The following is a 72,089-nucleotide window of genomic DNA, read 5'->3' as shown; positions in this document are numbered from 1 at the left end:
GGACCGGTTGCTGCCAAGCTAAGTTTGAGCCTTAAACGAAATGCATGGTTCGGCCGGGAGACGCTTCCCACATCATGCCCGAACTTAGGAGAAATTTCAAACTCACGTGTGTGAGTTTGCGGGCAGAGCAAGTCTGCTCAAGACATTCAGTTGGGATCTTGTTGCAAGGCTAAGGAGTACACCGCCTTAGGCTTGCATCGCCTAGGTGGGATTCGAACTTGGCGGTTCTAAGGAAACCCCATGTCACCGAGTGGCGGGAATGTGGAACTATGCAAACCGATGGGTTAAGGTCGGTCTGGACCGAGCCCTTGGTCCAGACCTATCATGCCTTAGTTAGAGAATCCCAACACAGCCAAGGACTGGCCCAAGAGAGCTCCAGTTGTAGCTGGACCAATGCAGTCTTTCAGCAAGGGCGCCCGAACTGCGGAGCGTGACTGGGTCGGGGCTACCAAGGTTGTAAACAAGGCTAGCTGGCCCAGACGCCTAGGCTGTTGCAGCCGCTGAGCAGAACACACGCCTGGTCGGTACCAGGGCCTGATGGTCTAGGCTCGACCGAGCTGTAGCACAACAAGAAAAGGGATAACCGCCTTGATCTGGTACGACCTACAGGTCCAGACTTAGTCTGGTTCTGTAGCAGCATGCAGTCACAATAATTCGGCTGCAGCATGCTGCGGTTTGACTGCGAATGACGCCTGTAAGGCGTGGCAAGGGTTGCTTGAGTCATCTTGCTCGCATGCCAAGGCCTGCCCAATGCCAAGGAGGTAAACTAAAAAAAAAGAAACTTAAAATAAAATAATAAAAAAAGGTAAGATGGGTGACCAACTACAACAGACTGACCCACCAACGGTGAGGTTTTCTACTATAGCCTGGCATGCCGTTGAGGTAACGGGGGAGTCTGAAACTTGGTGGTTCAGACCTCCACACGCAGAGGAAACAACAAGTCTCACAAGATAAAGTGTTGTGCGTGGGTGAGCATGTGAGGTGGACTATTCTATACCCCATTTAGGGTTTCTAATCAGCCCAATCCCCATGCATTACAGAAAATGCATGTGGGTGAGTGGCGTCATGATAGAAAAATTGCATCTTCTTTAAAAACTTAGATTAGGAAAAAAAATCTCACTGTAGCAATTGCAGTTTTCCGGAGTGGATGCTATAAAATGTTGTTCTCCTCTTGCTTAGACGTGTAGAGGGGAGTCTCAAGTGGTACCCAACCCTACATGTTAGCAAAATGGAGAGGTTGAGTGCAAAGGAGAAGGGCACGATCATTGGGAGAGAGAGAGAGAATCGGCTAGGATTTTTTTCTCTCTCTTCCTCTTCTCGAAATCTTTAAATAGGCTAGGGTTTTCAAGATTCAACGGTGGAGATTACTCTGACAAGATGGATGGCCAGGGTCCATCCACTCAAGTGTCATGCCCTTCTAGGCAGTGGCATGTTTGAAAATAATTCTTTCTACAGCCCACACGCCCTTCTAGGGCACTATTCACGCACGCCCCTTCTTTCTTTCTTTTTTCTTTTTCTTTTGGAGTCTTGTCAACCAAAGTGGCGTGGGTTGCACTCTAGAGTGTGCTCTTACCCAAACAGGAGATGTTGGACTCTATTCCAACATTTTAATTAAAATTCTAAAACCCTTTTTTGTTTATTTTTTATTTTGCCAAAAATTTTCACTTAAGTCCTATTTCCCTTAAAACCCCCTTTTTTTTTAAATTACACATAGGTCTTATTTTCTTTGAAAGAAACTTTCTAAATCCATGCAAAGACTCAAGCATTTTCTTAAAACCTCATTTCTTGTTAAAATGTCTAAAATGCAATGGGTTTAAGCGTTTAAATAAAAATCCAGAGACTCAACTAATGTGGCTATATATATTTATTCTAAGAAGTAGTATATACTTATGTATGCTAAAAATTCAATCGTGTATTACATTTTTTCTGAAAATTTATGGGTCTTATATCCTACCCTCCTTAAAAAAGATTTTGTCCACGAAATCACATACATCAAGCAACAAAAAGGTCAGGGTATTTCTCCCACATACTCGCTTCAGGCTCCCATGTGCATTCTTCGATGCCATGGTGTTGCCAATGCACCTTGACCAGAGGAATGGTCTTGATACATAGAACTTGGTCTCGACGATCAACAATCTCAACAGGTTTCTCAGTTATTGTCAAGTCTTCTTGTACTTCCACGTCCTCGTATCTAATGATGTGTGATGGATCTGGAATATACTTCCTTAGCATCGACACATGGAAAACATTATGAATCTGGGCATATTGCGAAGGTAGCTCAACCTGATACGTTGCTTCGCCAATCCGTTCAAGAATCTTGAATGGTCCAACGAATCTGGGACTCAACTTTCCTTTCTTTCTGAAATGAAAAACACTCTTGGTCGGTGACACCTTCACGAAAACCATATCATCAGTAGTAAAAGAAAGCTCCTGTCGTCTCTGGTCGGCGTAGCTCTTTTGCCTATCTTGGGTTGCCTTCAATCGCTCTCAAATCTTCTGCACTTGCTGAGTGTAATGTTGAAGGACTATCAGTGATTCAATCGAACTCTCACTGATAGCGTCCCAATACGACAGTGATTGGCAAGTTCTTTTGTACAAAGCTTTGTACGGAGCCATCCCGATTTGGCGTGATAACTATTTTTGTAGGCGAACTCAACTAAACATAGGTACACATCCCATTCACCCTGCCAATCAAGCATACAGGTTCGTAACATGTCTTCTAACGTCTGAATCATTCTTTTTAATTGTCCGTCAGTCTGAGGGTGAAAAGCAGTGTTGAACTTCAGCTTCATCCCTAAGGCTGACTGCAACTGTTCTCACAGTCGTGACGTGAATCTCGGATCACAATCTGAAATGATCGACAATGGTACACCATGTAGCCTTACAATCTCTCGAATATACAACTCAGCCAAACTCTCGAGTGGCTAACTGATCCTGATGGGTAAGAAATGAGCTGAATTGGTGAATCTGTTCATAATCACCCAAATTGCATCGTGCTTCCATCTGGTTCACGGTAAACCTACCACGAAATTCATGGTGACATCTTCTCATTTCCATTGAGGAATCTCGATCCTCTACATGGAACCTCCGAGACGCTGGTGCTCAATCTTGATTTGTTGATAAGTCAAGCACCTGGAGACGTAAGCGGCAACTTTCCACTTTATATCGTTCCACCAATATTTTCGTTGAAGATCCTTGAACATTTTAGTACCACCAGGATGAACGATATACTTAGACAGATGAGCCTCATCAAGAATTTATTTATTCAACTCAGGGTTATCTGGCACCCAAAGTCGACGCTCCAAATGGATACTACCATCACTGTCTATGCAAAATGTTGAACCTTTTCTCACGCTTGAGCTGCGAACTTCTTATACCGTGTATCTTACTTTTATGCCTCGATGATCTTTGGCAAGATCTCTGATTGAATGGTCAGACCAGACAATTGGATGATTCTTCCACCAAGCAAAAATGGCTTCCAGGCTACGAAATCCTCGATCAATCTGCAACTCCTCACAAGATTAGCCAATATACTGCTTGATTTGTGACTAAGTGCATCAGCCACAAGGTTCGCCTTACCAAGGTGGTAAGACAAAGTGAACTCATAGTCTTTGATAAACTTGAGCCAACAACATTGTCTCATATTTAATTCCTTTTGAGAAAATAAATACTTGAGACTCTTGTGGTCAGAAAAGACCTCAAATATATCTTTGTACAAGTAGTGTCGCCAAAAATTTAATGCGAACACCACTGCCGCTAACTCCAGATCATGAGTTGGATAGTTTCTCTCATGAACTTTCAACTGCCTTGATATGTATGCAATAACTCTGTCATGCTGCATTAGCACGTATCTCAAACTTGTTCCTGAGGTGTCTGTGTACACCACAAAACCACCTCTGCTGGAAGGTAAAGCCAAGCTATAGGATGTCGTTAGCTTCATCTTTAGGATCTGGAAACTCTTTTCGCATGAGTCAGTCCACTCAAACTTGACTCCCTTACCCAAGAGCTGCGTCATAGGTAGCGTAATTTTGGAGAAATCCTGAATGAAGCATCGGTAATACCTAACTAATCCAAGGAAACTCTGGATATCTAAGGCTGCTTCCAATCTAACACGACTTCAACCTTTGCTGGATCCACTGACACTCCATCACTGGATATCATGTGACCCAAAAACATGACTCGCTTGAAATAGAATTCGCATTTGGAGAACTTGGCAAACAACTTGTGCTCCCGAAGTACTCCCAAGATAATTCAAAAATGTCCTTGATGCTGCTCAAGACTCTCTGAGTAGACCAAGATATCATTGATGAACACAATCATGAAAGTATCTACAAACAGATGGAAGATTTGGTTCATCAGATCCATAAATATTGCAGGTGCATTAGTGAGCCCAAAGGGCATCACTATGAACTCGTGCAATCCATACCTAGTTCAAAAGGTTGTCTTCAAGACATCTTTCTCCTTAATTTTGAGTTGATGATAACACGATTTGAGGTCGATCTTTGAGAAAATCTTTGCCTTCTGCAACTGGTCAAAGAGGTTTTCTATTCTCAGTAATGGATACTTATTCTTAATCATCGTCTGGTTAAGCATCATGTAGTTGATGTACAACCTCATGGATCTGTCATTCTTCTTCACAAACAATACTGGTGCACCTCACGGAGATGTACTTGGTCTGATGAAGCCTTGATCCATCAACTCTTATAATTGTTCCTTTAGTTCTTCGAGTTTTGTTGGAGCCATACGATACAGCGCCTTGAAAATCAAAGTGGTTATAGGCAATAAGTCGATACAAAATTTAATCTCTCGCTGAGGAGGTAGTCCGAGCAGTTCCTTAGGGAACATGTATGGAAACTCCCGAACCACATTTAGGTCCTTGATTGAGACGACTTCAGGTTCAACTAGGGCGATACTGACTAAGAACGCAGTACCCCCATTCTGCAGATATTTTTGAGCCTTGAAAGAAGAAATCAAACGACTATCTTGCATTGGTTGAGAGAGTCTGATCTCCATAATCGAACAATTGGACTGAGATAGAACAACTTTGCCTTCTCTGCACAAAACTTGAGCGTGATACTTGAATAACCAATCCATGTCTAAAATGACATCAAACTCAGTCATATCGAGCAGGATTACATCAGCTGGCAAGTTCTGACCCACCACTGACACTTTGATGCTTGGGATATAGGCAATGCACAAAGAATGATCACCCATCGAAGTATGGACCTCCAACAGGTAATTCAAGGATTCTACAGGGATAGACAAAGTTCTAGCAAATTTGTCCGAGATGAAAGAATGTGAAGCACCACAATCAAACAAAATAAAAGTTGCTTGTTCAGCGACAAATACAGTACCTTGAACCAATTCGCCTTTGGTCAGTTGCTCCATGGTAGCTGCGTAAGCACATTCTACCACAATCTTCTGACCGCTCATCTTTTGTTGCTGAGGCTGTTGTTGCTGTTGTGGCGGTCGTTGGAAAGGTGCCTGAGACTATTCAGGGTTGTTCTTCCTCAACTCGTCTGACTGCTTCTTTCGGCAATCCTTGATGTAGTGGCTCATCTTGCCACAATATAAACAACCGCCAGTGTCACGAGGACACGGCCAACCAGGATGATCGTTTGAGCATTTCGGACAACTCTGTGTTGACGATGGTGATTTCAGTTGTTGGAACCTGGTGTTTCCTTGTTGTCTAAACCTTTTTGCTCGAGGAGTGAACTTCCCTCCAGTATTCTTCTGGAACGTTCTTTTCTTAGGCCAACTCTTTTGACCTGATTGTTGATTACCATGGAATGGTTGTGACTTTTGCGATTCAAACCAATCTTGGTCTAAGAGAGTAGCCACTTTCAAGGCCTCATCTAAGGACTTAGGACCACGAATGTAAACTTTAGTTCACAGTATCGGCTTCAAACCATGAGCAAACTTCATCGCACGCTCTTCCTCTATGATGTATTCGGCCAAGGTTTCTCCACCTTGCTGAAGGTCCAAAAATTTTTGCATCTTTCTACTCCTCTCGTGTTTTAAAAAATATACAGCGAAGAAGACTTCCATGAACTGCATCCAGGTGACTGATTCATTTGCAAACTTGACCTTTAGAGTGGTAGCCCACCATCTCTCTGCATCCTTACGAAGTCTATATGTTTCAAAATTGACTTTTCGCTCCTCACTGACTTGCAGTATATGGAAAATTTGCTCTATCTTTCGATTTCACATCTCGACTGCTTCAAGAGTGGATTTCTTGTCGAACGACGGTGGGTTCATGCTCATGAACCGCTTATATGAGACTTTAATGTTCGGCACTGAGATAGGAGTCTCACACCCTTGAGCCACCTGTTGAAGGTTGTCTCCTATCACGTGCATTGCTTTGGCTTGTCGACGACAACCTCTGCAAGGTTGTTAAGGGTATCCATGATGTTGTTGCAGCGTCCTTGCCAAGCCATCTTAAACATAAAGAAAGTTTGTATAAGATAGTGTACATACCATAGAACAAAATTATTATCGAGAAAAAGATAAGCCATGTGATTCTGCAAAATATCACATCAAAATACCCCACAACAATGATAGGGTTACAAAAATATCCAACTGAGTTGGAAGACAAAAAATGAAGCACTATCATAGAGTCTCATCAGATGACTCTTAACCAAGCAACATCATTTTAGTTACGACCGGTGTAATAATCATGATAGTCATTTTGGTTCATCAATCATTTTCGCTTAGGTACTAGGGAATGAGGAGGCAAAGCTGGTGTATACTGAGGAGAATTCGGTGAAGTACGCAAATCCATCTTAGGGACTAGGTCAGGGACTTCAACTCTCGCAGGAGTTGAAATGGGATAGGCTTGGGAAACTTCATCCTCTAGTGTAGCAGCATTTCTCTTCCAAATCTCTTCACCAAGCTTCAGCTGACACTCAACTTCGATGTGTCCTCTAAGGCCACAGTAGGTGCATTCATGTAATTCATGGGGATAGATTTATCCTGCGTGTTCCATCTTGCATCTCGTGCAAGGAGGTGTCTGATTTATGAGTACTCGTACGCTTCTCGTTATTGTTTGAACCAGCTGGTTCATGCTCTCTATGCCTTGAGCCAAATCGTGTAAGGCTTCAAGCATCTTGTCATGCTTCGCATCTGACAACATCTGATAAATCATACGTATATCTAATTATGCATGAGGAAGTAAATAAAAGAGCAAGCAATATAATTTATTGTGTCAGGTATACTTACAGTGCGATGGTCGATGTATGTTGAGTCTTGGACTATACTCCTAAAACACGACTCTGATACCAAAAGTTGTAACGCCCCAAAAATACCAACTTAAAAATCATGGGTTTTTAGCCAAAACTTTTTTTGTAAGGTTGCGCAAAGAGAAAAGATTGGAAAGGGTAATAGTTGGAAATCTTTGAGCGGGTTACAGAAAGAAGTTTAGCATTTGCAAGAGTACATGAAGAGCTTTCTATTACAAAATGAGATATAGATTTGGATTACAATCTTTAACAAAAATCTCAAATCTTGGAACACTCCCCAAAATGACCATCCAGAACTGCGTGAGCCATTTAAAAGCATGGGTCTGATCCTTGCAACACGTCAGTCCCCATCACACCACCTGTCAAGCATCACCTCCACCCTATAAAACAGGGTCAAAACTCTTGCGAGCTAGTGAGATATACTATAACTTATCACAATTGAAGAATTTGAGCAAAGCTAGCATGCTTATGTAATGTCATTCATTCGCAATAATTCTTCTTTAAGCAAGTATAACTATGAGCAAAAAAATGTATAACTTTAGTAGCAAAATAAAGACTAAGCAGTGAATCTCATCAACAAGTAAAGAGCATGCATCTAAATCATAACCAAGTGTAATTAAGAAAATAAGCATAAATTAATCAAAGTTCATCCAACTATGCTACTAATGAGTCAGTAGTTAGTAAAATTAGTTTAATTATTCTACCTTGATTACTCCTTTGGGTACTCGAAGGAAACATATTGTATCTGTGAAAAATACCATTGGCATTTATTATTCTATTGAGTGTGATAATCGGGGTACCTACAGATCGAGTAAATAAACCTCATGCGAGCGGCCCATGGTCGAGAGAATCATCGCATAGGCAACAGATTGCAATCCATACTACTGCAGCAGCTGAGGAATACCACTATTGGTAACCCCAACCTCCCTAACTCTGAGTGACTGAAGGTCACAAGGATGTCATAGCTCCTCCAAAACATGTCGTAAAAATAATCTGTCACTCAGGGTTGTACCATCTACCCTCTCTAAGGTGAATCGTTTGTGAATGAGGCTCTTGAGTAGTTTATCTTTTTAGGCTTAGTTAGTAATTATTTCCTCCTTTCGAGGTATTTAGGCATAATTGCCTTGTGTTCCCCACAGAGCAACACGAACATCATGATGAGGCCAACCCACCCATTCACGTGCTCTAGCATATTCTAGCCAAGAGGAGCACTTCGCCTGTGAAGGCAACAACCACATATGTTATTTTAGGGGTGTATGACTTTCATGAGCAAGTGAGTTCAACTCACGAAATGGGTCCAACATCCAACCTAACTCGTCATGGAGTTTCAGCATGTAACATGATATCAAGTACAACATTTTATATCCCTACTGTGGTGCTCCAAGTCCCCTTTTTCATTTTGGGATAAATCAAGTGTCAAATAAGTAACATGCATCATGAGTCATGGAAAATGCACATGATTCCATTCGAAGCGATATATTGCATGTTATGTAACCATAAGTCTACGACACTTGATTAACAAAGCATGCTTCACTCAGACAATTTAGTTCAGTGACATGTTGTGCGAGAGGTGCGTGTAAATTTTCAAAATCTGTGAGGCATGATCCATAATTCTAGAAATTCTAGGGTTTGAACATACATTGTTCCATTCATGCTGCCATAAGTATTAAACATGAGAAGAAAAAAAATGTCGCAACAAGTGGGGTGCTGTAATGTGTGTCCAATCATGCAGGAAATCAAAGTCTGCAAAGTGCTGCCATGTACCAATTCTGTAGGGAGCTTGCAGCAAGAAAGGCGCTGCCATATAGCGCCATCTATGCAAGAATTTGCAGCAAGCAATACGCTGCCATAGAGCACCATGTCTGCAAAAATTTGCAGCAGCGAAGCGCTGCCCAAACGGCGTCGTTTCTGCAGAAACTTGTAGCAACGGGGTGCTGCCAGCAAGCGCTAGAGTTTGCGTAATAAGGCTTGAAAGGGGTTCTCAAAGGTTGCTTCTGCTGGGTACCGGACTATGCCACGATAGGCTGCAGCCAGACGGGTTATTCGAACATAGGACTGACTGCAGCCACACTCAGTTTGAGCCTTGAACGGACTGCATGGTTCGGTCGGGAGACGCTTCCCACATCATGCTCGGACTTAGGAGAAATTTTAGACTCACGTGTGTGAGTTTGCGGGCAAAGCAAGTCTGCTCAAGACACCCGGTTGGGGTCTGATTGCGAGGTTAATGAGCACACCACCTTAGGCCTATATCACCTAGGTGGGATTCAGACCTGGCAGTTCTAAGGAAACCCCATGTTGTCGAGTGGCGAGAATGTGGAACTATGCAAACCGATGGGTTGTGACCGGTCCGGACCGAGCCCTTGGTCCAGACCTATCATGCCCTAGCTTGAGAATCCCAACGCAGCCAAGGACTGGCTCGAGAGAGCTCCGGCTGCAGTTGGAACAATGCAGTCTTTAAGCAAGGGCGCCTGAACTGTAGGGCGTGACTGGGTCGGGGCTACCGAGGTTGTAAACGGGGCTAGCTGGCCTAGGCTACTGCAGCTACTGGGTAAAACACATGCCTGGTCTGTACCAGGGCCTGCTGGTCCTAGCTCAACTGAGCTACAACATAACAAGAAAAGGGATAATCGCCTTGGTCTGGTACAATCTGCAGGTCCAGACTTGGTCTAGTTCGGCAGTAGCATGTAGCCATAACAATCCGACTGCAGCATGCTACGGTTTGACTGTGAATGACACCTACAAGGTGTGGCAAGGGTTGCTTGAGCCGTCTTGCCCGCACGCCGAGGCCTGCCCAATGCCAAGGAGGTAAACTAAAAAAAAGAAACTTAAAAAAAATAAAAAAAAGATAAGATGGGCGGCCAACTGCAACAGACCGACCCACCAACGGTGAGGTTTTCTGCTCCAGCTGCGGTAACGGGGGAGTCCCAATCTTGGTGGTTCAGACCTGCACACACAGAGGAAACAACAAGTCTCACAAGATAAAATGTTGTGCGTGGGTGAGCATGCGAAGTGGACTATTCTATACCCCATTTAGGGTTTCTAATCAGCCCAATCTCCATGCATTGTAGAAAATGCATGTGGGAGAGTGGCGTCATGAGAGAAAAATTGCACCTTCTTCAAAAGCTTAGATTAGGAAAAAAAAATCTCACCATAGCAAATGTGATTTTTCGGAGTGGATGCTACAAAACATCGTTCTCCTCTTGCTTAGACGTTAGAGGGGAGTCCCAAGTGGTACCCAACCTTACACGTTAGCAAAATGGAGATGTTGGGTGCAAAGGAGAATGGTAGGGTCGTTGGGACAGAAAGAGAGGGAGAGAGAGAGAGAGAGAATTGACTAGGGTTTTTCTCTCTCTCTTCCCCTTCTCAAAATTTTTAAATAGGCTAGGGTTTTCAAAATTCAATGGTGGAGATTACTCTGACAAGATGAACAACCAGGGTCCATCCACTCAAGTGCCACACCCTTCTAGGCGGTGGCATGTTTGAAAATAATTCTTTCTACAGCCCACATGCCCTTTTAGGGCACTATTCACGCATGCCCCTTCTTTCTTTCTTTTTTTTTGGAGTCTTGTCAACCAAAGTGGCATGGGCTTCACTCTAGAGTGCGCCCTTACCCAAATAGGAGATGTTGGACTCTATTCTATCATTTTAATTAAAATTCTAAAACCCTTTTTTGTTTAGTTTTTATTTTGCCAAAATTTTCCACTTAAGTCCTGTTTCCCTTAAAACCCAAGTATTTTTTTTTTTAAATTACACATAGGTCATGTTTTCTTTGAAAGAAACTTTCTAAATTCACGCAAAGACTCAAGCATTTTCTTAAAACCTCATTTCTTGTTAAAATGCCTAAAATGCAATGTGTTTAAGTGTTTAAATAAAAATTCAGAGACTCGACTAATATGGCTATATATATTTATTCTAAGAAGTAGTGTATACTTATGTATGCTAAAAATTCCATCATGTATTGAATTTTATCCTAAAATTTATGGGCCTTACATGCAGCGTAGGGGGGAAGAAACTCATGAGTAAAATTTTGATGCATCGGGATGATGGTGTTGGAAGTCTCTCTTACTTTTGTCGTCTTTCACTCGGGACTGGTGAAAGGTGCTCGGACAAGCTAAAGCCACCCCTCTATGAAAACACTGCTTGCGCCATGGCCCTGAGCCAGGTGTCTGCCTGTGTTTGTACCCACGGAGCTAAGAAGTGAAACTTAAATGTATGCACATTAGCTAAGCATAGCATACATTATATAATAAAGAAAATGTAATTAAAGATAAGAATCAATTTATACATATGAATGGCTTCTGCATGGGTAAGTACATACATTTTTAATTGTTTATGCATTTTACTTGCTTAAGTTGAAATGAATGATGCATATTTGATATTTTTGCAAACAGTATGCTTACTTGAATTATTGAAATGCATGTTAAATTATTTTAGATTTAATTTAATTTAGTGTATAAAAAGTTAGATGCAATTTCTGCTTTCATATTTTTGCTTTACTTGTTTAGTATAGCTCTACCCTACTGAGACATTGTATGTCTGACCCTTTGATTTTAATGTTTTTCAGGAAGTGAATAGACTTACATGTGATGGTAGGAGGTTACGACGGGGACCGAGCCATACCTTTCCCAAACCTCTGACGTTTTAGCTTGAGTGCAATTTTAATTGCTCAAACTCTGATATTTTAATTAATTTGTTAATTGGATATTGTATTTAATTTTGGACAATTATGAACATTTTATTTAAGTTATGAATGTTTGAATTTTCAATTCCATGGTTGTATGGTTATGAATGTATATAAGAAGTAGCACGCAAAGTTTTAGACTCGATAGATTTTTCTGCTGCTATTTTGTTAAAGTATTTAAAAGTATTTTAAAAAAATATTTCTACCATTTTGGGGATTTAAAAATTGGGGTGTTACAAGAATAATGCTTCTCACTGCCTCTTTGATGAGAGAAAACAAAGTACGTGCAGATGTATCTCTATATCTTGGGCCTCAAGAATATTATATATCACTACATCTTTGATGAAGAGAAAACACTACACTCTGTGTTGCTCTCCTAATTTTTTTATCTCACCTATACCATATGATTGAACGTTGATTGTACATCAACTTTGTATTGATGGAGAGAAAACACACCTATCCAGCTATCATACTTCATTAGAGTGGAGGCCCACCATCAATTATACATCATCATCATTCATGATGAAAATGAGTTTTGAGATGATAACAAACTTTTGGTTTCATATCCCACACATACCATAAGATGTGCTTATCAAAAAAACTCACAGTTCATTAAAGCAAAAGCCTCAAGAATATTGCATATCCCACCCATATCACATGATCAAATGCTAATTGTGAGATACGTCAACTTTGTATTGATGGAGAGATACATCATCATCGTTCGTGTTCTTTATGATGAGAACAGATTACAAATTTTATTTTCAATGCCACCCATACCATAAGATGCCCTTATCGAAAAAACTCGTCATCAATGATTTTTTATCAATGAAGCAATGCCAATTTTCTCACAGCTGATACTAATCATCAATGATTTTTCATCAATGAAGTGATAACGAACTTCTCACCGCTGATGCTTGGATCTAGAAAAATAGCTATAAGTTCCCATTGGTTGGAGACCATAAAAACTCAAGATTTTATAAAACCCTAGCTTTGCTTTTATACTATGCTAGTATGAAATTTCTCAAGAAAAAATAATTCACAATACTTTATGTGATACTCGTTTGTAATTTCGCAATTATTGAGCTTCTACAAATTTTATGATTTTTGCAGGTGATCGCATGAAACTCGTCACGAGTTTCACAAATTGTTTGGAATTTCACAATCTTTTTTGAAAAATTGCAACCTTAGATGTGATTTTGTTGATGAGTTTCATGGGTGTATTATTTTAGCATCATGACGTGTGAAAATTGAAAATTTGCACCTGCGAGGTTAAAAGCATCAAGAAAAAATAAAAACTTGCGATATTGTCTATTTAAAGGATTTTATAAATTGCGAAGAATTTTTGGAAACATGTTTTTTCGTATACAATATTTTTTTAAAGAAGTATAAATTTTTTTACCATTTCAAACAAGAGATAATTTCTGTATGAGAGATTTTTTCTAAAAAGTGCAAATTTTGATAGAAAACATTCTTCCACTTGGAGGGTGGAGGAATGTTTCTTACCAAGAGAAAATATTGATTTAACCATACACTCCCCAGCTCCCCACCAAGAGCTTTGTCGTCGGTGGAGGATGAGACAGTTACGAGCCACCAACGATGAGGCTCTCAGTGATCTAGCTCCTTGATTTCAACCTACCGAAGCCCCAAAGGGCAACAAAAATAATGAAAAAAAATACAACCCACAAAAAGAGAGACACAAAATCGAATGAAGAGAAGGAATTCAAAGATGGGTATCATGGTTTTCAACCACTGATGCACAAAAAATAGAGAGAAAGCTATACGGAGAACATGGCATCACGAAGGAGGAGATTTTGGGGCCAAGGGAATGGAGACCATGTCCGTGAAGAAGGATCGAGAGATGTCGGTCTCCATACTTCATAGCATCATGATTGACATATGTCAGTTGAATAAAAAGAATCAGAGATGCTAGAGATTTTGGGGCAATATATTAATAAATATTAAAAATATAATAACATTTATTAATATATTTTTTCTTGCATAAGCATACATTCATATACATTATTCAACCCTGCATAAACATAATATTCACATGTATATGCACAACATTCTCATACACACAACCCTCAATAGCACCAACATTCATATATTCATCTTTGCATAAGCATAACATTTCACATATTCAACCCTATTTATGCACAACATTCACATACATTCATACATATTAAACGCTGCATGAACACAACATTCATATACATTCAACCCTCCATAACTCCAATATTCACATATTCAATCATATATAAACATAACATTCACATATTCAACCTTATATATTCATAACATTCATATACATTCAACGTTGCATAAATACGACATTCATGTACATTCAATCATTAATAACTCCAACATTCACGTATTTAATCTTTCAAAAAAAATATTTATACATGTATTTTATATTCCTTCGACCCTCCATAACTTTAACATTTCACATATTTAACCCGGCAAAAAACATATCTAAACATACATTCATATACATTTATCTTTCTCTAACCCTTCATAGCTTCAATATTCACATATTCAACCCTGTCAAAAACACAATATTTACACATACATTTATCTTCATCAAACCCTCTATAACTCCAACATTCACATATTCGATCGTGCAAAAAATACAACAATATTCGCATACATTAACATGACATTCACATATATTCAACCCTCTACAACAACATTCACATATTCAATATTCAACCTTGTATTTACGTGCATTCAACCCTGCAAAAAAAATAGTATTCACATACATTTAGGTGCAAATAAACACAAAATTCAAATACAATCACATAATTACAACATTCTAGGAGTAGAGATTTTTATTTAAAAGCTTATAAGAGTAAAAAAAAAATCATGCATATAAACCATATCAGCTAACAAAAAAAACAATTACTGAAAAGATGAATCTTAGAAACAAAAGTGCACCATGCTTGTATACTAAGCCTGTGAATAAAATAGAAGCAAGAAATAAACATATAAATATATAACAAAATACAAAGTCACGATCAGAATTAGAATCTACAGTTAGTCGTGCACAGAATATCAGGGCCCAAGGCAAGTCAGCTGATTCCCTTTGCCACGTTGGCAACCATGCCACCTGTCGTAAGTCCCTTGTTTTTTCACCCAGGAAACCTGACCCTCCACCGTCTGACGGACGTCGTGGGTAGGTCGAGTTGCCCTTTGCCTCAGCGATTCAAGGGGTTGTCGGTCTCCCTTATGATTACTCGATAACTATTTTTTTTTTCTAAAGGCAAGTTGGGGTTAGGCAGACCCCTACTAGATTTTATTTCACAAGTATAAAAGTAAACAGTAAGAATTATATAACACTCGTGGGAGAACCAATATGGGAGGTGATCCTTTCAAGATTTGCGAATGCCCCCTTCGATAGTTTAGCTAAACAACGTGCAATGTAGTTTAGCCTTCTTTACAATAATTCTATCAATTCTATCAAATCTTTAGCATTGTCCTCACCGTTAATAAACTGGAGAGTTCTCGCCACAACTCTTCCAAATTTTATTTTTCTTCTTCTTCCTTTCTCCTCTTTTTTCTCCTTGTTCTTCATCTTCATCTTCCTCTTCTGGGAGTGGAAAAAAACAAAGAGAAAGAGAGAGCGAGAAAGGGGTAAGTAAGTAGGGCGAGATGGGTCATATCCGAAATGCCCGGAAAAACTTAACCTAGCCTTATTGGAGCTCTACGTTGGATTGCTCGGTCCAAACCTGAGAGCTAGTACAAGCTCGGCTCCTTTTAAGGCACGAGCCGAGCTCGGGCCGCAACCGGGTCAAGGTGATACGGTCCAAGCTGAGCCCTTAACCAAACCAATCGCACCCGATATAACACAAGAGAAGCACCACCAGACCAGACCAGCTTCACCGTAGGATGGGTGCATGCCGAAACCGTCTGGTTCACCCTTTATCGACGCTTTCCTCCCTTCTCTCTCACTCCTCTGCAGCGGATTCATCGCTTCATTGCGGGTATTCCCTCACCATTTTCATCTACCCTTCTCTTTGGAACACCCCATCATCTTCTTCTTTCGATATACGTGAGTCTTTTCTTCTTTGTTTGGACGTCAGGTCTTTATTGGTTCAATCTTCATCGATTCTTCAATCAAAATCATGGAAATGGTCGTTGGTGGTGATGCCCATGAGCTGTTATTCTTCGAATTGTGCTGTTTGGGTTGGATGGTCGACGATGGGAGGGAGGGAAAGTCGTGGACTTGTGGAGGAGGAACGGAGGATGAAGGTGCGCTAATGCAATGCTGTGAAATTCTCATTTGGGTAGTTCGAATTCGTTTTTTTCATTCGTTTTCTTTGTAGAAGGATATAGTTTTCTTACTTCAGTGGTTTGAATTCGTTGGTTTCCATTCATTTTCTTGGTGATTCTTCTTTTCTTTCGAGTTTCTAGCGTTCTTCCTGCTTTTTGGATCCGTTGTATTTTTATTGGGGCTTGAGTGATACCCATTGTACATTTTTTTGGCCTCAGCTGTCGCTGTATTTAGTGCCATTTTGGTGATACATACATTGGTTCCACAAGATGATTCATGCGGGTATGGGATCAGATTAGAACCCAAGAAGAATTTTCTCATGTGACCAATGTCAAACTGAATATCTGGTTTCAACGATACTCTTCAGTTGTCTCAAACTTTTTGCATTTGTGTTTGAATTTGATTAGCTGTATCTATTTTGAGAATGGCGTCCGCTTATGGGCATTTTCTTACACCTCACTAATGTCTACTTGTTGCTGCTTATAGAAGCATCATGTTCGTTCACTAAGTGTTTGACAAAACGGTAGTTCTAAATGATGTATCTTGTGATACTGTACCTGATGGTGCTTGAAAATGCATGATTGAGTGGACTTATGAAACCACATCTTGAATTATGCTTGAAGGTACACAAAAGCAAAGATTTTTTTTTAAGTGCCACAGAAACTTATTTATGTTGGGTACATATGCGGTGGAAATTCAGTTGAACTGACTGATATTAACAGAGGTGCGAGCTGAAGTTCTGATAAATGGCATGAGCATGATGCGGGTAGTGGTGGGGGCTGGGCTGGGTTGGCCGGGCTTGGGCCTATAAATTAGGCCTGACCTGGCCAAAAGCGGGCTTTTGGCCCGGCCTGGGCCACGGGCCGTCCCGTGGCCCGTGTATATGTATATATATAGTAGGTGGTAGCTGCCTAACAGTTTTTGAGCCTACCGCCAGCCTACCAGGCTTTGAAAGGATTTTTTCTAAAATTTGACCAGACAAATGTGATCTACATGCTTGATTTTAGAGGAATCGACTCTTGGATCGTCTGATTCCGACACACAGTTAGGTTTTAATAAGATTTAAAAATCATCTTTTTTTCATCAAAAAACACGATCCAAGTGTCATTTTCTAGCAAATCGACCATGCCGAACACATCTGAAGGGTCAGATTTGCAAAAAACAATCCAAAAACCTATTCACTGGTGGTAGGCTGGCGATAGGCTCAAAAAGTACTAGGCAACTACCACTTTTCTTAAATAAATGAGTTAATCTAACATTAAACTAGTTGTATTTAACATTAGATGGATTAAACCTTATTAAAATGACTAAAACCCCTTAAAGCAGTGTTGTAAGTATCGTACGATACATATCGTAACTTTGGAAAAAACCGATATGATATACACTCATATCGCGATACGAGTGTGTATCGTATCCGTATCGGGTGTATCATACGATACACCCTTATATCTACCCATATTGTACGATACACCTTCGGTGCACTTTAAAAAAATGAAAAGTTACTTTTTTACTTTTTGGGTTTTAAATACCTCTTGAGGGCTGACTTTCTCATTTGTGTAGAGGTCATTAAAGGGGAACCCACGCACCCTAGGAGCCGTGAGAGCGATTTGAGGGTTGATCCCTGTGCAAGGGAGATGGTTTTGCGATTTTCTCAAGAGTGCATTTCGTCGAGCAGGCGAATATTGTGGTTGTTGACATTTGTACTGCTAGGACTTAATCAGATCATCTTTGTAAGAATTACTCTGATAGGTGTGAGAAATGTGGAAGGACCAAAACCGTGAGACTCCATTGATGCCTGGTAGGTCTTTCTAACACTACAAATAGGCTTCATAGATTGTAGGATTTGGGAGAAGAAAGCAATAAATGGAATCATGCTCATGAACAAGCAGTTTGTTTCTTGGACCTTGATATCATCTCCATAATGTAGATCCAATATATGTGCTGCCTTTTAACTTTCCAATTAGGTTCACATATGTATGAGTCTATTGAATTATGCACTTTATGTTATAATATGTGAAGAACTATTGTAAGGTTGATCCTGAGGATCCATAGAATTTCATTGAAAAATTATATGATTTAGCTATTGGACGAAGTCCATAGAAAATATTTGAGAAAGAGAATGAAATATATTTTGAGGCGCCTATGACTGAAGTTGGTCTTATCAGCCTATGAAAAATCAGGAGAAGTGATGTGGAGATTAGGTAGAGAAAATAGACAGTTGAAAACTTGTTGATCTGATACAGTTGAAAACTCTTGTTGATCACCAGTTATTTATTGTTAATCTAAATTCCTGGTACATTTGTCATCATCATTTCTTAGAAGTTGACATGCCATGGTTGACAGGTTTTTTCTCTTAGTCTTGAGCACTGAAATATGATGGTGCCCAAGAAACTACAAAGAACAGAAAGAAGTGTAGGTTTGATAATGTCATAATGGGGAGATACCGTGGTTGGTAAAAGCTTCTACATATCCTTGAAAGCTCATTTATCTAAACACTGCTTCTGAAGACAGAACTGGGAACTTCCAAAGCTTTCTTCGCATGTTGTGAGAAGCATACTTCATCCAAAAGTAACATATTTACACAATTAAAGAACTGTGGTTCCTATAAGAAGGAAACTTTAGTTGACTTATTTTAATTGAACTTTTTAATTTCTCTTCCTGCTCTTTGTGTCAATGTAGTATCTTGCTATGAGGATCAATCTGGCTGCAGTTCTGCATGCCTCTAATATGTTGAGCCAACCTAGTCAAACTCTAGCTAAGTTTTCCTACTTTTTCATTGTCAATGATATTTCTTTTTTCTCTCAATACTCCCCAAAATATTAGTAGCAAGTGCGATCATTATTTTGAGTTTGTGGAGTCATTGGACATATTTTATGCTGCTTCCTTCTAACATGAATTTTATCTCCAACTTCTTAGTCATGATTATGTCGTGGACAGATTCATGCATTCTCTAACTCAGGTGTTCTCTGATTACCTTCATATTTTCACTTTAGATGTGTGAACATGCCACTGTCTGAAATCTTGCAAATTTTGGTCCTTCATTTTGCCCCTTTTCTTTATAATTTGAACATGTTTCAGTGGGACGGTTAGTGATGACAGTTAGCTGTTATCATAGTGACAAAAGTTTAAACCAAGGGTAAAATATTGGCAGCCAAAAACTTGCAAGAAATAGATTTTTTTTGAAAAATCTCGTGTTTTTTGGCAAAATATCAGCAATAATAAACAAATAAAATTTTTTAGAAAATAGATTTTTATCAAGATATACATAAAAAATATTTAGAAAATAAAAACACATGATTTTTTATGATAAATAGCCTTTAAAAACATAAATATTGCATTTAAAATGCGATATTTAAGTTTTTACGAAAAATTCACGATATTTTGAAAATATTGTGAGAAATTACTGTTTAAAACTTTTAGGTAATTTCTCATGATATTTTCATAAATACCGCGGTATTTGTCACATTGACTGTTATATAGATTTTCTATTCACTATGAGCTGTATAGAAATTTCTTATGTTGCAGAATATTTCTGATGGTGTGCAGAAGATCTCCAGTTACATGCCCAGTTATGGGTTTCACACAGATGTACAGGCATCTCTTCTGGTAGCTCACCACTGGATTCACACAAACCAGGTTCTTTCTGCAGCACTTGAAGAGCCAAATTCAGAAAATGCTCCAATCAGTAAAGTAGGGAAGGAGGGTAAGCTGGAAGTCAAGTTGAAGAGAAAGAAACCAAAGGGGAAAAGGGCAATGATAAAGTGGCTAAAGTTATTTCGGTGGCAAAAGAAAAAGGAGTATGAGAGGATGACACATGAAGAGAAGATTTTGTATAAATTGAAGAAGGTAAATATTTTATTGCTAGCAACCTTTTTCCAATATGAAAAGGCTCTAAGCTGCATATCTACAGGTTGAAGACATAAAATGGTCATCGATATTGAAAATGTTAATACTGTTTGTATCTTGTTATGATTCCATTTTGTCTTTGTTGTGTCTTATTATCCATCTATGGAAATTGTGAAATCAAATTCACTTGTTCGGCCTAGTGATTTAAACTTTATTATGTGTTAGAATAAAATGAACATAAAAAATAAATCATGTAATACTCACATGTGAAATAAAGTATGCAGAAATATAAAACAAAGTGCACATGCACTATTACAAGCCCAATATGGGATAATATACAAAGCACTAAGGTACTACACAAGCACGAAGTGCATACAAGACTTCAAAAAGTCAAGAAGATCAACACATCAACATAAAAATATGTATTTTATTGCTCATTAAATGCTTAAGAGAAGCATTGAGGAATAGGGACAAAGAGTTCCCTATATATAGCATATAAGAGAAGGGAGCTCCCAAAATAGAGCTGTGGGGAGCTCCCAACGGTCATATTTATGATTTAAAAGAAAAAAAGATAAGAAAGATAGATGAATGAAGAAGAAATGAAGTATGCGAAGCCCTGCAAGGATGTCTATTACGAAGATAAGCTCCCTACTTCTGATCCTATAGCATAAGATCAGAAATAGGAAGTTCTATAGCGAAGGAAAAAGGTGTGGCTGGTGCCAGTAGTAGTGTCGCAGCTGCCGACGCAGGCACAAAAAGAAGAGGATGAAGGAGTTCTTCGAGGGGAGGACCAGGAGCTAGAGCTAGAGGCTCTATTAAGAGCTTTTTCCCTCGTAGGACTGCTCCTGAGGCACAACCCGACATTCGTACTGTGATGACTCCTTAACATTCAGTCGAGCAGGTGGATGTCACGGTTGAGAGATGGTTCTATGATGCCTATATTCCTTTAAATACGACAAATTCTTTTCATTTTCAGGCCATGGCAGATGTCATGACCAGTATCACAACTGGATATAAAATGCCTTCATATCATGCTTTGAGAGAGAAAGTTTTAGATGCTTATATAAAAAAATGAAGGCATATTGTGATGAGATAAGGCAGTCATGGAGAGAAACTGAGTATAGCATCATGGCAGATGGGAGGACAAACAAAAAGTTAAGGACCTTGATAATTTTTCTTGTTTATTGCCTTAAAGGAACTATGTTTTTTAAATCAATTGATTTGTTTAATATGCCAAAGACAACAAATATATTGTTAAGGGTTTTTTACCAAGTTATGGAAGAGGTTCAACCTCAAAACATTGTATAGTTCATTACTAACAATGCAACAAATTATAGGGCAGCAAGTAAAGAATTGATAGAAAATTTTGAGTCATTCTTTTGGATGTCGTGTGTTGCCTATTGCATAAACCTCATGCTTAAAGACATCAACAACATGGATGAGGTACATTAGACAATTGAATGTTGTCAAGAAATTACTAAATTTATTTACAATCATGCCTGGGTTTTGAGCCTAATGAGAAAATACATTGGTGGTGATGAGTTGATTCCTAGTGCAATTACTATATTTTTACACATTTTTTATAGTATAAAGTCTAGTAAAGAATAGAGCTGCACTAAAAAAAATATTTTTATCATATGATTCTAATGCATATCTCATGCACAAAAAAAGAAAACCCCAAAAAATTATAGATATTTTATTCAAAAGTGAATTTTGGGATTCATGCGTGAAGTCGTTGTAATAACTATACCTTTGGTGAAGGTGCTTCAATTGGTTGACAGTGAAGACAAACCAACTGTGGGTTATCTCTATGAGGCCATAGATGAGGCAAAAGAGGTCATTAGAGATAATTTGAAAAAAAAAGGTGTACTTATATATGGAGCATCATTGATCATAGGTGAACTGGGCAACTTCATGCTGCAACATATTATTTAAATCTTGTATTTAGATAATCTTGTACATTTAAAATAAACAGGAAAGTCAATTAGGGACTTTTGGATTGCATCAAAAGGTTGAACCCTGATTATAGCATTCAAGATCAAATTCATAAGGAAATGAAAAACTTATGATAATGCATTGTATGATATTGAGAGACCTGCATCAGTGCAAAATTGTGTCACGATGTATCTAGGTAATTTATTTTGTATATTTTAATTTTAATTTTAAATTGTTATTTAGTTACGGTGTTTTATATGATTGTATATTTGTTATCGTCTTATGGATTTTTTTTTTCTTTTTTTTTTCAGACATGTGGTGAGCCAGGTTTGAAAGTGATATTTTAAATTTGAGAGCTTTTGTTATTCACATTCTTAGACAAACATATAGTACAAGTGGATGCGAGAGAAACTGGAGTGTCTTTAAGCAAATTCATACCAAAATAAAAAATAGATTGGAGCACAAAAAACTCAATGACCTTATCTACGTTTGCTACAACTTACGACTGAGGCAAAGGTATATATGTATTTGTGTGTGTATGTATGTATATAATATAGATAAACCTAGACTTGGTTAGGGTTAAAAGAGTTCAATTTCAGATAGAAGTGGTCTCTGGTATGGTTGACTGCACCTGACACTAAGGAAGTTGTGTCCAAGTGTTGCACCCGTACCAACACAGTTGTGACATGGGTGCTTTGTCCTTTTATAGCTCTACTCATTTTCATATTGTCTATTTTGTTAGTAAGGTATGTCTGTAAGCTTGTCCCTCGTTTACTCTATGTTTAGGCTCTAGTTCTAGCTTATATCAAGTAAGGTCAGAATATTGTTTGGCATAGTTATAAACTGACTTGTCTACTTGAGCCTCATGAGGGTTTCCCTTTTTATCTAGGCCTAATAGCAATTAGACCTTAGACCCCTTCCATAGTTCCCCCTTGACATCCTCCATCTTGGTGTGCACTGTAACTTAGCATATTTATCACAGATGTTAACCTTATAAAGGTAGGAAGTGACTTGACTAACTCAAACTAACTGGCTGCTTTCCCCTTGATGAAGATCTAGAGGTACTTCTCCCTTAACAAGCTTGAGCATGTGAGCTTAATGCTTGCTTGAATGTTTGTTGTGTCAAAACAAAGACACTTTCAGAAGGGAAAAGACTTCCTGAAATCATGAAGAACGTGACCACGAGGGGTCCAAAACCTAACCTTGTCCCCTTTGCATCATTATTGAAAAGTACAAGAAGCTAATGTAATGAAAAAGAATGTTAAGTTGTATATGTATATATATATATATGTATATATGTTTTATATTGTATATATATATATCTTATTTATAATGATGTAATAGGTAATACTATCTAAAGGTATTTTCATCATTTTACTCATGTAATAGGGACTGTTCATTAGGAACAGTTTTTCTCCTATTTTTATTATTTTTCCTTTTTTGTCTTTTCCCTTTTAGAGCATGGGCTCTATGGTCTTTTTTGACCATAGATTCATTGGAGCTCTCCAATGATCATAAATGCGATCCTTGGGAGTTTGATCTCTCTCTTTCTCTCTCTCTTATGTGTATAAATAAGGGTTTTGTCCCCTTTCATTCCTTAATGCTCTTCTAAAACATTCTAACTCATTTTGTGAGTATATTATGAATAAAATGTTATTTATTTTATTCTTGTTTTTGTGCTTTAATTCATGGTATTGCTCTTAGTGGCTGTTTGTATTGCGATGTTGGCACTTTGTATTGTCCCATGGTGGACTTGTGCATGTGCAGATTGTGTTTATGTTATTGTATTCCCTTTGAGACTCTTGTTTTTGTTTTTTCGCATATTTCATGACATGGTACCAGAGCGAGGGATTCTTGATATTGGTATCTTGTTCGGGTTCGTGCTTCGAAAGAAAATTTTGGATTGATATATATGGCTTGGACTTGAGGCTCTCGTATTTTGGTATGTATCTTTTGTTTAATTTTTAAAATGTATTTATAATATATCTATTTTTAAAATTTGTTTAAAATATTATGGTTATTTCTGGGTATGTAAAATGTGTTTTTTTTTTAAATAAGTTGGAATTAGAATTTTGCGAAATGTCTTTTAATAAAATATTATTTTTAATGGCTCTTGTGCTTTTTTTTTACATTAACTCATAAGTAGTCTATTCTTGAGCTCCTTATTGTAAGTTCTCCATGTTATTATTATTTTTAATACAAAAAATACATAATTTTATGATTTCGTGTACATGTTCATTCAATATTGGGTTTCTTGAACACCATAATGATTATTGGTGACTTGTCAAAGCATGTTCTTTGAATTTTATGTGGTGCTTTCATTGAGATATGCTCCTTAAGAATTTTTAAATTTTTGTATGTTTTATATCTTGAGTCATCATGATTTTAAGTTCATTAGTCATGCCATGGATGTTTTATGTGCTTTCATGAGATTGCTCTATTGGCATATCATTTTTATATTTGTGTATCGTGGATATATGTCTATGCATGTTTTATGTGCCATTTCAAAATTGTTTTTGGTATTTTGGGTTGAAAAATTAGACGTGTTCTCAAATTAAATTGAAATTAGAGTTTTCTCTTAAAATCTCTTTTTGTTTAAGTGCGCTATTGTTTTATTGGCTCTTGTGTAAGCATGATAATTCAAAATATATTTTAGGTATGTTAGTATCTTATGTAAAATCATGTTCCTATGCACATCTTATGTGTTTCTTCATAACTTTTGTATAGGATATGTTGTTTTAAAGATATTAGATTATTGCATATACACGAATTTTGATCTCTTTGTGAGTATCCATCATTAGTTTTACTTGAGTATACTCTTGATTTTCTATATGATTCCTTGAGAATCTTTATATGTGTTTTGGCCCTTTTTTTAATGTTATATGCCATTGTTGTCTCATAATGGTTCTTGGTTTTTTAATCTAGATTAAGCTATTTCTCTATGTAGCTTGCTTATATTGGCCATGCTCATTGTTATTGATGTGATCTAGATTGCCTTTGCTTATACAAGGTTCATGAAACTTGTGACTTGTCATCTTGTTTTGCATATGATTGCATCATATTCCATCTACCTTTATTGGTTTTGATTTAAAACTTTGTTTTTCAAATCAGGTTCTTATATATGAACTCACTTATTTGAAAATTGATTTTTGTTATCTCATATTACCTTAAGACATTTGTTTTGTCCATCGCAAAATCTTATATGATGGATCATTTCTTTTTGGCCTTGTTGTTATTGGTTCAAGGTTAGCCATTGAAGTGAGTTATGTCTGCACGTCATGTTATTCTATCAGTCTAGATTCTCAAGGGTTATGAGTGATGTTATGAGTGATGTGTTGTTACTTGTCTTTAGTCTGATTGATAGTTGATTGACCTTTGGATCCATGTTGCTTTTGTTGAATTAGAATTGTTTGTTGGTGTGAGTTGTGTGCACCTCGGTTTTTTGTCAGTATAGATTGTCAGCTTATAGTTGTTAAAACATATGTAATAATACCATAATACCCGATAGGGGTATTATGGTCATTTCACAAAGTACCCCATAGGGGTACTTATTTTGTTTCTCTTATTTCACTATTTTTTCTTTTTCTTTTTATTTTTAAATTTGTATTTTTTGGATACCGAAAAGGGGCCCCACAATGGAGTCGTTGGGGGCTCCCAACGACTCTATTGGGAGCCCCTTTGGTCTCCTTTTCTTATAAATAGGGGGAACCCCCCATGTATGTTGTATTGCTCTTGAGAGCTCCTCTTCAATAATAGTGATATTATTTTTCATGTGTGTAGCCTTTTTATAAGGCCCTTTGTATATCCCTTAGTGGATTTTCTCTCTTGTGCTTGTTGCACTTGTCCGTGTGGGACATAGTGAATGCTTTAGCATTCTTGGTTTCTTCCGCTTATTTCATTACATGGTATCAGAGCCATAAGATCTACTAAAGGTAAAATCTTGTCTCTCTCTACTTCCTTTCTTTCTCACATCTTCATTGTGTAGCAATGGAAGTCAAGATCGATCTATCATTCAAACTCAATGGAAAAAATTACATGATGTGGGCATCCGCAATGGAGAATAATCTCAAAGGCAAGAAGCTTTGGGGTTATGTAATGGGAACCGTTCCGGAACCCCAACTTAAGCTCACAAAGATGGAAGGAGATCAAGAGAAAGCACTTGAAGGCGATGCTCGTCTCAAGGCCATTGAAGATTATAATCATCAAATGGAAGATTGGGAGAGCAACCATGCAAAAATCCTAGCATGGTTTATGAATAATGTCGAACTTAAGGTATGTGCAAATATTGCAAAATTCCGCCGGGCAAATGAAGCTTGGTTTTTTATGAAGGGTATGTTTACCCAAAAGGATCTTGCAAGAGCTTATTTCTTGCAAGAAAAAGTAAGAATCACAAAACAAGGTGACATGAGCATACAAGATTACTATAGTGCTCTAAATCCTTTGTGGGATGAATTGGCTCTTTTAGAGCCTAAATGGGTATCTATGGAGGATGTGGTTCTAAGACAAAAACAAATGGAACAAGATAGATTGTTTCAATTTTTATTTGGGCTTCGTCCCGAATTTGAACAAGTGAGATCCTCACTTCTCCATAGATCCACGTTTCCTCTCTTAGAAGAAGCTATTGCCGAGATTACTCAAGAAGAGACTAGGCATAGCATGGGTAAAAGCATAGAGGAAGTTCTTGCCGTATCTAAACCCGGCAATCATGTTAAAACATACAAACCACCTCATTTTGGTAAGCAAGGGAGTGGTGGAAGAAAAATGATTATATGTCACCATTGTTATGAGCCGGGACATATTAAACCCGTTTGCCCAAAGCTAAATGGAGCATTCAAGCCAAAGGTGGCTTCCGTTGAAGAATCCACCACCAAAGAAGATGACGGCAAGAACGGGGATCTCAAAGATACTCTTGGACAAATCTCCTTGGCTCTTCAACAAATTTTAAAGGTCACTTCTTCCACCTCCGGTGCCGCCATTGCCTCATCATCACCTCCCGGTACGTACTCTTGGATTTTAGATTCCAGAGCTTCTTTTCACATGACCCCTCATGAAAATGCATTAACCAATGTGCACACCAATTCAAAAATGTCTTGTGTCTCTACGGCCGATGGAACTTTTCTCAAAATAAATGGTGTTGGAACTCTTGATTCTAAAAATGTTCAAAATTTCCTTGTTCCAAAAGTTAGAATAGTTCCAAAATTAAATCTTAACCTCTTTTCTGTTTCTCAAATAGCCGACCATGGATGTGAAATATCTTTCTCATCCCAAGGGTGCTTTGTGCAGGATCTCCGGTCCGGGAAGCGGATTGGGCAAGGCCATAGGAAGGGAGACCTTTATTTTATGGATAATTTAATGCTTCCAAATACCTCATTTTGTACTTATGTTCAAGACAAAAATATTGAAACTTGGCATAAAAGGCTTGGACATCCAAGTTACTCTAAAATGTATCTTTTTCCTTTTGGACACAAGTTTTGTAAAGAAAAAGATATCAATTGCAAAGATTGCATTTTTGGCAAAATGAAGTCTACTCCTTTTCCTATTAGATCCTTTGTGACAACAAGACCTTTTGAATTGGTGCATTCCGATGTTTGGGGGCCATCTCCGGTTCTATCTAAAGGTGGTTATTTATATTATGTTACTTTTATTGATGATTATACTAGATATGTATGGATTTATTTTCTTAACTTTAAATCGGAAGTTTTTAACTTCTTTAAAGAATTCCATGCAAAAATTCAAAATCAATTTCAAAGTCAAATATCCATTCTTAGATCCGATTCGGGTGGAGAGTACTTATCAAATGATTTTCAATCATATCTAAAACAACATGGCATTTGTCATCAAAAATCTTGCCCAAGAACTCCTCAACAAAACGGTCTAGCGGAAAGAAAACATAGGCATATTTTGGAAACCACTAGATCCTTACTCATTTCTAAAAATATTCCTAAAAATTTTTGGGCCGAAGCCGTGTTAACCTCCACCTATTTAATCAATAGGATGCCATCTTCAAAATTGAATAATATCTCTCCTTATGAAAAACTTTTTAATATGACACCCGACTACAATCGTCTTCGGATTTTTGGGTGTAAATGCTTTGTTCTTTTACATAAAAGAGATAAATTGTCACCTAAAGCAATAGAATGTGTATTTTTAGGATATGGTGAAAATAAAAAAGGCTATAGATGCTTTGATCATAAAAACAATAAGTTATTTGTCTCCAAAGATGTAACCTTTTTAGAAGATGAAAATGGATTTGACATATCGGAAAAATCAAATGAAATTGATTATATGTTTATCAATGATCTTTTAGAAGATTCAAATGATGACTCTTTGAGTCATCCGGAGATTTTAGAAAATACTCATGATTCTCATGATAATGATGTATCACCAACTAATGGTGACAATCTCCAAGTATACACTCGGCGTGAGGAAGCCCAACCTATTAGTGCTTTAGAAAAATTCTTGCGGCTTAATGAACCCCTAGAAGAAACCTCCCTTAGGCGTTCTTCTAGAGAATCAATTCCACCTAATAGGTTTGTCTCATATGAAACTCTTTCACCTAAATATAGAGCTTGTCTAATAGCCTTGCATTCTTACTATGAACCCTCCCATTATAATCAAGCAAAAAGTATACCTCATTGGGTTGAAGCAATGAAAGTTGAACTAGATGCTTTAAATAAAGCTAAAACTTGGGAAATAGTTCACCTTCCTCCAAATAAGAAAGCTATAGGATGTCGATGGGTCTACAAAGTCAAAACAAAAAGTGATGGTTCCCTAGAGCGTTATAAAGCTAGATTAGTTGCTAAGGGATACTCACAAGAATATGGCATCGATTATGAGGAGACTTTTGCTCCCGTGGCTCGCATGACAAGCGTTAGAACTTTAATTGCGGTAGCATCATCTAAGAAATGGCCTATATTCCAATTAGATGTTAAAAATGCCTTTCTTAATGGTCAGTTGAATGAAGAAGTATATATGGACCCTCCACCGGGAATCAGTGTTAACCAAGGTCAAACCCTTCGGTTATTAAAAGCCTTATATGGTCTTAAACAAGTCCCTAAGGCTTGGTATGATAGATTTAGTGCTATCATGTTACAATTGGGATTTCGCTCATGTTATACTGACACTGCTCTTTTTGTTAAACATGCAGGTAATAGTATCATCATCCTTCTGCTTTATGTTGATGATATGATCATCACTGGCAATGATGAAAGCGGTATTCTTAAAGTTAAAAATATGTTAAAACATAATTTTGATATGTCTGATCTGGGTTTTCTCAGGTACTTTCTTGGTATAGAAGTTGCATACTCTCCTCGAGGGTATATATTGTCACAGATGAAGCTTGCTGCCGACATATGTTCCAAATCTGGGATTTCAGATGATAAAAAGGTGGAGACTCCCGAGGTTATCAATGCTAAACTACGACTGGAGGATGGAGTTCTGCTGGATGATCTTACGCCCTACATGCAACTCATAGGCTCTCTCACCTATCTGACTATCACCAGGCCCGATATTGCTCATGTTGTGCACTCTGCAAGCCAATTTCAGCATGCTCCTACATCTGTGCATATGAGTGCTGTGCTCCGGATCATTCGATATATTAAAAATACTTTGACTAAAGGGCTATTCCTATCCTCAATCTCTTCCTTAGATTTACTAGCTTATACTGATGCTGACTGGAGAGGAAACCCAAATGATCGAATCTCAACTACTGGCTTTTGTGTGTTCCTAGGAGATTCGCTAATTGCTTGGAGGTGCAAGAAACAGCAGAAAGTCTCATTGTCTTCTACTGAAGCAGAATACAGGGCTATGACAACTACTACAATGGAGCTGGTGTGGCTTCGAAGTCTTCTTCAAGATATGGGAGTCGAAATTACCGGGGCTTCGAAGCTTTGTTGCGACAACAAAAGTGCCATCTACATTGCCAACAACCACACTTTCCATGAGAGGACGAAACATATTGAAATGGACTGTCATTATGTACGTGATGAATATCTTCGTGGGACAGTAACACTGCCATATGTCACTTCAGAATATCAACTTGCCGATTTCTTCACCAAAGCCCTGCCTGCTCCTCGCTTCTTGTTCCTCCTTGGCAAACTTTCGGTCATTCCCCCGTAAAGTTTGAGGGGGGGTGTTAAAACATATGTAATAATACCATAATACCCGATAGGGGTATTATGGTCATTTCACAAAGTACCCCATAGGGGTACTTATTTTGTTTCTCTTATTTCACTATTTTTTATTTTTATTTTTATTTTTAAATTTGTATTTTTTGGATACCGAAAAGGGGCCCCACAATGGAGTCGTTGGGGGCTCCCAACGACTCTATTGGGAGCCCCTTTGGTCTCCTTTTCTTATAAATAGGGGGAACCCCCCATGTATGTTGTATTGCTCTTGAGAGCTCCTCTTCAATAATAGTGATATTATTTTTCATGTATGTAGCCTTTTTATAAGGCCCTTTGTATATCCCTTAGTGGATTTTCTCTCTTGTGCTTGTTGCACTTGTCCGTGTGGGACATAGTGAATGCTTTAGCATTCTTGGTTTCTTCCGCTTATTTCATTACAATAGTTTGGCTCTAACTGACAGTTATTTGATCTTTGGTTCTGAGTGTGTTGTATCACTCATTTGTTTATTTGCTCATTGTTATTATAAATGCTTATCATTATGTTTATCTATGATCGCTATCTATTTTGAAACCATGGTGTTTTGAAAGATTGTTAAAATTGATACCCTTATTCTTCTTGATGACATTAGTTTGTTTTCATTACAAGCTCTCTTATTTAAGTGTCATTTTATGTAGACAAGAGATGTTATTTTTTATAGTAAGTTATGTGCACCCCTTGGTTATTCACACTTTTTTAATGTTTTTATTATGCTCTTGTTCTAATAGCTGATACACTTGACTATTGAGGTTTGCCTCTTGTTTAAGTGTTATTTTATATAGACAAGAGATGTTATTTTTTGTGATGAGTTATGTGCACCCATTGGTTATTCATACTTTTTGTGTGTTTGTATTATGCTCTTGTTCTAGTAGCTGATACACTTGAATATTGAGATTTGTCTCTTATTTAAGTATCATTTTATGTAGACAAGAGATGTTCACACTTTTTGTGTATTTGTTCATCCCATAAGTGGCATTATGATTGTACTCTTGTTCTAGTAGCTGATACATTTGAATTTTAAGGTTTGGAGGTCTAGTTAGGTAATTGTTTGTGGTGGTCAAACTATTGTTGAGATTTGCAAATATCATTCATTGTGTTATGTGAGATTTTTTAAAATCTTTTCATAAAATTTCTAAACTTTTTCTAATCATTTTTGCTTGTATGAGAAATGGTTATTAAAATTCTTTTAATGCATGTTTTGCATATGTGTTGATATTTGCAAAATATCATTTCTTGATATATGTAGGATTTTAAATTTCTTCATATTTGTTGGAAGTTGTTATCTCTTAAAAGGTTTTCTTAAAATTGGTCCATAAGTGACTTTTTGATTGAATCTAAACTATTGCATAGTTCATTCATATATGTATTAGTTGTGTGGTTAATATTGCTTCTAAAATGTAATAGTTGATTGATCCATGTTTTTCATACTTGTCTTTTAATATTTTTTTAAATCCTAATGGGTTGTGATTTGTGAGATTGCTTTCTTTCATTATTATATGCATTAAATATGTTTTAATTGCATGTTGGATATATATATTTCATATTGATTATCTTGTTCATATTATTGTATGCATAAATTTAATTCACTTTTCTTTTGTTGAGGGTTCTTTTTGAAATGTTATACTTTATATGCATATTGTTGATGATTTGTTTTATTTGAAGTGTTTTTCTAAAACTTTGGGATATTATTAATGCATAATTGTTTATTTTTTCTTGATGATTTTTATCTCCTTTAGAGATCAAATTCTCTTATGATCAATATTTATGTTTTCTTGAAAAATATGATGATTTTTGGTTTATGATTGTCTAAAATAAAAATGATCTTTGAGGTATGTTCCTCTTACCTAGTGTATCTTGCTTGAATTGTTACTAATGTTTCTAAAAATCTTATAATTTATTTGCTACTTTGTTTGAAAATTCTATTTTGTGTGTTATTAGTTTTGAAACTATAAAACTATTTGGTTATGATATCTTCTTTTGTTTAGTTGGAACCTTTATTTTGTTCTCTTTGCAGGTTCTTAAAAATGTGATGGAGTGAGAAAATGAAGATGGAGATAACCGAAGAAGGCGTTTGGGGTCGATCACCAATGAAGACATTCAAAGACTTGTATTTTGCAAAAATCTCTGATGCGTCTTCCAATGAAAACATTTGAATACTTGGATCCTTCCCATTGATTCTTGTTATATTTTTAAACTTTCGGTATATTACACCGTAAGTTTAAGGGTAAGTGTTAAGTTGTATATATATATATATATTGTGTTTTTATACTATGTTAAATTCTGAGATTTCAGAAAAATTGGCTGTTGTAGAATCGATAAATCCTCGATTTTAGGTGGCTTCACTTGAATCTGGGTTTGGTTAAGGTCTCATTGACAAGACCTAAACTAGCCAATTAAGATGTAAAACTTTTTATTTTTGACCTTTAAAATCAAGCAAAATTTGGGTTAAATTCAGGCAAAATTCAGAGGCAAAATTTAGGTTATATACCATTAGATGCGCCTCGAAATTCTAAAAACATTGATATTTTATTTTTTTGAATTTGGGCTACAGTTGGCCCGAAAATTGCATTTTTTCAAAAAAAAAACCCGCTTCTATGTGACCGGTTCTGGATTGGATCGAATTGGATCCGATCTGTTTGACCCAAGTTAATTTGGATCTGGACTCAATCTAAGACCCATATTAATTAGGATCTAGTCCAGACTGAGATCCATATGGGTATTGGATATGGATCTGGGTCTTAGATCTAAATCCAAAATCCAATTCCAACAAATTTAAAGTTTTGAATTCAATATAAAGGTTTAATTGAGTGAATTTTCAAGTTAAAAAGACTCTCAGAGGGGTGAGATACCCTCTAGAACTTTCTGAAAATTTATTATTTAATTGATAATAATTAATTAATTAAATATTAAAAATTAATTTATTCTGAAAATTCTTTTGGATAAGGCAGCTACCTCTTATGTAGGGATTCTACAAAAGCCCAAATGAGGTTAAAGTAAAATAGTAAAATAAAATAAAATACCAAATGGATAAAAAGTAATTAAAAAGGAAATAAGTGGTTAGAGTTAGAGTTCTACACTGGTAGAACTCTATCTCTAAGCCAAATGGGTGAGAAACTCGAGAAGGACGTCACCCTCTCTTTAGAACAAAAAAAAAATTAATAAAGTGTCTAACTCGCTCCTCTCTCTAGATTTCGTTTTCTAGAGAGAGAGAGAAGGAAGAAGGAAAAAGAAAGAAAAAAAGAAGGGAAAGGAAAGAAGAATGAAGAAGGAAGAGGGCTTCCTTCTATTTCGATCATCCTATGTTATTTTACGGTCTTTTTCCATCTTCGATCGAAGGTACGGATTCCTCTCTTGATTTGAATGGGGGAGAAATAGCCTAAATTAGGTTTATGTAATGTTTTTGGTAAAAAAAAAAAGACTAAAAGAGTAATGAAAGGGGGAAATTTGTTTTTTATTCGAATATATATATATATATATATATATATATATATATATATATATCTTGAAATACATGATTTCGAGTATATATATGTATATGTATATAAAGATTTATCTCTTTCCTAAAGTGTGATTCTCATTATGTATGCTGTTTCCGTTTATCATATATTGTTTCTAATTAAGAATGCATATTCAGATTTGAATCTGTTTATCATATATTGATTTTAATTAGGGATCATAATCAGATTTAATACATATGCTGTTTTTGTTTATCATGTATCAATTTTAGTTAAGGATGCATATTCGGATATCATTTTCATGCTCATATATCTGTTTTTTTTTATTTCATAGCATTAGCTTGCTTTATATATATATATATATATATATATATATATATATATATATATATATATATATATATATATATATATATATGGGAATCGGCCCCCATATGTTGCAGCCATGGTTTGGGATCGTAGCTGACCCAAACCAGGCTTGCCGCAGGCCCATCATATATATACACGTGGGACTGACTTCATCAAGGTCTGGTTTTGGACCAGATCTGATCCAAAACCAGACCTATTCCTAAGCCCTGCATGTTTTTTTTTTATATAGTTGCTGGTATAAGTATGCATGCAAAATCTGATTTATTTTACGCTTTTAATAACGCTAAAAATCAGTTGGCTGCAATTGATTTTTGGTCATAGTGGGCAGTAATATAAGGCTAATTTCCAGCATTGTTTATGTCTGTAAACTGTCATGAAATAACGTTTATTTATGTGCAGAAATATTACTGCTTATGTTTTGTAAAGTGTCATTAAAAGTCTCTCTCTCTCTCTCTCTCTATATATATATATATATATATATATATATATGCAGAAATCTATGACTGTTATAAAAATAATTTCTGAAACTAACTATGTTGCAAACTATCATTAAAAGTTTATATATGTGCGCAGAAATTTATGGTTGTTTCTTAAACTAACTATGTTGCAAACTGTCATTAAAAGTTTATATATGTGTGCAGAAATTAATTGACTATTATTAATCTCTTTTTAAGTCTAGCCGATTGCAATTAATTGGCAATTATTAGTCTCTTTTTAAGCCCAGCTGTCTGTCAATAGTTGGGGTACATTGTCGTTATGTACTTCGCTAGTTTGACTCGCTGTTTTGTTTACAAAACAAAGATACCTTGATGCTATGCAAACCAAGACCAGTTAATGGTATTAATATGCATGCTAAAGATCGGTTTGTTTATGCTGTTTTGAAACTGCCGACAACTCTTTATAACGCAGCTTGTCTTTGACTGCATACTTAACTTTTACAATGGCTGCTTTGAGGCTGTCATAGTTGCTTTTATGTCATAACTGTATTTGATGTTAGCTTGGTCAAAAATGTTGTTAAGGTTGTTTATGACCTGCTGTTTATTACCGAGCTCATAATTGACCTCTGTGAGGGTCATGAGCAAGCTGCTCATGCTCGGTTTTGTCTATGATATGACTGCCATGAAGTTGTTTGATGCTGATATATGGGCTGGCATCGAAACAACCTTGAAATTTTAAGTTTTATCTATGCTAACGTTATGTCACACAATTTTTATTTTTTTGTATGCTATCATGATTAGGCTGAATATTTATTTGTTCTTGTGGCTGTTATTTGGCCTGTTATAATGCTGCTAAATGTGGTGTATTTATGAGTTTTGTGGGCTGTTGTGAGGCAGACCAGTGCTGCACAAAAAATTGTGCAGTATTGTCTGTTGTCCAACACTATTTGGTTGTATGTTTATGCATGAGAAACATGCTGCCAATAGTATGCTAATGCTGTCCTGTTTATGGGGCAGCTTAGCTTTGGCTCGGTAATTATATTTTGTTACCTGAGCATGCCCAAATTGGTAAAGATGTTTATTGGTTATGTATGCTCATCAAAATGAATACCATGTTGGCATAGATGTGCATATCATGAACACGTGAATTTTGAAATTAGTTTAATGTTGCATCAACATGATCTTGTGCCTGTTTCGATGATATGTATGAGATGAATCATGAAAGCAAAGTGTATGTTGCAAGCATGTGTTCATATGCATATGTAAATGATTTTATATGTACATTCGTATTGTGTGTGAATGAATGTGCATTTGTGGACATGTTTGGATAATTGTGTGGTTACATGTTCATTGAAGATTTTTGCATAAGATGCATCGGTGGTCAGATATGAACCACTATAGGCCATGTGGGCTAAGAGCATGTGTTGCTCCAAGGTTTGTTTTATGCATTGCAAAATCTATTCTGAAATTATTGGCTTTCTGAATTAATTTGCACTGTTAAATATTGCAATGGACCAAGGTCTCATGGTGTGTTTTGCATGTTGAATTGCAAAATGATTCTTTTGGTAAAGAATTTGATTATTGTTAAAAAGATAAAAGAGATAAACAGTGTAATTAATGATTTTTTTCTTAGATGTCCCTTTTACAGTATGAAAATCCTTGATGGCGGTTTTGGAAAACAATGAGGATACTAAAACTCCTTGTGCGATTGTGCCCCTAAAATCGATATGGTGGTTCGTCTCTCGGCCACGGTTTTAGGGAGTTTTCTGCCACTTTGTATGGGAGTGGTGTTGTAGATACAACTGTTGTTATTGGTATAACAAGAAAGTGACACCAGTGGATGTTGATTTCTTTGGGTGTCCCGACATTAGCTGTTGATTTATAATGTTCCGATGGATGATGTTGATTCCTGATATCAGTCGAGGAACAAGTGTGGAACCCACTAGTAAAATACAATTTGTGTGTTAAGCTACAACTGAGAACTTATCTTGAACTTCGAGAATTTGTGGTACAATTTTGAGTATCCACGAGTTTTAATGAAAAGTGAAACTAAACTTGTGTGCATTTAATAAGGATATGCATGCAAAAGAGAACTCTAATAATAACTTAATGAATTGTTCATGCATGTGCATTGGAATCATGCATATTTACTATTCTGCATTATTTCATGCATTCTTACCTGTTCTGTTTTATGTGAGATATTGTTGTTGTTAAATGTATGAATGGTTAATTGAATTAGGAGATTGTTGTAGTTATGTTCCTCTGAAAAACTTGCATGAATTTGATTTATGCTTTTTTCTGTATATTTGGTTTTCTAGATAAATTCGTACAAAGAATTGTTGATTCTTATCCAGTACTATTTATGGTTTTTTCATAGGATCTGATGCTCAGTGATGATGACGTCTGCCATATGGAGCCTACGAGACTGCCTGACCACTTCTGATATTTTTGGGATAGTGTGGCTTTATGATTTTTAAACATTAATTTAATTTTGTTCTTAAACTTTAATTATTGAATAATAAAGTTAGTTAGTTGATTGTTGATTCAATGTAAGATTTCTTGTGGTTTGGAATGTATTAAGTGTGTGAGGCCCCGGATCCTTAAGTTTTGGTTTCCGCAAATGTAGAAAAAAAATTCACTTTTAAACGACGATGAGTTGGGGTCATTACAATATATATATATATATATATATATATATAGAGAGAGAGAGAGAGAGAGAGGGAAATGGGTAGGTGCGAAATTGATATGTGCTAAATGGGTTTTTCTTCCCTTGTCAGTGTTTTTTTCGCAGTTTTGACCCCATAAATGTGTTGGGCATGGTTGATTTACGAGGAATCCACACCTGGATCATGTGTTTTCGATGAAAAAAATGATATCTGGGGCCTCGAAAATTTACTAAGATTTTGGACCGCTGATTTTTTGAACCTTATAAAAACCCACCTATATGTCGGAATTGAACACTTCAAGAGCTGATCCATATAAAATCAAGTACATAGATCACATCTGTACAGTGATAATTTAAAAATAAAACAAAAAACCCTAAAAACTCATTTAGCACGTATCATTTTACTCATGTAATAAGGACTGTTCATTAGGAATAGTTTTTTTTCCTTTTTTTGTCTTTTCCCTTAGAGCATGGGCTTTATGGTCTTTTTGACCATAGAGTCGTTGAGGCTCCCAAACGGTCATAAATATGATTGTTGGGAGCTCCCAACGACTCTATTGAGAGCAAGGTTGTATCATATCATTACCCATATCGGTCGGGCCCAAAGTAAGACCGTATTGTTATAAAAATATCTTCAAAGATGTGCACTACAAGCACAAGCTCCACGAAGGGATATGTGTACAAAGACACACCAAGAACACTTGAATAAAAAGTACACAAAGGTACAAAGAGAACACTTGAAATGCAAAAGATTGAATCTATTGAGCAAGGGTGAGCACAAAGGCTCCCAAAAGAATGAATACAATTAGAGGGGACACACCCCTATTTATAATACAAGAGGAGACCAAAAGGAGGGGCTCCTACTAGACGTTGGAGCCCCTCCAACGGTTAGAAATCTAACCATTGGAGGGGGGTCCAACGTCTTCCCCTCCTTTGACTTTTAGTCAAAAAGGTAAAAAAGAAAATAAGGAAAAAGGAAGAAAGAAAAGAAAAGAAAGGAAAGAAAAGAGAAAAAGAAAAAGGGAAAAGGAGAAAGAAAATGAAGAAAAGTTACATTCACATTCACAAGTGTGAATATGCATAAAATAAGAAATGACAGAAATGCCCCTGAGGCAAATATATATATATATATATATATATGTATATATTCTTCTATATATATGTATACATGATATAATTTAACACCCCCCCTCAAACTTAGGGCGTGATGACCGAAAGTTTGCCAAGAAGAAAATGAAATCTAGGGGAACACAGCGCCTTTGTGAAAAAGTCTGCCAACTGGTATTCTGAAGTCACATAAGGAAGGTCTATGATTTTCTGCAAATAGGTTTCTTTGACATAGTGACAGTCCATCTCAATGTGCTTGGTACGCTCATGAAAAGTGTGATTTTTAGCAATATAGATTGCACTTTTATTTTCACAACACAGTCTTGTAGGTCCTTAGATTAGTACTCACATATCCTTCAACAATTGATGAATCCACACAATCTCCATAGTCGTGGAGGTCATGACTCGATATTCTGCTTCTGTTGATGAAAGAGACACCTTCTGTTGTTTCTTGCATCTCCATGAGATCAGTGATTCACCTAGAAAAATACAAAAACCAGTGGTGGAGTGACGGTTATTTGAGTCACCTCCCCAGTCAAAGTTAGTATATGCAATCAATTCTAAATTTGAAGATGAGGAAAGAAATACTCCCTTACTTATTGTGCCCTTTATGTATCTGACAATACGAAGTACAACACTCATATGAACTGAAGTGGGGGCATGCTGAAATTGACTCACGACATGAGATATGTCTGGCCGTGTGATACTAAGATACATAAGTGATCTCATAAGCTGTCGATAGGGAGTAGGATTTTCCAAAGAAATTCCATCATCACCCTTATTTTTTAGCCCACAACTTCAGGAGTCTCGCAAATTTTTTCATCTGTAATGTCAGACCTGTCAAGAATCTCGCAAGCCAGTTTAGTTTGAGACAAAAAATAGCCCCTATGAGAGTAAACAACCTCAATACCCAAAAAGTATGTCAGATACCCTAAGTCTAACATTTCAAACCTTTCTTTTAGAGTGGATTTGATATTTCTGATTCCCTTAATATCACTGTCTGTTATTAGCATATCATCAACATATAACAACAAAATTACAATTCTTGCATCAGACTTTTTAACAAAGAGAGCAATGTTAGTATAACAAGAATTAAATCCAATTTCAACCATTACTTCATTAAATCGATCGTACCAAGCCTTTGGAGCTTGCTTTAAACCATACAAGACTTTTTTAAGACGAAGAACTTTACCCTTTGGTATATCCATGCCAGGGGGGGCTCCATGTAGACTTCTTCGTTTAGGTCCTCATTTAGAAAGGCATTTTTAACATCCATTTGATATATGTTCCATTTTTTAATTGATGCAGTAGTGATCAAACATCTTATAGTGACCATTCGTACCACAGGAGCAAAGGTTTCTTCGTAATCAATACCATATTCTTGGCTATAACCTTTAGCTATCAGTCGGACCTTATATCTTTCAAGAGTTCCATCACTCTTGGTCTTAACCTTAAAGACCCATCTACGTCCTATTGTCTTTTTTCCTTCAGGAAGATTTTGAAATTCCTAAGTCTTGGCTCTGTTAAGGGCATAAAGTTCATTATCCATTGCATCTCTCCATTCTAATCTTTCTTTAGCTTCTTCGAAGTTTCTGGGTTCTTCATACGAGTGAATGACACTAAGGCAAGCCCTATGTTTTAGGGAAAAAGATTCATAGGATATAAATCTGGAAGGGTTTCTCCTAGGTCTTTCAGTTCTTCGTAAGTTGTTATCTTGAGAGGGCTCACTAAAATCACTATATCTTTCTATCACACTTCTAAACGTATTTTTATCTCTATGTGAGTATGTAATTGGTTCATTTACTGCTTCTTGTTGAACAGACAAGGGAGCTTCATTATCAATATTCTCATTATTTGTCTCATCATCACTAAAGAAATCTTCATTCCTATTTAGTAATTCAAATAAAAAGGAGTAATCAGCATTATCGGGGAGGGTTGAGTCCTTCTTAAAACCACTTTCATTTTCCAAAAAAGTGACATTCCTTGAGACGTACAGTTTATCATTTTGAAGGTCATAACACCTAAAACATTTTTTGTGTTTCTGAATAACCAAGAAAAGCATAGGGAATGGCTTTAGGAGATAACTTATCATTTTTATCAGTGAGAACAAAACATTTGCAACCAAAGATTCGTAATTTGTTATAATCGGGTTCTTTTTTATATAAAACTTCAAAATGAGATATTTGGCTTAAATTTTTTGAAGCAAGACGATTTATAAGATAGACAGAAGCCAGGGCAGCTTCGGCCCAAAATCTTTTTGGAATCTTTTGAGAAATAAGTAGTCCTTGTAGTTTCAATAATATGTCTATGTTTTCGTTCGGCTAAGCCGTTTTGTTGAGGAGTTTTGGGGCATGAATTTTGATGAATGATCCAATTACTCTCTATATAGTCTTTAAATTCATTTGAGAGGAATTCACCCCCTGAATCTGTTCTAAAGATTTGTAACTTTCTATTGAATTGGGTTTCTATCATTACATGAAAAATCTTAAAAGTGAAAAAGACTTCATGCTTATGTTTTAGAAAGTATATCCAATTATACCTTGAATAGTCATCAACATAAATAACATAATATGAAAAACCTCCCTTAGATACTACAAGTGAGGGTCCTCATTCATCCAAATGCACAATTTTAAAAGGCCTAGTTGAAAACATAGATCTTGAGCCAAAAGGTAAGCTTCTCATTTTTCCCAGAATACAATTATTACAACTGAAATTTTCTTTACATAATGTTTTAGCAAAATAAATATAAGAAAGCTTGTCAATATTTGGATGCCCAAGGTGTTTATGCCAAACATTTATATCTTTATGTTGGGCAATGTTACAAAAAGAAGTTTTTGGAACTTGAAGAGATTCCATAAAATAGAGGTCACCCTTCCTAGAGCCTTCCCCAATCAACTTCCCGGACTGACGATCCAGTATCCAATATTTATGTGATGAGAATTTTATATCACATCCATGATCCGAAAGTTGAGAGACGGAAAGCAAGTTCAAATTTAATTTTGGAATAAATCTAACTTTGGGAACAAAAAAATCTTGTTTTTCAAAATCTCCAATTCCTTTAATTTCAAGAGAAGCCCCATCCGCAGTAGAGACAAAGGATGGAGAGAGATTTTTAGAATAATTGGTCAGTGTAAAAGCATTTGGAATCATATGAAAGGATGCACCCGAGTCTAATAGCCAAAGAATTTTACCTAGAGGAGAGGAGGACGCATCGGCTCCAGAAATAGATCCCTTGAGGAATGGTTGAAGAGCTTCAATAATTTGATTTAAAGATAGATTGACATTGTTGGAGGTAGACGGCGTCTCTTCTCTGAAAGTTATCGACATTGCCACCATCTTTTTCCACTTTGGACACACGGGTTTTATGTGCCCCACAGTTCTTTACAAAAATGACACACGATTTTACTGTAGTCTCTTCTTCCATATTGTCCGTTATTTTCTCTTCCTCCTTGATTCTTGTTGAAGTGAGGAGGTTTATAAGGTTTAACATTGCTCCCGAGTTTGGATACAACGTAAGCTCCCTCATTCTCGTTTTTAGAGGGGACGGCTAACACATTTTGATTGGTTTTATTCTATGTCACATGGGTGCGGGTGCGGGCGCGGGTGCGGGTGCGGGGATTCGGCACTTCCAAAAAACCCGGGTGCGGGGGGTGCGGCAGGGGCAAAAATGTAATATATATATATATATATATATATATATATATATATATATATATATATATATATATATATATATATATATATATATATAAAGGGGGTCGGGGGAATAGGTTTTTTTTTTTATTTTGCAGCTGTCAGCTGCTGCTGACAGACAGCTGCTGTTAGCACAGCTGTTGACAGCTGAGAGCTGCAAAATAGTATTAATGGACCTTAATGATCCTGTCAGCTGCATAATTTTTTTTTAAAAAAAATTCGAAGCCCATTTGGGCAATTTTTTTTTTAAATGGACCTTAATGATCCTGGGTGCGGTCAACGCACCCAGGATCGGGTTGACCGCACCCCGTGCCGCACCCGCACCCACGTCGAGTCGCATCGACGCGGGTGCGGCACCCTCCTAGCCGAATCCCTGTGACATAGGTTTTATTCATTCCCAATCTAGTTTCTTCTCCACTTAATTTGGTAAGAACGTCTTCTAAAGGTGGAGAAGAAAAGATAAAAGAGAGGATCTAGATTGTTCGAATTCGGGTCTAAGCCCATTTAGGAAATTAAAAAAGTGATCCTCTTCAAGTTGTTTTTGCTTCAGTTCGATTGCCTCTTCATTCCATTTAGGTTCAAGGATAGCAAGTTCATCCCATATAGCGGATAATTTGGCAAAATACTCTCTAACTAACATCTTTCCTTGTTGTAGAGTCAAAGCCTTCTTTTGGAGGTAATATTTATGGGACAAGTCTCTTGACGTATACATTTGTTCAAGATACTCCCATACTTTATATGCTTTCTTGAATTTCAATATATTGGCATTAATCTTGGTTTCCACCGAAGAGAAAAACCACAATAGAATTTTGTAGTTTTTCATCTCCCACTCTTCATGCCTTTTATTGTATTCTGCAAACGCCTTTTCTCTTTCTTCACCGTCAAGGACTTAATCTCTCCTCTCTCAATGATAGTAATTTTAGGTTCGGGAATAGTTCCTTAAACATATCCCCAAAGACCCTTACCTTTGATATGAGCCTCCTAAGAGAGAAGTGAGAGTCCTTTTCGCTTGTTAGAGAGAAGAAAAAGAGAAAGAGATGCGTACCACAATCTACTTGAGGTAGGATGCTTCTAAAATATTGAATGAAGAAACCAGTCTTCACCCCAATCACCCAAACTTGATGACATGCTTTTCGAGGCACCCAATAGAGAGAACAAAACACACGATCTTCTTTTCTCCCAACCAAGCTCTGATACCATGTAAAAATATCTTCAAAGATGTGCACTACAAGCACAAGCTCCACGAAGGGATATGTGTACAAAGACACACCAAGAATACTTGAATAAAAAGTACACAAAGGTATAAAGAGAACACGTGAAATGCAAAAGATTGAATCTATTGAGCAAGGGTGAGCACAAAGGCTCCCAAAAGAATGAATACAATTAGAGGGGACACACCCCTATTTATAATATAAGCGGAGACCAAAAGGAGGGGCTCCTACTAGACGTTGGAGGGGGTTCCAACGTCTCCCCCTCCTTTGACTTTTAATCAAAAAGGTAAAAAAGAAAAGAAGGAAAAAGGAAGAAAGAAAAGAAAAGAGAAAAAGAAAAAAGGAAAAAGAGAAAAGAAGAAAGAGAAAATGAAGAAAAGTTACATGCACATTCACAAGTGTGAATATGCGTAAAATGGGATATGACAAAAATGCCCCTGGGACAAATATATATATATATATATATATATATATATATATATATATATATATATATATATATACATGATATAATTTAACAATTGTATTGTATCGTAAAATATTGCAAATTTTTAATAGCAAAATTTTAAAATGAATAAAAAAATCAAGAAAAAATAAGCAAAAAATTTAAAAAAATTTGTCACATGAAACTATGATGAATTGCATAAATGTCAATAGTTGCACTCGATGTTCAATCGATTTTCACTCATTACGTGAGTGCCCCATTGTCATGCCGGATCATCTTATGCCATCTTTGTTAGATTGTGAAGCTTGATTTCTATCATAATATAAATCTTTAATTTTTGCGGATTCAATTGGAGATGTTGGCCCTCAAAAGGTATTTAAAACCCAAAATGCAAAAAAATAACTTTCGGGCTTTTTAAAGTATGCCGAAGGTGTATCATACAATACACTCTATATCGTATGATATGGCATGATACAGGGGTGTATCGATACACCTAATATGGGTACGATACACACTCGTATAGCGATATGAGTGTATCGTATCGCAAAACCCAAAAGTAATGATAAGTATCGTATCGTATGATACGTACAACACTGATTGGGAGCTCCCATTTGGTCTCTCTCTCTCTTGTATGTGTATAAATAGGGGCTTTGTCCTCTTTTATTACTTAATGTTGTTTTAAAGCATTATAACTCATTTTGTGGGTATATTATAAATAAAATGTTATTTATTTTAATCTTGCTTTTGTGTTTTAATGCATGGTATTGCTCTTAGTGGCTGTTTGTATTGCCTATGTTGGCACCTTGCATTGTCCCATGGTGGACTTGTTCATGTGCATGTTGTGTTTATGTTATTGTAAGCCCTTTGAGGCTCTTGTTTTTATTTTTTCGCATATTTCGTGACAAAGAAGTGCACACACAAATCCACTATGGGATAAAGCATATAAGCCACTAAAAGATAGAACAAACACTCAAGATCACACACATGCCACTAAATGTGCTTAACACTTGATATAAAAAATATATTTTTTATTAAGCAATAATGCTCAAGAGAAGCATATTTGAGAAAGGGGTTTAACTCTTATTTATATACAATACGGAGAGAGCTAGTTGTTGGGCTAGTCCCAATGGTTAACTGGCCAGCCGTTGGGCCTAGCCTAACAACTACTCTATTATGACTAAAATTCCCCTTGTAAAAGGGGGGTTAATACAAAACAAAAATACAGAAAATAACAAAAAATAAAAAAAGGAATAAAAGGTATAATGTTTCCTAAAATACATTCTAATGATATATATAAATACATATTCACATGAATATATATTTATATATAAATATATTTAACGGCCAACACGTCTCATTCTAAGTCGACCTTTTATGTTTTCACTAACATCATTTTGAAACTATTGGTAGTACTGGATTGGTTCAACATAAGACAATGGTGCTACTTTGGAAAATCTCATTGCCGTTCTATTCAACAAGGCAGTTATTAGAGGAGAAGTCATTCCTTGGCTTCTTTTGTCTGGTCAAGCTTTAGAAAACTCTGTTCCTTAGCCTTTTCTATATCATAAGATGACACAACCTCATACCTTAATGCTGCATGGAAAAAAACCTCATACCTTAGTGTAGTCTCCAACATGGACGAACCAACACTTGCTATTTTGTAACCAATGGAAAAACCATCATCCTTTCTCAGCTTTGCTTCCATAAAAATGCCAAGGCTATATAACTCTAGTCACTCGACTACATGACTACCATTTCAGAGCAATCAATGGATTTGACCATCCCTATGCATTGCCTCCAATAAAAAAAGTGAAACAATCTTCGACACAAGAAGTTCTCATTGGTATATCTTTTTCTTTGATTATAAAATTGTACATATTCTTGACCCTTCCTAGAGCAGTTCACATCCTCATCATCCTCTTTTAGTTATTCCCTGGACCTATTTAAAGCCCTTCCCAAAGCAATTCATGAGACCCTAGCTGCTGCTCCTTTGAGAAAACCTTATAGCCTCATGCCCCATGGAGGAATGTGCCCTGAAAAAGGAAACTCTTTTAAGTAGGATTTTTGGCATGAAAAATAAGAAACTAACTAGGCTGGTCAAGAGCCTTCTAGGCATACCTTGATTCAATCTGCACCATCATGACTGGGTGGCTTGAGATGACAATAGGCTCCCTCGATTGGAAAAGAATCTTCATTAAATCAAGAGCAACTTAGTCTTTTTTCTTTTCTCTCACAACGATAAAATTGTTCTGTACTGGTTGTGCAGGTTGCAGAAAACTAAGTTCTGAAAGGTTGACCTTTAAAAGTAATTGAAAACTTGAAATTTGTATTGTTTTCCTTCTATCCTATCACTAATCTTCAGTGTTTTCCCATCTTCATTGATGTGGAAGTTGAGTCAGTTGTTGCACCATCTTTCCCATGAGCTTCAACAGTCTTAGCATCAGTAAGTCCTAAAGAAAATCTTTTATTTAACCTGAACCAATTTCTTCATTCAAATGAAGGAGAAGCTAGTCACATGGATACTCCATTTTGACCTAGCATCGTGTCCCCTTTTATACTGGTCATATTGAAAACTTCATAAAAATGGCCTTATCCCCATGTCCACAGCCGTATCCATGTGACAGAGGAGAAGCAAAATAAGTTCATTTCCATCATTAACATTGTATTGAATTGCTTGTTTGTGCTGTGGTGAGGCCTCACCAAATCATGGATGTGCACTTCAGGATGAAGATTCTCCTCAACAAAATTAATAATTCCATATTTCTGGGGAATTAAGTACATAGTGTTCACCTCCATCCTCTTTTGCAATAAAAATTGAACCACCATGTTCATCAACATTGGGTGTTTTCTTTGTTTTCCTTTTTGTCTCCTATTTGGGGCCATATCTAGTTCAACAGCTTAAGATATACAATGTTAAGTTGTTAACCGATACCAACTTTAGTATACACTCATATATAAGCCTCCTCTTCATCTGGCTCAACACATGCAACATGGCTACGCAAAAAAAAAGAAAAGTGAATCATGCAAATGCCAAGAGTAGCAGCAAACGATTAGAAAAAAGTCTGCATGCAAAGCTACACAATTCAACAGTTCGACTATTGTTGGTAATTATGTGTAGGGACAAAAAGTCAAACCATTCTTAAATTGCTTTCAGGAAATTTATGCATGTGTTTGCATTTGTTGAATTATCATGCATTTTATAGTTTGTAGCAATGTCACCAATATCACTGTTGGCAATATCTTGGTGAGATGATTTTTTGGGATTTTATGTTTCCATAAATATTGGCAAATCTCAGCAAAATTGTAGCATTTTTAAAAAAATGTTGTACAAGAAACATGAAGCAAATAGATTTTGGAACAATTCCACAAAAGTAGAAAATAGGAGAAAAGTTATCAGAATGAATAGGAAGTAAGTAATAAGAAAAGATTGATGGCAATTTTGAGAAACAAATATCAGTAGTTACTTATCATGAGTCATGAGGTGGTATCTCCATTTGCATTTTTTCACCTATACTATCAGTTTACCAGAATATCATAATCATGTCACAAAATTTTCAGACAAAAAAAACAACAGCAGTTTTTTACTTTTCTTAAATGCTAACCTGTATGGCATAAATGCAAAACACCAACAAATGTGGTTTTTGCACAAAATAATTGTAGCTTGCAAGGATCAAATTTAAAGCAATGTTGTTAAAAACACTTGAACTAGTAGTGATCCATCAGTAGGTGATGTAGGAGCTTAAGGACATATGTTTTATATCCCAACAGTTAATCTGTTCATCCTGTTGTCACCTTTGATTCATCCATGGATGAACATCTTGTGTGAGTGTCGTTTATTCTTACTATTGTGATGCAACTAAGAAAAGACTCCAGCAAGAGGCCTCAAATCTGCATATACATCTTTGCCTGAATTTCTTCATGATATTGTCTTCTTATTTTGTTTAGATGTTTTTATAGTCAATGTGTTTCACTCTTTCAGATACTTGAGCCAATATTTGTGTTAGTGGACAATCATCATGGTTTTTTGTAGTAAGATCACAAAAATGTCACATGATATTTAGCTAGAATTGAAATAGTGGCAGTATCATATATTGGAAATGTCATAATATTGTTGTTAAACAATAATGATTAAAAAAGAGAGGATAACTTTCAGTCGTGATCAACCATAAATACTGTTTTTTTCTTGTCGCTATGGTATTTGGGAAGCTATGTCACATGGGTGCGGGTGCGGGTGCGGGGTGCAGCACTTTCAAAAACCTTGGGTGCGGGGGTGCGGCAAAAAAAAAAAACATATACATATATATATGGACACGGAGAAATGAAAGATCGGATGAACACGAAGCCCCAGCAATACTCTTCTACAAAACCAAGAAAGTTCACGAATAGTAACCAATTGAAAGAGGGGAATGAGTAAACAAACGAGGAAATACAAAATTTCTGCCGAATCAACTCAAGATCGAGCAATAACTACCGAGATCCCCACGAAACCCTAACCCTAGGATTACAACCAAGGGAAACCCACCAAATCTCAATTAATCGAAAACTTTACAAAAAATTAGACCCCAAGGAGTAAATCACACAAAATACAGACCGATCGAAGGCAGATTCAAAAAGCCCCAAATCCTAACCCTAAATTCCAAATACCCACTAGAAAACCCAAATCAAGGACGGATCAATGGAGAAAACGAACATAGGTCGAAAAACCGTTGATCCGAACCACGAGATCTCAACATGTCCATTGCGGCAAAGGGAAAGCAAACACAAAGACCCAAAAAAGCACAAGTCATGCGCACAACCATGCGCACAATGGACATGTTGAGAAGCCGAGCACCCAAGCACCTCATGGCAAATTAGCACCGCTCGCAGCCACGACGATGCCGGGCCCCTCTCCGACATTCTAAGAAGGAGAGAGGGAAGACGGAGAGGAGAGGAGGAGAGCATAGGGAGTCAGAGAGGAGAGGAGAGGAAGAGAGCAGAGGGAGTCGAGGGCATACCTGGTTCAGCGGAGTGGTTCGGCTTTAGGAGGAGACGAAGGGAGGATTAGGGAATCCCTAATCCTCCTCTTCGCAACCCTTTTCATCGAGGATTTTTTTTTGTTTAAAAACTGGACGAAAATGACCCTGGGTGCATTGACCGCACCCAGGGTCGGGTTGACCGTACTGGTGCCACACCCGCATCGCGTTGTGTTGATGCGGGTGCGGCACCTGGTTGGCCGAATCCCTGTGACATAGTTGGGAAGCTACAAAAATTTGCTGATCTTTCAAACTTGCATAAGCATTTTCATTGGTTTTCACTGTTTACTCTTTATATGTAGCATGCATATATCGTATATATGACATAAATTGTTTATATGCTGCAGACCCACAATCCCTATCTTAGGGTTGATTATTGTGGCTTTATTCAAGCATGACATTAGTAAATGAACTGTATGAAACTATGATTAAGTTGTTGATTTATTTGTAATAGTTACTTTATCTCAGTACATCAAATGTTTACCTTTTTCCCGATGCATTCACTATTATGGAAATTAAATATGTTTTCTGGTCAATAATGCAAATATAGCAATAATGGTCATCTCAGGCACAAAGAAAAGAGGAACAACTGGTGCTGGCCCTGGCAAAAATAAAGCCTCCTTCACCACCTTCCGAAAGTACACATGACCCTGAGATACTAACTCCAGAGGAGCACTTTTACTTCCTCAAGATGGGTGTCAAATGCAAAAACTATGTACCGGTGGGCCGTCGTGGTATTTTCCAAGGGGTGATTCTAAACATGCACCTGCACTGGAAAAAACATGAAACTCTGAAGGTGATTGTAAAGACGTTTACCCCAGAAGAAGTGAAGGAAATTGCAGCGGAGTTAGCACGACTGAGCGGTGGCATTGTTCTCGACATACAGGAAGGAAATACTATCATTATGTATCGTGGGAAGAACTACTCTCAGCCTCCACCAGAGATCATGTCTCCAAGAGTTTCTCTCTCCAGAAAGAAGGTAAGCAGAAGACAACTGTCTTTTATTTTTCTGAATATGGTGGTCAGTTATTCACTTTTCAAATGAACAGCGACGATTGAAAGATCAACCATGACATTGTTAGGACATGATTGTCAGTTTCAGAAATATTAAGTTGATATTTTTTTCCTCCAAAATTGCAAGTCCACTCTTTGAGGATAAGTTTGTCTGTCCTTTGGGCCAACTCTTAGTCTCACGGCATCAGAAGGCAGGTTGCAGGGAGACTAGGAACAAGACTTGGCTTGAAGCCAATAAAGCAACGTCAATAACAACTCCTAGAATAGAAACTGTGTGATCGTTGTTATTTCCCTAAAATATTGTTCCTTTTTCATTCTGCAGGCACTGGACAACTCCAAGTATAGGGATTCACTTCGTGCTGTTCGGACTTTCATCCCGAGGTTGGAGCATCAACTTGAATCTTTGCAAGAATCAATTAGCAATAGAAACAATGAACAGAAAGTTGATGCTGAGACTGAGAACAACCTGGAACTTGCACCAGTTGCTTGGCGAGATGGTGTGCATCATAATCATGCAGACAAATTCTCTGAGCCTGAAGCTTCTAACAATGTATATGATCCATTGAGACGAGGACCAGTCATGGAGGTTAGCGAGATCTCAGAACCTGAATCACTATCTGATATTTTTGAGACTGATAGCGATGCTGAGACGATTGGAAAAGGTGATGGTACACTCTATTTGGAAGCCATCAATGCAATGCCAGCAGAAGCTGACAACGATTCGTCTGAGGACTTTGAAGAGTATCTTCGGCAGTTTGCCAGTAACTCAAAGCTGGATAATGGTTCTAGTAAAGTTGAGAAGCTTGAATTTGATGAAATCGATCGGTTGTTCTTGCGTGCAGGATCTCTTCTGAAGAAGAGGAAATGAAGATTTATGGGAAAGAAATTAATATTGATTGAGATGAAGAGCATGTTTGCAATGCCCTGCGAATGTAAATCACAATCAAGAGACTTTGTCAAGGTTAGTGAAACATGAGAAAAGTACAAGTGTGCGATGTCAGCTGTGACTGTTTTTGCCTTGTGACCAACAATCACAGTTTCTGCTTTCTTGGCTTTGATTGTTCATCCCACCTGAGACCAAAGCAAACATGCCCCAACTCTTGTGAAAGATGGTCACAAGGTTGACATTGTGAGTTGTGACCAACAATCACTACTACTTCCTCAGTTGTGATTGTTTATGTCCACTTATGACCAAAACATGCCTGAAAACATTTTGTGTAGTACCACCTCTCTCTCTCTACAAACTCAGTTGCAGCTAAGATTTTTGTCTTGATCATAGCATATGCAGACAACCTGAAATGTCTTGAACCACCTCTATCTGGTGACACGACTGTCATGTTCTGTGAAATTTTTGTACCATTTTACACACGAATAGATTATTTTATATATCAATTTTGTGAATATATCCTTCGCTAAGATTTTTTTTTTCTTAGTTTAGTCAACTTAATAACCTAAAACCATGCGTGATTGAAGGGTTTCTTTTTCGCTTTTTACATGTTTAGTTACAGCATTCCTTTTGGCACAATATAACTTATGGATCCTGAGTTTCCATTTTATAAGGTTGCCTTGTCCTCTTTCTCCAAATTTGGTGAGCTATATCTTTCATTTAACAGTACAGATTACTGAATCGGAGCAGATCCAGTGATTGGGCCCGAGTACTTTGTAAAGTACTCAGGCCACACAAAACACAGAAAATCGCTGTGTAACCATTTTCTGTTTTTAGTGTTCTACACAGAAAATCTCTAAGGCAGCCTGCATTAGTGATTTTCTGTGTTTTATGTGGCCCGAGTACTTTGTAAAGTACTCGAGTACTGGGGCCCGATCACCTAACCATGCCTCAGATCGGTCTGAAGCTTGTTGGTGATTGGGAACTGTTGGTGCATTTAGCGGCACATCATTGTTCTGTTGCATAATCTTCACAAGTACCGTTCATGCTTTAGATGAATAGCGATGGGGCCTTTTATCCACTCTTTCATGGTCTGGAATGCTGTCAAGCTCCATTGGTTACGTCTTGAAATCAATTATCTTTAAGGAGTCGTTTGTTACACTGCCGCACAAGGGAAGCCACTTTCCCTTGAAAGTGATGCCCACGAGGGAAAATGATTTCCCATGGGGGAGGTGTGAAACCATTTCCACAGGAAAGATGCATTTTTGCATTTATTATTTGGACTATACTGTATATTTCTCATAAAGATCTTTGTTTCGCCCCTTAGGAAAGAGGCTCTCTTTCCTATAAAATAGCGTCTTTTCATAGGAAAGGGCATAAAATAAATGCATCCTAAAGTGAACTGGTTAGATTTTGACGGGATCTTGTTAGATCCAAATCTGAATCCAGATCCGAGGAGGTTGGATTGAATCCAAGTATGAAATACATGTGTAATACTGGATCCTGAAAAAATAGAACAAAACAAGCTTTTACATGTAAAAAAAATCATTCGGTTTGGATTTTGTTTCAGATAAACTCCATATCCAACTTAAAATGCTGCTCTGAATCTGACCCAAATCCGAAAGTGTTCTGACTGAGCAGATCCAAATCTGATCCGAATCCATATTTGGATTTTACTTAAAGAATGTCAGACTCGAATTTGATATCCAACCATATCCGATCCGTTTGCAACCCTACATGTAGTTGTAGTCAAGGAATTGCTATTTCCATGGAAAACCTCTATACAAATATGTCTAATGCCTTTCTGAGGAGCTAGAATTGCACTCATGATCCCTTGCCTTGGAAGAACCAAAAACCCAAGGGTGCCTCTATCAGGACATTGTTATGAACCCTTTTGAATTTCTAACCAGTTATCAAGATGAACCAGTGTCCAGATCTGCAACCTTAGCAATGCTCTCACTGCAAGTTTTGGTGGGTCCTACCACCATTCATCAAGATTGCTGTGGTTCCCAATAAAGGCACACTTGAAGTAGTGTAGGCCCAAAGCATCAACATAACCAAATTAGAGGGTAGGCAGAGGACACCCATCTCAAAATTTCCAAGAACCAACTGACTACTCTCTCTCTCTCTCTCTCTCTAAATGCTTTTCAGTTATTATTTTAAAACATAAATGCTTTTCAGCATGAGATATCTTGGATGGTTAGATCACATTATCATCATCGAGGAGTCTAGGGTTTTAATCTCACTGATGTTATCCTGGCTTGCCTATCAAAAAAGCAATGTTGTCAGTATCGGTATCAGCCCTGAATCGTTTGGCCAAAGATTCAGTTGTGTTGGCCGATACCGATACTCAAGTGAATCGTTCGGCCAAAAAAATAATAAAAAACCATTACATATCAATCAGAATGTGACACCTGTTAAAACTATTAAAATAATATTTAAAAAAATTAAAATTTAATTTTTAGTATTTTTTACATTTATTAAAAAATAGCTGATTCAGGGGTGATGCATATCGATTTTCTGCCTATACCATATGTATTGGCGGATATAGGCCGATACTAACAACATTGCAAAAAAGAGTATATATTGGAATGTTGTTTTCGTAGTTACCATATGGTTCTTGCCACACGGGGAAGCTTCCTTCCCGAAATGTGCTTCAGAAACAAGAAACTCCTAGCTTCTCTGAAATGAGGGAAACCCCCTTTGGAAATATGAGAAACTCACTCTCTTTAATGAGAAACATGTTTCCTCCTTTGTCTTTCATATAAATTTTTTCTTACTTTTTTTACTGTTTTCCTCTTGGTTCTTATCACTTTCTACTCTTTTTTCCCTCACTTGTTACTTTTTCACATTAAAGAATAATAAAATTGTTTTCATGTTGTTTCTTATTTGCTTTCTTCTATTGCTTCTTATTGCTTCTTTCCTTTTTATTTCTCATGTACTCTCATAACCGTATCCCATTTTCTGCTTCATATTATTTTTTAACACTTGTCTTCATGCTTTAGCTAAGGGGTTTGGCATAGTGGGATGGGGCCTTGCCGGTAGGCTTGCAGTCTAGGTTCAAATCTAATGGCTGTCACTCTTGTGCAAGCTGAAGCATGGCGACTCTCTAGGGGGGAGGGGTAAGCCCTCTGTTAGGTGTATGGCTAGGGGTGGCAATCGTGTCGGGTTGGCGGGTCAGCATACCTCAACCTGAACCCGACCCGTTTAATAAACGGGTAACCCAACACGACCCGCCAACCCATTTAATAAATGGGTTGGGTCGGGTAAACGGGTTCTCAGGTTGGCAGACGGGTTGGCGGGTTGACCCACCCGCCTAACCCGTTTATTAAACGGGTCAGCCGGGTTGGCGGATTGGCATACCCCCAACCCGAACCTGACCTGTTTAATAAACGGGTTACGCGGGTCGACCCGTTTATTAAACAGGTTGGCTTAAGCCCAACCTGAACCCCCCTCGGGTTGGCGGGTCGTGTCAGGTTTTGCCACCCCTAGGTATGGCAGGTAGAGCCAGCGCGTCTAGGTCTCTGTTCTTAGGGACGGTTTCACCATGTAAATATCGAAAAAAAAAAATACCAAAGTTGAGGTCTGCCTGTTTAATTGTTTTCATAAGATTATAGTAGTCCATAGACATATCTATAGAATGGCCGGCACCATATCCTTTATTGATGACCATGGGCCAAGAGGTTTTCCCTTCCACTCTAAAACCATCCTACTTGGTTTGAGAGCACTAAGTTTGGCCGAACTCAGTTCGGGTCCAGGTGATCCAAGCCATTTATGTCCTGGACATGATCTATTCCAAAACTAGTCAAAGGCTCCCTCTTTTATTTTGGGTAGTGCATGCAAGATGTCTCACACCCTATGCAACCCGACCCGACAAGAAATCATTGGACCCCCATTATCCCATTCTTTTTCTAGATCCAGTTATATGAGTTGGGATTCAGTTTGGATTTGACCTTATATAGGTCTGTAGAACTAAAACCATGCTGAAAGTCTGCTTTGGTACGAGCCAGGTCTATTGGGCCTACCCTTCCCACTAGCACCTTAATTAGGCTTTGGTATAAATAGATTGTTTTTATCTTCTACAAGATGCTGATTAGTATATCAAATTCATATAAATATATAGGTAATGTCAATAGAACAGGTTTTGTCCAACCCGCTAGGAATCGGACTCAAACCCGCTTGATATGAATCTTTGGAGACTGATTTTTAGGGTTGAATTGGTAGTTTGATTTTGTCCCTTGTTCAGATATTAATATCCCAGGCCTGGATAAGGTCCGGACTATGGCAAATTTGGACTTATGTCACAAAGACATGTGGACACCATAGTGACACAAGTTAAAAACGGAAAATTATCGGCAGCCAAAAAATCACGAGAATTTGATTTTTTTTTAAATCTTGTATTTTTCTGGCAAAATATTGGCCATAAAAAAATTAATTTAAAAAATATATAAGGAAATATAAAAAAATATATTTATAAATAAAAACTACACAGTTTTTTCACAATAAATAGTCGATACAAACATAAATATCATGTTTAAAACGTGATATTTATGTTTTCGATGAAAAACTTGCGAGAAACAACCGTTAATTCGGGTAATTTCTCGTTATATTTTTGCGAGATTTTCATAAATCTTGCAATATTTGTCACTATGGTGGACATGAGGACGCATGATGTGGGCTCAACTTGCAAGTTCGAAGAGCTTTCGGAAAATAGGACACGATGACACAGATTGCTTTTAAATTTTTAATCAATAAGAAACTATTTTTTAAATATGTTAACATTAAAAATAAATTTTTATTAAAATAATAACTCAAAATATTAAAAAATAATAAAATAACATTAAAATATTGTTTGTACATGTTGGTGTCTGTGTCCACATATCCGCTCCTGTCACCAAGGACACGCCACCAAAATGGCATGTGCCTGTGACATAGATTTGGACAAAATGGAAGCAAGACCTGACCTTCAACTGGATCCAGTTGGTTCAGATTGAGAGGACCCAGAACCAAGTAGGCTTTCGCCAGATCTCATGCCCACATGATCCAGCCTGAATCTAATCCAAGTCCATTGACAATCACAGCAATGTGGAGTTAATAAATAGGGGTTTGGATTAAATGCTTGACTGATCTGAGCTACTTGGGTTAGTTAGATCCTCACTAAATGGACGTGCATGACAGTGCCGGATCACACAGGCTCCGTCAAAACCAGAACCATGCGAGCATAGTCAAGGTCGGACACTGGCCTGACCAAACCGGATCCCTGATCCAATCTGCTTATAACCTTGAGGGTGTGTTTGAATCCCTTGGATCTTAGACCCAGGGGTTTTGGCTAGAGATACATGAATCAAATATCTGTGGACCTCTAGTCTGACCGTCCTCCATCAGACATTAAATCCATGGATTTAAGGGGGGTTCGGCTTATGGTGAAGATTTCAAATCTTCGGAAAAGATCCTCCATTTGAGTGGGGTTTGGATCAGGGTGTGGGGCCCATGATTTGATTCGTGTGTCTGTGTTTGGTTGCTTCAAAGATCCAAAGACAAGTTGCTTAAGGTCACATTTAACATGGGCCCTATTAGGGATGGCAATGGACCGGGGCGGGGGACAAGGTCTCCACCCCCGCCCCATCTCAAAATCCGAACCTCCATCCCCGCACGGGGATGGATTTTAACCTCCACCCCCACCTTCATCCCTGTTTCATGCCATCCATCCCTGGTCCAAACGGGGGCGAGGTGGGGAGGGGGCCCATTTCTCCTTGGTCTAGTGTCATCCCTTAGAAGGATTGGGGATGGGGTGGGGCAAGGCGGGGATCGAGACGGGGACAGGGCGGGGCAGGAGAAAGCATAAGTCCATCCCTGCACGGGGATGGATTTTAACCTTCATCCCCGCCTCCATCCTCGTTTCATGCCCTTCATCCCCGGTCCAAACGGGGCAAGGCGGGGCGAGGCTTGGCTTTCCCCCATTCCACTGCCATCCCTAGGCCCCATGCCAAATCTGACCTTCATGCAAATGAGATGTCCACGGCCCTTAAAATGTCTTGAATCCAAAAGCCGGTGACTCTGGAGTGGAGCAACATGTAATTCTAGTTTATAAGAGATTCATTTGGATTCAGTTTAGTTTAGAGTTATTTGAGTTTTTATTTAAATTTAAATATTTTTTTGTCATGAAATGGATCCATTCAGATTCAATTTAAAATTAGGGTTTCTTATTTTCCTTATAAATACCCATTCTAGGGATTCAATTTAGTTTAGTGGCTCACTTCCATCTCTCGATCCAACGGCTCTCAAATACATATAGAATTTAAATACAGCGTGCCAATTGTCTTCCTTAACTTGTCCCTAAAGTGGTTGACAAAATGACAAAGCAGTTTTGTGATACGAAGGGACATTTCATCCTCCAATCTGTTCCATGTCTCGTGTTGTACAAACAAAACAAACTTAAATGGACATTTTAATTGCACTTTGTACGTGTAATACGAATGTTTCACACTGGCACCACCACTGAACCCTACAGCAATTCCATAGTCAGTGCTAAAATTAGTCTTTGACTTTGACTTGGGGTTTGTCGTCAGCCAAGTCAAACTCCAAATTTGTGAAAGGGTATTACTTAGAAAAGGGACAGGTGGCTCGGATCAAGTCTCGGATGAACCAGACCGAGTCAAGTATAGCTGAGCTGAATCAAGGGAGACCTTGTTTATAAAAGGGTTCCTTGACTAAGCATGACAATCTTTGATGATTTATGGACCGGCCTCCCGGTCAAAGGCGAGCCTCCCACAAGTCAATAGCATGGCTTAAAGACCAAGCAAATCAACCAAGTCAAACTATGGACCGAACAACTTTTGTAGAGCCGGTGCAAAGATTTTGACCAGATTTATATTGTAAAAGTCAAAGTCAAATGGAATCACTTCAACCACAAAGCTCACACAGTCAAACTTATTACTTGGAGATGCATTTCAAATGACCCAATCCTTCCAAGTTTGATCCGAGCACAGACGTGCCTAGTCTAGATATGATCGTTTTGACCAATGACCAATATGTGACTTGGCTGAACCTTACCTATGACTTCTTCATTTAGGTAGTCTTGACCAAGTTGATTCGAGATAGAGTTGGCCCAGCTTTGACTGAAAAAAGGTCCAGTTGGTGGAGCCATGGCTATCCCAGTTGCAATACAAATTGACTCGAGCAAGCATTATATTGACTCATTGCAAGCTTGGCAGGTTACTGAAGCTTCAAAAGGCTCACCTTGTCTTGGCCGTTGACTCGTTTAAGATACAGGCCTATAGCTCGGCATGGTAAACTTTGGTCAAACAGACCCAGATATTCATCAAACTGCTACTAGCCGTGCTAGCAGGGTTGCAAACGGGTCGGGTCATGGTTGACCCGCACTACATTCAACTTTCAAACAAGTGGGTCTGCCTTTGGATCTGGATCTGACTCAAAACACACAATTGAATTCCAGATCTGGATTGTGTGTGACCTCCTCTGATACTAGATATGCAGACCGTATATTGGTTTTTACATGAAATAGATAAAACGGTTATATGTGTTCCAGGGTCTCGACTGAGCGTCACATGAAGCTCAGTCAGGTGTACGGCACTCTCTACATCCGACTGAGCACCATGCGACGCTCAGTCGAGACCCAAAACACGCATTGTAGCTACAGTGCATGTTCTTGGGGTGAACACGCAACACCCTCTCAATGAATGGAGAATCAAACTTGTAGTCCGGTGTCTCTCTCTCCCTCTCTCAGCTGAGCTGAGCCAAACACCCTGTGTTCTGGATCTACTTGTTTAAGCTAACTGAGCTACTCATGGCTGGGCTCATCATCCCGATCAGGAACGAGTTCATGACAAGCTTAATCGAGCCGAGTAAAGAACTTCTGGATTCGTTTACCAGTCCTACGCACGTCACAAGGGTACTCCGACATACTCTCTGTCGTGTCGTTCTTGTATACTGCAATAAAAAAATACACAGTGTGTCCCGTGTCTTTGTGACGTATCCCGCTCTCCCTCAGGAATCAGTGTGCATTTTCTAGTTTTGTTGGGTACTAGTGAAGCACCTTGTTTTTGTCACACCCAAGATTACAGCGGTGTGACAGTGTACTACTCTGACAAAAGTGGTGGAGCGTATTCTCCCTCATCATTTCTTCATTTTCCTCGATCATCATATTTAATCCCCAAGATAAGGAGGCACCAGTACATTCTACTTTTAATGATGCCCCCCACCATGCCATCATCCTCTTACTTCAAAAGCCTTTATGGATTGTGTAATCTCAGTTCTACCCTTGGCATTTGGCAATGCCCAATAAATTGAATAGAAAATTTATAAAAACACCTCTCTCTCTTTCTCTCTCTCTCTATATATATATATATATATCTATATATATATAAAATTACCAAAAACCCGCTTGGGTTTGCATATCATTTCAAATGTGAACCATATTGACAAAGGTTAAAAACGGCAAAATCTCGGCAGGCTAAAAACTCAGAAGATTTGAAAATTTACATAAATCTTGCGGTTCTTTAGGCAAAATCTTGAGAATAAAAAATAAATTAAAAATATAAAATAAAATACATTTAAAAATAAAATTCTTGAGGGTTTTTTCATGATAAATATCTTTTTAATGATATAAATATCACAATATTTGTCACGGTTTGAAAATCTCGTGAGAAATTATGGTTTTAAACTTCCAGGCAATTTCTCGTGATATATAGGACGACTATTAGGCCAACTTTACTATATGGTACTGAATGTTAGGCTGTCAAGAGACATCATATTCAAAAAATGAGTATAGCTGAGATGCGTATGCTGAGATGGATGTGTAGAAATACAATAAAAGATAAGATTCGGAACGAGGAGATACGTAAGAAGGTAGGTGTTGCACCCATTGAAAATAAGATGAGAGAGAATCGTTTACGATGGTTTGGACATATTCGACGAAGGCTTAATAATGCTCCAGTTAGAAGGATGGAGAAATGGAAAAATATATTAGTTAAAAGAGGTCGGGGTAGGCCTAGGAAGACATGGATGGAGGTGATAGGAAAGAATATGAATGCTTTGAACCTCACCGAGGACATGGCATTGGATAGAAATGAATGGAGGAGAAGGATTCATGTGAAAGACAGAGAATGATTTTCTTTGTTGGTTCATATCGCCGACCCCAATTGTTTTAGGATGAAGGCTTAGTTGTTGTTGTTTTGTTGTATATCAGCAAGATTTTTTTGTAATTCTCACAATATTTGCCATCCATACCAAAAAGTAAGGTTGGTAAACTTGACTAATCAGATGTCTTGTTTTTTTGGTGAGCTGAGCTGAGTTTGAGTTTACGTTTCAAACCGGCTTATTTACGAAGAAAAAGAATGGTTTTAGACCTATTTAGCTATAGCTTGTAAGCCAAGTATTTGGGCTTTTTATTTTACACAAGATTATAGCCTATAAAATATGTTTACAATATATTTATTACTAGGGATGGCCATCTATCCAGCCCATATCAGGCTAGGGTCGGGCTGCAAAATGCAGCCCCAGCCCAATAAAACTCAAGCCGGGCTCAGCCTGATTAAATAATCGGGACTGAATCAGGCCGGGCCACTATGCAAAATACGCAACTCTTGACAAGTTCAATCCGTTAACCTGAGCCCGACCCCAGTCTGAGTATATCTAGATTCTAAGTTGGGCTGGGCTCGGACTCAGGCTTGTTGGGCCCTTATCAGGACTGAATCAAGCCGGGCCACTATGCAAAATACCCAATGCTTGACAGATTCAACCCGTTAACCTGAGCCCGACCCGAGTCCGAGTATATCTAAGTTGGGCTGCGCTCGGACCAAGATTTAGGTCAGGCTTGTTGGGCCCTTATCAGGTCTTAATCAGGCGGGGTTGGGTCGGGCTGACCCAATGGCGACCCCTATTGTATCAAACTGAACCGAACATCTCTATCCTTTGTGAACCTATTTTTACCGCTCACAAGGGCTCTGCTCATTTGGTAGGTTCGACTTGTGAATGTCACCAAGTTGACTAACGTCACAAGTTCGAAACCTATGAATAACGTTCGTTGCAGCTCAACAGTGGCTTCCATCTCACAGACAAGTGATGTTCATCACAAACAGGTTGTCATTATTGTTATTTCAACCGCCACCCTCGTTCCCCTAAAACCAATCCCCATCCACAAGCGCACACACACATACATTTGGGTATTTTTTAATAAATATAAAAAATACTAAAATGGCAAGATTTATGAAGATATCCTGAGAAATTACTTGAAAGTTTAAAAACCATAAATTTTCATGATATTTTTAAAATATTATTGTTTTTTTGGCAAAACATAAATATCGTGATTTAAAAGCGATATTTACGTTTTAAACAGCTATTTATCATGAAAAAATTGTGTGCTTTTATTTTTAAATATTTTATTTATATTTTCTTATAAAATTTAATTTTTTATTTTCATTTATTTTTTATTGCCAAGATTTTACCAAAAAATGCAAGATTTAAAAAAAAAAAATCAAACACTCACGAGTTTTCTGACTGCCTAAAAAACTCAATTTAAACTTTTGCCACTATGGAAAACAGATCATTTTTATGGAGTGGTGCCATCCATCTCAACATTTCTCCATAGGAACACCACACCCATATGGAGAAATGCCAAGATGAGTGACTAACAAGCAGGTCTCTCTGCATGCCCACCATATGCAGCGACGCTGCATCTAACGTGAATGCAAGTCCAAATAAGTCATCAAGTACATGCACCCTGACACTTAGACTTAGGTTAGGATTGGGTTTGGTTACAAACACTGGCTCATTGGCCTAACCTTCAAATATAGTCCTAGTCGTGTTCATTAATCAAAGGTGCTTTTGGTTAAGTACGACAGCCTTAGTCAGTGCGATCATGTCTCTGATAGTGGTTTCCCCATTCTTCGTGAAAAAAAGGTGTGATTTTTTCAAATCACAAATTTATGATTTCAATATATATATATATATATATTATGTGAACTGAAATATGAAAACTTGAGTATTTTCAACATTTTTTTTTTGTAAATCCAATCATGCGGATGTGCTTGGCAGGGTGAATTTGCTAGGAATCAACCATTGGGTCATGTATTTTTGATGAAAAAATGTGATTTTTGAATGTTTGAATATTTATGAAGATTATGAGCTATTGATTTTAAAGCCTTAAAAAAATATCGTTTATGCATCAAAATAGAATGACTCAAGAGCAGGTTCTTATAAAACCAAGCTGCGTATGGTTAAATTTAAGAGAAAAGAACAAAAAATTTATGAAAATAGCAATTCACATTAGAGGTGACAAAATTTAACCCGACTTGCCAACCCACTTCTTAGCCGGGTTAGGGTTTGGCTTAAACAGGTTCGTATTGTAAATGGGTCAACCTGCCTAACCCGTTTATTAAACGGGTCGTATTCGTGTTAGGGGTATGCCAACCCGTTTAATAAATGGGTTAGGCAGGCGAGTCAACCCGTTTACACGAACCCGTCAACCCGCAACCCGTTTATATATATTAACTTATCTAACCCTAACGCCTAAATTTACACTTTAGTCTACCCAATCTCAGCCAATCAGATTGCCACCCTTTTTACCCAATTTGCAGAAAAAAGTATAATAGGTATTTTTTTTTTAATTATGTTATTCGGGTTACTTGGGTCGATTATCGTGTCTATGTTATCGGGTCAACCCGTTTAATAAATGGGTCATTGTGTTGTGTGATCGTATCGTGTCGACCCAACCCATTTATTAAAAAGGTTAACCTTGTCGTGTCAGGTTACCCGTTTAATAAACGGATCGTGTTTGTGTTTGTGCTGAGGTATTCTGACCCGCCAACCCTACCCGATTGCCACCCTAGTTTAGACAATATATTTTATGTGCTAATGATTATATATATATATATGGCGCTCCCATATCTGGACAGTGATTCATGAACGTAAAAAATAAATTTTAATCTAAGATCTTCTGACCACGGCGAATTAAATGCTTTGGTTATGAGCTCGAGGTATTCTAGTAGGGGGGCCTGTGCACATGGCTCGCAGCACATTAAACTCGTGACACTAGGACCAGGGGGGCAAAGGTATTAAAAACCATTTAACCCCTCTCAAAGTCATGAACTAATCAAATATCAAAGGCCACCATTCTTGTTATCTCAGGGGGGCATGAATAATAAACAAAAGTAAGTAAAAAAACACGCCATTTACCTTGTTAAGCATGCGTGCACAACCCCAAGTGACCTTTTTTTTTTTTTGTCATCCAAGATTGAACATATAATAATATTAAAGATAAATATACCATGGCACAAGTGCAACTGTAATTGTGAAAAAATCTATATGATAATCTTAAAGGCAAAAGTTATTATTTTATTTTATATAAAGAAACTACTCTTGTTACATACAAACCTAAGTCGATGTCTCTAGTGCAGAACTCTACGAGTATTCTCATCCTGCCTACTTAGATATAATTTATTATTTGGTTTAAGTCTTGTAACAGAGACGCGCACTCGGAGCGTCAGTGTTGGAGTGGGCATGGTGCAACTGTAATTGCAGAACAGATCAGGGGATCTGTCAAATCACTTGATGAAAATTATTTGACATCTTACCGTCCATTGCTTCATCCCACAAGGATCTCATGGTCCTTGTGTACATTGTGGACGGTGAAGATACCAAATCACTTTTAGAAAAGTGATTTGGCAGATCACTTGATCTCCCCTTGGACAAACCCTACTGGTTTTTTGTTATTCAATATTTAAGGGCCTGAGCATCGGTGACCCCACCTGGGGTTTACCTCGCAGGGGGCGGGCCCGTCAAGCTGTCCGGTTATCAGTGAGGGTTCTTTGTCATAAAAAATTATTTAAACGTATAATAATAAAACAAAAATACTATGGCAATTATAACCGTAATTGCAGACAACTTGAACAAAACCAAGTCAAAGCCAGCGCATTTTGGATTTGTCAAGCATACGGTGCACAAACCCAAGTGGCCTATTTTTGTCATTCAACATGGTACATATACAAGCCTTTAAAAAAAGAACACATTGGACATATAAATAATATTAAAGATAATTATACGGACAGTGGTTATCAGAATGGGTGAAACTGTAATTGTAGATTACTTTTGCTTTTCTGGGGTGCGTCGCTCTGGATTCAGCATTTACATCGCCCATTGTGGGAGTCATCATGTCCCCCTTCAGCAGCATGTGGCCTTCCCTTATCCAGGCTTACATAAGGTAGATTTGTTGCTTTCATTCTCCTCTGTCATTAGAGTCTGTTTCTTGTTTTGTACTTTACCTTTTTCTTTCTTCTCTTCTTTCAACATCCTCTCTTTTGGTCCCTTTTTTTCATGCCTGGAAGAAATGCAAAGGATTTGTTATTCAAAAACTAAATTCATTTTATGTTTTGAGTATTCAAAATTTGCAGAAAATTAACAGTCCTTTTTTTTATATTTGAAGCCACTCGATGGGAATCTCTTTTTCTTCTAAATTTGTTGGTTTTCTGTTGATTTAGGTGGCCATGTAATCTTTTTTCTTTTGTTTTCTCAATTGGGTGTTTCCAATTCTTTTTATATATGTCAAGGATAATGAAGGCCAAAGTCTTCCCACCACCATCCACACTTTTTTTTTTTCCAGAGAGAGAGAGAGAGAGAGAGAGAGAGAGAGAGAGAGAGAGAGAGAGAGAGAGAGGGGAATCGAAGTTTTGAAATGTGGTTGCATGGTTGCTGCGGATGGGAGGAACATGAACAACACCTTTTTTTAATTTTTCGACGTTGGGTAGGCCTTTTTTGTTTCTTGTCATCCTTATTTCTTTCTCTATTTTGGTGAGTGGTAGGGGTGAAAGGATTGGGTTGTTTTCTTTGGAGAAATTTGAAGGGTTCTCAATAGTGGTGTCATGATTTCTGGGTATATGAAATTTTTTAATTCTTGAAGATTTTTTTATGAGTTTTTCTTTTTTCTACTCCATTTCTAGGTAAATTCTTTACTTTTTCGATGATAACTAACTAAATTTAGAATCCTGATTTGGTTAATAATTTTACTTGAAAAAACTAATGTACATTGTGCTTTCTTTCAACAGCAATTGAATCGTTGGTTGCTATTTGGCTTTATGTTGAGGCAAACTTCATGAGATTTGATTGTGTTGATACCTGGGGAAACTGAAACTCTAAATTTTGTATCAGGGCTGTTGGAGAGAGAAGAGCATGATTGGTATTGTGGTTGTTTTTCCATGGATTCTCCAGGTGGTAAACGTTTTAAATTCACCTCCGGCCACCGGATCAATTCAGTGATTTCTAGATGTTTCCTGTTGGCCTTCATTGCACTCTTTTTCCGAATAGTTACTGTGGGTTCGTTCTATGAGTTTGTGGGGATAGGACATGGATACTTCAATTGGGTCTCTGTTCCTTCAATTGGTTCTGACGTAGGAGTTAGGAGAGACAAATTTCTGGTGGTTCCTCAGATAGTTTGGGGCTTCAACAATCAAAAGATTGCCTTTGCTAGAGCTTGTTTGACTGCAAATTTTTTTAACCGGACACTTTTGATGCCGAGCTTGAGTGCTTCTTTGTTCTATAAAGAAATTGATCGGTTGGAACCAATCGACTTTGATAAAATATTCTCTTTCAAGAAGTTTAACTCCCTCTGTCATGGGTTTGTTAGACTGGGACGATTCTCAAGTGTTTCAAATTCAAGCAAGCCGTTTCTGCTCAGAAAAGGGGAAGGAAGAAGGTGGACTGTAGAGAGAGATTTGGCCCAATTGAAACAGTATAGAGAGAACCCATTTGATGAGAATGAGGTCATAAAAATTGTTGGAAAAAATCCTTTCCTTTGGCATGACCATTGGCCGGTCAAGGATTATGCAAGAGTGTTTGATTGTCTGGTATTAGTTGATGAAATAGCATCAGAAGCTAGAAAAGTTGTATCCAAGCTTAGGAATCTTGGAAGCAATCTGGAAGACAATGCAGCTTCTGCACGAATACCAGCACCTTATGTTGCAGTCCACATGAGGGTGGAGAAAGATTGGATGATTCACTGTAAGAAGCTTCAGCAGAGATCTAACATAAGCCAGATTTGCAGTAGTAAGGAGGAGATTATGGAAAGGGTGGTAGATATTAGCAGTCTAAAATTACCAGTTGTCATTTATCTAGCGGTTGCTGATGACCTGTTAGAAGACTCATCAATCTTGAGTGGTTGGAAGGAAGGTATCATTCCATTCGAGAAGAAGAAATTGGGGGTCTGGGATATCTACAAAAGGTACCCTTACCTCATTCAATCTGCAATAGACTATGATGTCTGCTTGAGAGCAGATGTATTCGTGGGTAACAGTTTTTCTACATTTTCCAGCCTAATTGTGCTTGAAAGAACACAGAAATTGATCAGGGCAGGTGTATCAGCTTCGTGTGGCATGGAAACTGTTGGTTTAACAGGGGCTTCTTATGCATACAACATATTGAGTGAATATGGAGGACCACAGAGATGGATGACGAATATGTCTGATTCAAGCTTGCATGCTATTAGCTATGGGACCAACAAACTTGTTTGCTGAAAGCGCAGCTTTCCATCTTATTGTAAGATTCTTTTTCTCATGAAGACCTAGGGTTGTGATGGAGTGTCCAAGAAGCTCTACATATTAGCAAGGGGTACAAACGTGCTCGACCTATTTACTATATCGTCGTACAGTATTTTGGAGATGAGTTACATGATTCTTTTTTGTAAATGATTGCAGGTTCATAAAGTCTTCCATTTTAATTGTTTCTATCATTAAAGATTTGTAATCATTGTCACATGTGAATAGAACCTGGGATTTCGGTGGAGTATGACAGAATACCTTAAAGATTTTTTTATTAAAGGGTATAAACCTGGATTGCCTTCTACCAGCAGTTGCATTTATCATGTCTGATTTCTGGGATCCATTTGTGTAGTGAAAGTTTGTCTGCAAATTTGCTTCTGATTCATTTTGTTTGCACCTTAGTTTTATTTAGGTAATTTGCATGAATCATTAAACCCTGGGATCTAATACTGGTTTTATCCCACGAGAAAATGCTATATAATTCTTATCTGACTCCATGGCCCATATCTTTGACAACTGGAGTTTCCATATTTCTTCCCCTGAACCAAGTTGATGGACGACCATCCAAGCTGAGTTGCACCTACCGTGTGTGTGTGTGTGTGTGTGTGTGTGAAGATTCAGAAGTTCTTCAGTTTTGAGGAAATTGATCTCCATCTGTAACCAATGCTGTGCTAATCAGAGTTACTTCAAGGACCAATACATGCAAAGTAGAATTCAGTTAACTTTAGTGCCTTTTATGTATTGCATGCAGTTTCAACGTAGCTTGAGGAGGTTTCAAAACAATGTTCCATCAAAGATTCAGCCTTTTTAGATAATTAAAAGAATTTGATCATCTTGTTATTATGGGTGTAAAATGGATCAGATTTGGTTCAGGTTAGGCATTACTGGATCCAACCTAATTGGATGTTGCCTAATATATTGGAGTTGCAGTCGGATGGAAAAGAGTATTATTTAATCCGGATCCAACTACCTTAAGTGGCTACTGATATACCTTAGGGGCTTTTGATTCAGATTGAAACTTTATGCCAAATCTGAGTCCAATTATTGACCAGATGTTTACTTTACTGAATCTGGTTGAATGGATCCAGTTGATATCTGACCTGAATCTGAACATTTGGACATCCCACATATTATGTTTTCATTACGCCAAGTGAATTTAATTTAAAATTGATTGCTATTAAAGCATTGTGAAGGATATTTCATTCCTCTAAACCACATTTATGTGTAGTCTTTTTGTTGTAATCTGATGTGCAAAAGAAATAGGAAATGCACAAACACTGCCCACAAGATTGAACACAAAAAGTTTTCTTTTATGGAACTGTGACGGATATGTTCATTCCACATGCAAAATAAATTAGAATTTTCTTTCACCTAGTGGAGATTGTGTATACTAGTTATATCACCTTCGTATACAGCTTTGCAAATAGAGAGTTCTACTATGCCTTTCATAGGTTTTCTGAAATGTTTCATATGCATTTTGATTGTCATCAATTGTGCCACGTCATTTAAAGCCCATTTAGCAGAATACGTGATTAACATTCCAATAGTATTCTGCAATCTGAAGTTCGGATGGTTAACCAATTCAGTAGTATTTTGCAAAGCTGAAGTTACAGATGGTTAACCCAACTCAGTAGTATTTTTGCGAACTGAAGTTCAGATGGTTAACCATTTCAGTAGTATTTTGCAAAGTTCAAGTTTAGACGTTATCTCTGGAAGGCATCATTGTAAAACCATGAATCAACTCCACATGTTTGTTGCAGGAGTTGATCTGTAGTTGAAGATTTCATTTGGTCAATGTAGAGTTGGCAAATTTTCTAGGCTTGATTTATGTGAACAGAATTTGATCAACATACTTGTTTAGAGGCCATAATCTGTTTTGTGGAATTTGACAGCTTCTCCTTATTTCATGGCATATCACAGAGTCGGGTTGATTGAATGGTCTTCGACCACATGAAAATGTCTGTTGGAGGATTCTTTTGTTATGGTTTGAAGAACTTGGATGGAATCAGTTAAAATTGGGCCAAATTGGCTACCTTGTCAAGCTTATACAGTAAAAGGTTAATTGGTAAGGGGAGGTGCTCAGATTCTAGAAGAATTTTGCAACTACAAGAATGTTTGTAGCCTTGTATGAATCTCCCTAATTGATCATTCGGCTAAAGGGTCGACATGCCTTCGTACCATCCATGGATCTCTATATTGAATCTTGGTGCTATTTCTTTTTAAACAGGTTGTTTCAGTACATTCAGGGTGCTAATCTGAATAACTCACGAATCTCCATGACTGTGCCAGTACTTACCAACATTGTGCCTGGAGCTGGACCACTGCATTCCTCTGGCTACATTGTGAGGTTTTATCTCCCCACAAAATTTCAAGAACTGCCATCACTTCCACTTCCAGAACTGAACCTGCAAGCAGAGAAAAGGGAGGGTCGATGCGTTGCAGTTAGGAAGTTCTCTGGTTTTGCTCGCGACAATAATATTGTCAAGGAGGCACAGAGTTTGGCGATCAGTCTTGGTCGGTCTTCTTGGGCGAATTCAACTGTTTTTGATGAAGACAAGTATGCTTATTCGATTTCACAGTACAATAGCCCCTTCCGGTTCATCTGGCGCACTAATGAAGTGTGGGTGGATGTGGACGGAATAGATAATATATTTATATTCTTCAGCTTCATATTTTTCCTCTCAGTTTTTCCTTCCATTGTGTTTAAACAAACAGAAGATACTTGATAGTAATGGCTTCACGACATCCAGTTCCTCATGCAGTATGAGGATTCATGGTTTCAGTGAATAGGCAATGGAACATTCATCAAGACAGGGTTACTTTAAACAGTTTGCAACAGCGGCGCAGTAATACATTCCTGATAAAAATATATATAGCAAGATATAATAAGAAGCATATCACAAATGGACATCAATTTTTGGTGTCAATCTCGATAGCCTTAAGAAAGAAGCTCTTAGAAGCTACAGCCATAGCAGAACAAGATTGGTGGATTTATTGTTATTAAAAAACAAGGCCCCACAATGTCCTGTGCGATCGTAGAATGCCATTGCGGTTGAAGGGAAAGTTTTATAGGACGACTATTAGACCCGCTTTACTATATGGTACGAAATGTTGGGCTGCCAAGAGACATCATATTCAAAAAATGAGTGTAGCTGAGATGCGGATGCTTAGATGGATGTGTGGAAATACAATAAAAGATAAGATTCGGAACGAAGAGATACGTAAGAAGGTAGGTGTTGCACCCATTGAAAATAAGATGCGAGAGAATCGTTTACGATGGTTTGGACATATTCGGCGAAGGCCTAATGATGCTCCAGTTAGAAGGTTGGAGAAATGGGAAAATATATTAGTTAAAAGAGGTCGGGGTAGGCCTAGGAAGACTTGGATGGAGATGATAGGAAAGGATATGAATGCTTTGAACCTCACCGAGGACATGGCGTTGGATAGAAATGATTGGAGGAAAAGGATTCATGTGGAAGACCCAAAATGAATTTCTTTTTTGGTTCATATCGCTGACCCCAATTGTTTTGGGATGAAGGCGTAGTTGTTGTTGTTGTTGTAAAAAACAAGGCCCCACAATGTCCTGCTGCCATAGTTAAAAATGTGAGCTTTTTCCTTAACAGTTTCATACGCTGCGTGTTTTCCAATGATGACCCGACGGAGTGGAGGAGCCCACTAATCCGGTTAGGGAGCATTCAGTCTCAGCGTCAGGCCGGCGTTCGATCTCAGCATCAGCCCGACGTTCGGATTTTCTGGCGTGAGGATCACTATCCTGCTGGTGAAGCTTGATGTCTATTGAAACCCCCTTTTTCAAGAGGTAACCCGGGTTTTCCTCGGCAATAGCTACGAAAAAACCCTCATTTTCTGAGGTAATCAGTTGAGTTTTTTTTTATTCTCAATGACCCGGCCCCCGCCCTTCCGCCACTGCAGGCTATCTCCGGCGGGAGTGCTTTGGGCGAATGCCTCTCCGACCCAACCGAAAATGAAGAAAAAGTGTGAAGAGGACAGCTCCCCTTTTTCAAAAGAGGCTTCCTCTTTAACTTTTATTTTTCTGATAACTTTTTTTTTTATGTATCTGAGTTTAGGGTTTTCTGCAATCAGTATTTGATTTAGCCGATTGCCCTATGTATGAACAAAAAAGCTTTATACTAACCTCAAACGCTTAGAATTTTTTTTCTTTTCCTTCCAGTAATGCATGCATGAGGTAGCACTTTGGCACACACAATCACCGACAAGGATATGTCAAACCTTGCTCTGATACCAATGTAAGAAGATACGACTGCGAAAGCATGGAATTTCGGTGGGCTAAAGCATGCGTGTTATGTTTGGAATCGCCAAGAAGGTCCTTGCTATTCAACCCTCTTAAATTGCAGTAATTCTCTTCTGATTCAGAGAACTCAAGATTTGATTTTCTGTGTATTTTTCATACATCAACACACTGCACTTATAAGCTATTTAAGCTTGGACACATTTTTAGGAGAAATCCATTCAAACCCAAGAGATACAGTGTTTCATACATGTAACTGTATTTTAATCATGTTTTATTATCTAATTATTTTATATGTAATCTTTTTATAATTTAACTGTTACATGTATGAACAATTGTAATGGATGAGAGAAAGTGACTGTTGGAAATGACCTCCCAACATTCAGCTTATGACCAAATGACCTTACATATCAGTGTTTAAGCATGCCATCCTTGTTACAACTTTCACGATGCATGATATGTGTTGCCCACATTGGGCTAAGGGAGCTGATCAGGTCATATTGTATATAACCAATTCTTTGGTCCATTGTTGTCAGTATCGGAATTGGACCTATATTGTTTGGCCAACGATTCAGGTGAATCGGCCGGCCGATACCCATTCTCAAATGAATTGTTCTAAATCAGCTAAAAATAGTTAAAAAATATTTTGTGTCAAACAAAACATGACACATGTTAAATCCACTAAAAAATATTAAAATTTATTTTTAAGTTATTTTTTATATTTATTTAAAAATAACCGATTCAGCTCAGTATCGTATCGATTTTCTGGCGATGTGATATGGGGCCGATTCAGGCCAATACTGACAACACTGCTTCGGCCATATTGTCTCACCTTACATCTATCTTGCTGAGATGTTTATAGGCCCGCAGTTTCATGATTCCCTTGTGAGATGCATGGCACAAGTTAGTTGCAGAGTTGGGATTAAATATATCCGATAATCGGTTATATAGAATATGATTGAAACTATTTCGGCTTGGAGAGCAGATCAGATCATACTGTATAGTCTCATCGTACTGTTTCTTGCAAATATGATCGAGTTACCCTATATACACAATTTTCGTAATGCGACCCTGCGAAGATGAGATTTTAATTGGCTTGGATGCATGCAACAATGGCGCTTTTTTGAAAAAAGAATTACCTATCTCGACGAGAAAGCAGATGCATTAGTGGTCTGCAACAAGGTTGTTAAATGTGATGAGGCGAAGCGAGGCGTTGAGCCTGCGCTTCGCCTCTGAGGCGTACGCCTCTCACAACTGGTATGGAAGTGAAGCGGTGGGAGGGGAGGCAGTAAGAGAAGGACCACGCGCCCAGCTGGTACGGAAGCGAGGGATATGCCGGTCGTCCGGTGGTCGGAGAAGACTGAGCAGCAGCTGCAGCACAGCAACTCCGGTGGTCAGTGGTCACAACTGGTCGGAGGTTGATGAGGGGCGCATCACAGCAACGCCTCAGTACCTTGAGCGTGCACCTCGCCTCTGAGGCGTACGCTTCAGGTACTGAGGCGTATGCCTCTCACAACACTGGTCTGCAACATTGCTTTTGGGATACAAGTTACAACTAAGTTCGCACCTGTTCGTTCTATGTTGACCCTCTTTTGCACCAAGAGAACTGACTGCCAAATGGTAAAAAAAGTCAATGGCCAAACCAAATCAGACAAAGGTTTAGACCAAATTGACAAAGGTCAAATCAACTACAAATTTGAACACAAATCTAAGTTCAAAGTCAAATCCAAATCCAAAGTGCAATTGACATGCCTTCAAAGGGTCTTCCTCTTTAAGTCATTTAATTTTTTTTTGGATAATCCAAGGAAAAAAACCCATCAGAGCCCTTGATGGCTGAATCCCATCCA

The 72,089-nt window shown here is 37.7% G+C and overlaps 2 protein-coding genes and 1 pseudogene across 4 annotated transcripts; 2 read left to right on the top strand and 1 right to left on the bottom strand.

Annotated features, from left to right (window-relative positions):
• Positions 1-4,701: 4,701 nt before the first annotated feature.
• LOC149822672 (uncharacterized) lies at positions 4,702-5,388 on the bottom strand. Its single transcript, XM_089980339.1, has one exon. The coding sequence runs from the start codon at positions 5,386-5,388 to the stop codon at positions 4,702-4,704; it is 687 nt and encodes a 228-aa protein (XP_089836465.1).
• A 10,398-nt stretch (positions 5,389-15,786) lies between these two features.
• LOH1 (RNA-binding CRS1 / YhbY (CRM) domain protein) lies at positions 15,787-50,944 on the top strand. Of its 2 annotated transcripts, none has more exons than XM_089981207.1 (5): positions 15,787-15,899; positions 15,999-16,202; positions 19,736-20,035; positions 49,096-49,506; positions 49,864-50,944. In XM_089981207.1, the coding sequence occupies exons 1-5, from the start codon at positions 15,813-15,815 to the stop codon at positions 50,407-50,409; spliced, it is 1,548 nt and encodes a 515-aa protein (XP_089837333.1). In that variant the 5' UTR covers positions 15,787-15,812; the 3' UTR covers positions 50,410-50,944. The 2 variants fall into 2 exon arrangements, with proteins under 2 accessions (XP_089837333.1, XP_089837334.1); XM_089981208.1 differs by having other exon boundaries at positions 15,797-15,899; positions 15,999-16,167.
• Positions 50,945-63,588: 12,644 nt separating this feature from the next.
• On the top strand, positions 63,589-66,262 carry LOC149822670 (O-fucosyltransferase 23 pseudogene; annotated as a pseudogene). The gene is made up of 2 exons (XR_016426087.1): positions 63,589-63,646; positions 64,591-66,262. The product of XR_016426087.1 is annotated as an O-fucosyltransferase 23 pseudogene (transcript).
• The last annotated feature ends 5,827 nt before the right edge of the window (positions 66,263-72,089 follow it).

The sequence above is a fragment of the Nuphar pumila genome, chromosome 11 (assembly GCF_984573655.1).
Source record: "Nuphar pumila chromosome 11, dmNupPumi1.hap1.1, whole genome shotgun sequence".
NCBI lineage: Eukaryota > Viridiplantae > Streptophyta > Magnoliopsida > Nymphaeales > Nymphaeaceae > Nuphar > Nuphar pumila.
This window is presented reverse-complemented; position numbering and strand designations above follow the sequence as displayed.

Excerpts from the sequence above, each read along its gene's own strand:
- LOC149822672 (XM_089980339.1), bottom strand. The coding sequence starts at position 5,388 with ATGGAGCAACTGACCAAAGGCGAATTGGTTCAAGGTACTGTATTTGTC.
- LOH1 (XM_089981207.1), top strand. The coding sequence starts at position 15,813 with ATGCCGAAACCGTCTGGTTCACCCTTTATCGACGCTTTCCTCCCTTCT. Across the intron at positions 16,203-19,735 it reads GCTGTGAAATTCTCATTTGG|AAGATCTCCAGTTACATGCC; the intron begins GTAGTTCGAATT and ends GATGGTGTGCAG. Across the intron at positions 20,036-49,095 it reads TTTTGTATAAATTGAAGAAG|GCACAAAGAAAAGAGGAACA; the intron begins GTAAATATTTTA and ends TGGTCATCTCAG.